Genomic DNA, 72,089 nt, shown 5'->3' with positions numbered 1-72,089 from the left:
AGCTTCTCTTAGAACATTACATAAGAACTACCAATATCAAAGTTAGAATTAAGCTGCTCTTAGGACATTTACATAGGAACAAGCAATCCCCTTGTGAGAATATATTAAGGGAACTGTTATACTACTAATGCTAAGTAAAACATAATGAGGATAGAATTATGAAAATATAAAATTTTCATCACCAGAAAGAGAGATCTGTGTAATCCTATCAAAATGAATCAGTATCTATGAGAAAAATTAAAAAAAATTAGAGGAAGCAAAATTACTTCGAGCTCTATCATATTTAACAGATTACCTCATTTCTGTAATATAGCATCACAACTAGCCTCCTGGTTAGTTCAGCGGTAACGTGTTTGCTTACGATTCGCACGACGGCAGGTCGATTCCCTCCCAGGACCGTGAGTTCAAACTGTTTACTGGGGAGGCCACTGTTGTGGTCGGTTGCCACAGGGGTTGTTGGGCTTGCTTAGCTGATGTTCTGGTGAGCATCTAGTCTGATGAAACTGGATTTTAAACCCTTTGCCCTTAAACAGAGTTGATGACCATCAATTGTAGAAATAAGTGTCCTGCAGTAAATAGTCTGTCAGGAAAATTTAAAGTTCTCCTAATTAGGAATTTCATGCAATAAACATCTTTTATATTTCTCTCATGATGGATCAAAACCTATTTTAATACTACAGTATTAAGATAATACATATTTCAGTAGTAAAGATTGAGTGCACACCACTGTACTCCACATCCAGAAAATACTACCAATCAATACTTGTGTCATCATTTTTGGATGTCCCTTTCTCTCAGTACATATCTTAGGTACCATGGTGGGTTCCTTAGTAAGACCACATGTCTGACAGGTTTAACTTCATTTTGGATGTTGTGTAATTTTTTTTCTTCTTCTTACTTTGGTCTCCAGATGGCAAGTCTGTATTGATATGCCTCCCAAAGGAAGTTGGCTGACTGACACTGTGCCAAAAAAATGTTATATGTGTATATTTCAGCAAAATATAGTGTTTTATGTACATTAGGATAGTTGTACTTATATTTCTTAAGTATTTCCATGCATTTTAAGTAATAAATGTTTTCCGGGTAGAGATAGTCAATGAACAAGATTTAGATCAGCATTTATTTCAAAAGATAGTTTGTCCTAATAAAAATCCAATCATCCAATAATATTTTTATAAAGCAATTGTATTTTGTGATAACTTTTATATTAAGCCCATTGCTGTATTGTAGTGCATTACTGTTCAATAATGATTTTCCATAACTACCCTTGAAGCCTAAGCGTAAGAAAATTAAGTATCCAGCTCATCTGTTTCTTTTGGAATTAATTCGGGTACTTGTCTTGAGTGAGTTTAGTTATTTTTATCGTTAGTGTTTGGGGACACACATGGTGCTCCATTTTTTTTTCTCAATTATTGCCTTATAAAAGGCTAATGTTAACCCTTTTACCCCCAGGCTATTTGGAAATTTCCAACCCTTACCCCCAGGGGGTTATTTTTTTCCTAGCACATTTTGCCGTATATTTTTATTTAAATTGCTCTAATAGCCTTAATTTTTGTCATAGAGAGGTCAGGTTGGTCTCATTCTCTTGGAAAATGCCTGAATTTTCTCAAAAAATAATAAAAAATATGAAACAAAATTTTATAGCATTTTTTTGCAAGGACGTACCGGTACGTCCATGGGGGTAAAGGGATGGCTTTTGTGAAACCTACCAATACGTCTTTTGGGGGTAAAAGGGCTAAAGAGGTAGGTTTATAACAGAGTACTGTACTGTATACAGTACCATAATGTTTCACAGGAGGCCCATGCTGTAGATACCTCAGTTTTTAGTGAACACACCCAAATGATAAAAAGACCCACATGAGATGAATATCGGAACTTTAAAATTCAATTAAATCTTTTTGTTTGGAAAGTTTATCTCAAGACAGTGTTTCCCACTTTTGCTAATACTGTACAACAGTAATGTGCTGCTCATGATACTTTGATTTCTTCAGTTTCAGAATGCAGCCCTTGTCTATTATGGGCACGTAAACAATGAATGTGATAGCTGTGTTTGTGGCTCCTAACTTGGTTATACAAATCTTTTGGACACAAAAAGATTTAAAATTTTTTATGAGCGTATTTTGAAATACTTTTCATAAAGGAGATTTAGGTCGAGTTTACCTTGGATTTTATGGATTACAATTGTTATAGATTTAAGTTTCTATTTCATTTCAAGCTACGACAGTATTGCTAGTCAGGGGCTTTTAAACAATTGCTCTTGTATTTTGCTTTAAATGTGAGTTCTAGCATCCTTTCATTCAGAATTAAGCTTTTATTTTCTTATTACCTTACTTGATATTTGATCCATTAAGTGTTTAATACCTTTGTATATAATATTACAATAATCATAAAAATTACTGTGTTGTAAGATTTTGCTTGATAATATTACAGGAACTATTTTGAAAGATGAAAACTTGAAAATATGTACTTTATATCTCATAATAGAGACATTTGGTCTTCTTAATTCTACATACTGTATTACTTCAAGTTCATAGACCTCTAAAACTATTTTTCCGAGGTCACAGGTTACTTAGAAGGTCAACATCCAGCTTCTTTCAGTTTTGATGAAATTTGATAGGTGGATATGAGAAAGGTGCGGTGCTTATTTTCCTTAAATTTTAACTTTTCCAGGGTCACAGGTCTATATAAATGTCCTTATATTTTTTTTTCCATTAAACTGTAGATTGGTGATCATTTTTACAAAATATATGTACACTGGTACCTTTGAAGTTGGTGAATATATTTTCAAAATATTGTTATTCAAACAGGTACCTAGATAGTGGTGATATTTTATATATGCCTGACTGTAACTAATTTTTCCTAAAGTCAAATATCAACTGGTAGGAAGTTAGGTTGTTGCTTACCATAAGGTTGGCTTATATAAACCTTTTACACTTGGTCACTGGTTCTTTGACAGGCCTTTACATTTTTTTATGAACTTGAGAAAACTTGGTATTGGGGATCATTTTACACCAGTGATTTTGGTCTTGACAATTACAATATTTATGTTCTTGCTACATGTTGGGTAACTCCTGCAGAGAGGTACCTTCTCCATTAAAATCTACTTTCGGTCCTTATCTACATGATTTAAGAACATGGTATTTTATTTTTACGTTTTAGATAAGCAAGATTACTTTTTGAGATTAATGACTTTTCTGCCGGGAAACTTTTTTTCAAATATAAAAGTTTGAATGTATATCATGTAATGACCCCCTCCACAGCCCTTTTTTTTTGACAATATCTGATAGTAAATTATGTGATTTAACCGAATTTTACCTCCATTTCAACCGCAAACAGAACAACCAGTTCGACTACTTCGTTCCCCACCACACACTCAAACCACTTACCAAGTCTGCACTGCTTTTAGAACTTTTCAAAATATTTATCAGTATCCACAGTACATTTCATTTGTCAGCTATACCTTCAGTTGTTCTCTCTAATCTTTCTGGCTGTAAAGCTATACATAATGAGAAAATTTGATTTTCAGAGTAAATAGATCGTGCTTAATTGTAATTTCCTTTTTTATAACTGCTGCAGAAATTTTTTTTCTCTATTTTTTTCTGTTGTTCTGTTTACTGTATGAATATGACAAACTGTAAGGGAAGAAATAAGTAGGTCTGAAAAGTTGAGAAATCTTACACAAGATAGGTTGACTTATTGAGCAATACGTGATATTTTTCCGATATTGAATGCTGTAAAGGTTTGCTTGGCTTTTAAGGCTATTCAACTCTATTTCCATTTACAAACTGCCCAAATTTTTGCTTTAAATATAATACCATTTAGAATATAAGTGATAGAATGAATGAATTTCTTATTCCATTTTAAATGTAAATGAAGTTTATTTATTTTTTTTTTTTTTTAGAAATGTGTAATTTTACTAAAAAAATGTACGTAGTATTTTTTCAGAAGCATCTTATACATAAATGTTTTGGAAGAACATGTTGGGATAACCATTATACAGTATACAGTAATTCATAATGTTCACTTTGCAGTGTTTGACTTTTGATCTTAGTAATAACCAAAGACAAAAAGCATTAATTGCTTCTCATCTCAATAATGGCATTGTTCCTGGAATTGCTTTACCAAATACTAAACTAATTATTGCAAATACTGTACCTTGCGTACATATTAATGACGGTAGTGTAGATGGTTGTATATTAGTCCTTTTTATTGTTTCATAGTTTCATAAATATGCTTTATAAACTGTGAAGTGAGGTTTGTAATGCATTTTTCTTCAATCTTGCTACAAGTTGGCTTCAAATGTCAAGTTTGGTGGTTTCACAGAATATGAGAACTGTCTCTAGTTTAACTTAAATCCAAAATATTTCTATTATGTTATGTTAATCATTAAGAATTTGTTGTAATCTTTCCCGCACACAGTAAATGTAAAGTTTAAGAGCAAACTGAAGAGTATTAGAACAGTTTTGTTTACTATAATCATCAATCATTGATTGCATTTTTCTGTTCAATATATCCATGTACCAGCACTTCCCCAGACCCTTATATATTGCTAATGATCATCCTGCATACTGTTGTGATTTTGCAGTGTCAACAATATCTACTTTGCTTGATCAACTTTGTATTACATAGGCATACAAATGTGGGCTAGTGAGTGCCTCTGTGCTCTTTTTTATCATATTTACTTTACCTGTTCTCCAGCCAAACCTTTATGCATTTGGGGTTTTCCTGGCTGGCTTGCAGCCATCTTCTGTGTCCATTTTGCTAAGGTCCAAAATGTTCACCATAGAAGACAGGAAATTTTTCAGGCCTGAACTATAATTATTTGCCTCATTTTGTTCAGAAAAATTTTATAAACATGGGGCCCAGGCTCCAGCCCATTTTTCTTTGTATTATTTGTTTGTAGCCGTGACTATGCCATTCCTTCTTCCTACTTACCCTTTTTGTGAAACATAGGTAGGACTTTGTCTCAATCATATGGAGTTTTACAAAGACTTTTTACAGGCTTCTCTACAAGACATTGCTAACAGATTTGACCCTGAAGACAGTGTTTTTAATGACATTTCTCCTTGAAGTACTATTAGCAAGCTCCATGCCATGGCATATGAGGTCACTTTTGTAAATAATTGCTCATTAATTGGGTTGTCTTTTGCCTTGGTTTTCTTGGCCCAAACACAATCCTTGGTGGACTATGATTACACAGTCTTGCCCTTCACTAAGTGGGCTTTACCAGCCTCTTCTGAAGATGGTACTGACCAATACTTGAGACTTAACTTCAACAGATGGCATTTGCATCTTTCATCCTTCAAGTTCTTTCCTAATAACCATTCAATCGGTTAGAAAACGATGCTCTTTTTGTCTATGTTGTAACTAAGACTAATTTTGTATCAATTGAGGATGAAGACCCTCAAGGGGGGCTCTCCACTTCTGCAACCTTCAAACATTAGCTTTGTGTTAGCTGCCATTATCAGGTAGCAACCTGGAGGTCTTTTTCACCTGTCACCCACTTTAAACATTTTCATGTTTTAGTATTTGAAATAATTATCTTGTAGGGCCCTGGTTACAAAGATGCAAGGCTGGAGAGAATTCTCATTTCTCTTGAACAACCTTCACTAACTTAACCTTGCATTCATGCCCCAAATATGTGAGTACTGTTCCACTAGATCTTTTCCTTTGAGTGCAATGTTTTTATTTTAGCATCCTAACTCCAAATATTGCTTTAAAGAGCATTAGACCTGCAGTATCAGGCAGAGGGAGCTCTTAGTAAATGAAAATTGACATCTGAATATATTTATCTTCTCATCTTATCTCATGTGTCCTTTGAATTAACTCTACTTTCATCCTCCAGCTAAACTTGTAATTACTGTAAGGCATTTTGTAATTAATAGGGTTGTATTAAAAGAGTAGTGCTTTATAGCATTAACATGTTTTTCAATACAAATAAATTTATCATACTGATATTGCCATTCTCCCTTCCTCACGTTGATGTTATTCATTTCTCATGGTACAATGAAACGAAAGACAACAAGTACCATTATGCAAGGGTTTTGTCATGGGCATCTTTATTAATGATATAATGATATAATACAACAGGAATAGCTTGATATAACAGGAACATCCTTTATGGAAATAACGCAACATATGATTTATGGGGGTTGTATTGAAAAACTTGTTTTATTCTGTAAAAACACTATCCAACAGAATTGCTTAAATCAACAGTGTAAGTATTAACTGTATGCCAGTTAGGGGAGGATGAAATTAGAAGAATTTTTATTTTTTATTTTTAAAAATTGATTTTATAATGTTGCTTTTTCTATATAACACTGCCACACTAAAATGCCTCATTTTAGATTTAGGTTTTATTAATTTAAGATTCCTTTTTTTGTCATATTGATGCTAATTATAGATCTCATTTTCCTGTTATCACTGCCACCAAGCTTTCAATGGGATATAATGTCCCAACACAATGTGTTTTAACATGGAATTTGGCTAAACTCCTTTTGGAAAGTATTTTTTGTATGTTTTCTGGATCCCAAATTCTCTTGAAAAAAACATACCTTAGATGTAGGCTTCAACAGCAGCTTGAGCTGGCAACTAGGAGCCTCAACGTGTGAACCCTTTGTGTAAGTTTAGGTGAATTGACACAAAAAGTTTGCACACTGTTTGCAATAAATACTGACCATCACATCTTAGCTTCGTTCATAGGTTAGGAGCTTGGAGCTTCTTGTACTCATTAAAAGAAAGAACAAAAAAAAATACAATTCCAATTTAAGCATACCCAGGAAATTCACACACAACCCACATGGTAGAAAAACTAGCCATCCCTTCATGGAAATAGAAAAGTGGGTCTCCAAAGCGGATCTCTGGCTTCAACTTGGAGTATACCTGCCTAATTAGCAGCGTTTGATGAGAATATGTTGTGTTAAGATAGAAAGAAGACCCAATTTTTTAGTCAGAACTTCAGATCTTGGATAGAGTAACCCTCTGTTCCTAACAGAGAAATCTCGGATTCCTCAGAAATACTTGAACCTTGTGAACCCAGCCTTCTGTCACCTAAGAGACCATGGATAAAGCCTTTCTCAGAGAATACCCCATAAAAAGTAGGTTTGTTCTCGGGAGTGTTAAGCTTGGCAAAATTCCTGTATATTACCAATGATAAGACCAGTCCAAACTCCTGGCTACCTTAAAGATTTGTTACTGCAAATATTATCCATCAGGGAAACTTAAACATTTCCTCAAACATCTGCAGTAAAGATTACATTTGAATATCTGTTGGTACTTAATATTATTTTATATTGTACTAGTATACAAAAAGCACAATGAAAAGAAATACCTCCAAGGAACTGCTCCCAAACCTTTTGAAAGTCCATGCTGAGAGCTCTCAAGATGCAGAAAAAAAAATGTGAGTGTTGATTTTGAAATTAATCAGTAGAATAGCAATGCCTTTAAAAGTATAAATGAAATATAATTGGTGGTAAGGTCAAGACCAAGACAAAAACTTAAAAGCATTGAGGTTTATCTTCCACATGATACCAGCCAAATGAAGCTGGTTTGGGAAAGCATATTTTGTATATAGTATGCAATTTGTTGTCTATAATCCCTGAGGTCCCATAGTGGGTATTTGTAGGGAACAACCAGGATAATAAAAGTTAGATAATGTTTAGGATTGATAGTATATTTTATTGCGTTAGAATTTAAGATTTGACTGTACAAAGGATAAAATTGAATTTTAATTTTTGTACATTTCAAAATTTGAATGTGTAATATTAAAAAACCATGTTTACCAGTTCCCATACGTAGGCATGATACAAAAATCATTGTTGGCCGAATCCTATCTCGCCTCAAGTTCTGATTTGAACAAATTACCATACTTTCCGCACACAACTTATTTAGTAGAATAAATATCTTTTGTAATTTGCACTTGCTTAAGTATTGCTGCTCTTCATAATTTTAATTCTTTCTAACATCTTATTCAGTGAAAAACTGTTTATCACATATTTGTTGGATGGAAAACCTCTCCTTTTTTATGGCTAATTACAGTTTTGTTATGAAAATTTCATCATTGTTATAGAGTCTTTATATAATTTCATGTTTTTGGCACACTGTACTACTGAATAGTTGAATCTTTTTCTGCCATTCCACTAGGATTCTTTAGATGAGTTTCTTATCATTACTTTTGATGAATTCCTTTGCTGTTGACCAGCTAACAATGGTTTGCATTGTACTAAATGTAATATATAATTTATTTTCAAGGTCCCTTATATATTTTCCTTTACCATATCCAATTATTTTCTCCTCTCAGCATTAAACAAGGAAACATGCAATAATTGAATGTATATCCCTTCTTCGTGAACCTAGAAACTAGTTGGATTAATTTACTTTCTGCATACTCGTCTACATTACTGCTGTACACTTTAGTTTAAGTGGAGAACAATATGTATACTGTATAGTACTTTGAAATGATGGGAGGTTTCAGACTGTGGAGTTTTTACTGGATGAAATACTATTTCTTAAAGATAAGTTTATGCTGACTTTGAATTTAGTCTTGTTATACCTATTCCATGTGCATATCATGCACACTTAATTAAATTTTATTTTTGCTATTGATTTATTACATATCCAGTTAAACTGATACAATAAAGTTGAAAAGAATTATTATACTATAAGGTACAAGAATAAAACAGTCACTTATTTGTTCCACATTTAAGACAAAATCCTGGTAAAAACTATAACATACCGAACTGATTTACAAAGTCAAATAGTGTACCATGATACAAACAACTAGAAATGATGGCGTACAAACAAATGATAGAAAATAGAATGATTAATTCACTCTAGAATTTGGAGGTGTCTATGTCCACATGACACAAGTAAATCTGATTCCCCCAGGTTTAATATTGTCTTAAAAGGAAATAAAGATTTAATAGCTATTACATAGACTAGTGAATAATGCCTGAAAAGAATCTTATACTGTCCCAGTATTTACCTATGTATTATAATTATCCAGCAACATGAGTCATAATTAGAATAATGTTTTAAAGGAGAGAGGTACCTCTGTTGCGGGAGGTATCCTATTACATAAAAAGATACATCCATAAACTGAATTCTCACAGCTGATTAATATTCTATATAATCAGTATGTAATAGCATGATATGAAAAGGAATCAAGTGTATGGTAACTTTCTCAGAAGAGCATGGTCTAGTAATAACATAGCTAGTCTGTTGACAAGTAACTGTTCAATATTTTCCAATCTTCAATATTACAACCAATAATGTAACTTAGACGCTGGGGAAGATTCTATAACGGCAATATTCTTAGCCTTTTGAGTGCCAGTTTCTCACCACAAAACTTGGCACTTAAGCCCCAGACTGGTTATTGGGGACACCTATCATCTTAGTACAGAACTATTTTCTGTTGAATAGCTAAATAGAGTTGTGTTCGATTGATATGTAATTTTGAATATTTTGTAAAGTTTTCATATGCATAAAAGATAAAATGAACAGGAATTAAACTGGTAATAACTGGTCATGGAATATATCCAATGTCACCAAAAGGAGTAGAAATATCTGGATGTAAAATATGTTCAAATTCTCTGAAAGGGAAGAACATAGAGGACCAGGGAAACATCTTTTTGTGGTTATTCAATACGATATTGAGCAACCTTTCCCATAGAAAAAATCACTTGTTGGGAGAGAAGAATATCTATTACCCATGAATTCAACCAACTAAAGTTTTGTTCTTGAAAACTAATTGGTAATTTCATCCAAGAAGTCTATTTAAAATAGTTTTTTTTTTTTTTTTTTGCCCAGAACTTGGTGACCCAAGTATCAAAGATGAGATGGACAAAGGATGAGGAACAGTTGTTTTGAAAAGCAGTAGGTATGGATGTAAAAGACCGAAAGTCCTTAAGAGGGCCCAGGGATGGTTGAAGACTTGAACCTAATTGGAGCTCAAGCAGAAAGGGTGTAATTTAAAAAGAAAGAGAAAAAAAAAGTAGAGAAGTCTCTTAATGTACATCCTTTGAAGGGGAAGGCCTACCTAAAAACTCTTATGATGATGATCTAAATATTCTGGATCACACCTCATGGAAGAACTAGGGGAACAAATATGGTAATGAAGCACCTAAAGTTATACCAATATGGTCGCATTAAACAAGTTCATATAATTTGTGATCTTGTAAACATATAAACTGTTGTAATTGATTAATGGAATTTTTATATAATTAATCATTTGAAACAAAAATGTGAGACTATCAAGTACCTTGTATTTCTAATCATGACATTTCTATGGCAAAAGATCATTCATTTTTAAAAGTTTCAAAACTGCATCAATAAGATAAATCCTATTGTGTAAACTTTAGCAAACATAATGATGTACGAAACTTTAAAAGTTCCTTAAAATATTTTAATTTCTCAGAATCCAACAATCTTCTTGGTTTGTATTTGATTTTCAAGTTACAATATGGAAATATATTTTCTATGCTTAAGAGTTTACAAGAGTAATGAATGTTTACTTTAATGCTAACTCGATGGTCGAGTTAACTTCATCATTCTTGTAGTTTTCAGTGTAGAAAGTGATCCTTTCTCTCTTAGAGGGACTTTTTTTTTACAGTATGCACAGCTGTAAGCAGCAAATAAAAGATAAGTCGATTTAATTGTCAACATTATGCAATAATATGAAGCACTTATGCCTGAAGATTATATGGTATCGTGGCACCACCAACTTGAGAACCATAGATTATAGGTCTCAGGAGCAACATCAACATGTTAATTTTAAATGTTGCTTTATTTTCTTTATTTTTCCTGAGGAAATTAAATGAATATTTGAAATAACAAGATTCGCAACAAAGCATCTTAAAAAATTGTCAGTGCCATTTATATATAAGATAATCTGAAAAGTACATTATTTGGTAATTACCCGTGTTAATAAATAAGATTTTAAGGGGTGCCTTATTTAATAGACAAAAAATATTGTACATAACATTTTTTTTATATGTAGTATATATAAAACTATTTATTTTATCATAATTTTAACTCAAAATGCCTAAATATATTACCATACCAGTTATATTAAAGACTAGACTAACTTGATTAACATAAACATGCCTTTTTCTAAGCAGCTAAATTTGGAATGATATTTATGATTTGTATGTCCACACGGAGGTGTGACTTGGAATTGCTACAGTTATGGTCATTTAGATGCTAAGGGCATTATTCACCTTATTTGAGCAAACAAAAATATCAAAATCTAATAGAATGTAATTAATCCAGCAACCTGTAAAGTTTGCAATCCTATTTTTCCCTTGAACCATACAGCAATCCACGTGTGATCATATACCTAAATATTCATATTGTTGTGATGATTTATTGTGTTCAGATGTTCAAACTTTAATTAATAAATTGTGTAAATAGATCATTAATGTTCTTTTTATCACCTATCAAATAAAACTCATCACAGAGGACAAGTTAATGTTGGAACAACCATTGAAAATTTGAAAGAAAATTAAACCTGCTGTTTGTATAAATATCTTCCGAATAATATTATGACTGAAAAAATGTGTATTCTCAGTAAAGATTTCCGTATGTCTTCATCATTAAAAGTCAATAGGTAGGCCTACCCTTCAAAATTCCATTCGTTGCAGTCCAGACTTTGCCAAACTGCATTATCTCATTCTTCCCAAAGCTCCCTGAACAGACGGTGTGACTAGAGCAATGCTTCTAGCTAAGATATTTTGATCTTGCCAGTTATTAATGATCTCATGATTCCCTGACGTGAATGTGAACGGAGATGTAATAAGACATATCACTGACTATAATACAGTAATTCATGAATTTAACCTTTATGAATAAAAATGAATTTTGCAGTCTTTCCAAGGCTTAACTTCTTCGTAATTCCTCTTCATTTATTAATCATTGAACAAAACCATTTTAATATTAACAGGAAAGGGATCCATTCTAATGCTTGCACGAGGACAGATAAAGTATGCATGATATGAGACAGCATTAATGAATGAGTATCACAGTAAGTATATATTAATGAAATCTGTTGAGACTTAATTCTTTATCTCAAAAGTTGAAATTAAGGAAGCTTGGTCTTTTTTTATATTTTTTGATTATCATCATTTTATGTTATATTCATATCAGTTATAAAAAGATATATATTTTACTGAATTTTTATATTGTATCATATAAATAAAAATTTCTATTATCGAGGAAGTTGGCTATTTACAAAAGTAGTGTATGCCTACGTGTCAATATTTTCAAGTGAGTCTTCTATAATTGATAATTCAAATAGCTTGTTAATATATATAACATCTATAACTAAACTAGAACCTCTGAAAGTTAAGGAACTTCCTAGTGATGCTTCATGTATAGTTTATTCCTAGATTTCTATTGTCTCTTGATGTTGATATATTTCCTATTCTTTTGTAAATATTGTCTGAGTCATATAATACAACTATATATTGCTTTCAGCCTTAATTCATAAAATTTGCTTAAATATCTTTGTAATGAAAATTAACTTTTAAATCATTATAGAGTGGCTTTTAAAAGTAAAGTAGTTATCCATTAAATAATGTTTTCTTTTATAAATGTACGTACCGTTTTCTTTTTCTAAATATCGAGAACAAATTTCTAGCTAGCATTTTTCATGCCGCAACTTAAAACAGCTTTCTCATACATTTTATTTGTATTTTAAATACTATATGGTGATTTTAAAAATTTATTTAACATTTTAGAGTTCAACTACCCTATAGAATTTTTTTTTTTAGATTGTACTTTAACCAAAACAGAACCATCGAACCCGAGTATGGTGGAGGTCTCTGATTGGCTGTATCACATCATTGCCTTGTTGCCCAGGCCAGATCTAGGGAATTTGCCCCAAATCGGAGAAAAACCTATTGGTTTTGGGGGACAAGCTTGGGGACTCTGCATTTTTGGGGAACTGTGGATAGTTTTAACATCTACAGTAACTGTTAATTATTGGGAAGATTTGATATTAGTTAGATTATGCCTAAATAATTTGCTGTATAAGCAAATATAAAAAAAAACATAAAATGGAATGGCCGCCAATTGATGATGCCTATGGATAATGAGTTGAATATTTTGGATTTTTTCATTGTTATGTTAAAAATGTAAAATTTAAGTCTTCAATCATATTCAATTACTGTGAGTGGTTTATGTGTTTACATGTTATCCTTGTGTATGACACAATCATATATATTTTTAATATATATTTCAGAAATAGGGAGAAATTGTTTGGATTTAGGGAAATTTTACGGCTTGTCTAGGGAAGTCTTTTTGCAGCTAAAAAACAGGGGTGCCATTCGTACGATAATTATCGTACAAGTACGATTATTTTAGGTCCAGTACGATGTACGATACATACCTTAGGTATATAAATGTGTGTGTTTAATTAAACAATTATACTAAAATATTTTAAAATAAGTCAATCATGTAACTCCTTAATAATTGTATTGAAACTGTGTACGATAGTTTTGGTTAAAATACGACAATTTTAAGGCTCATGTACGATAATCCAGTCAAAATAATCTAGCAACCCTGCTAAAAAATCTTCATTGCAGCCTTAGACATGGAGAACGAAGGACGTGTCTTTTCCCTAGTGCGTCTGTTACCAAAATTGAAGGCAATTGGTAAGAACACAATTTTCAGGTTGATTTTCTAACGTTCTCGCGGATTTTTAATTCATTTATACGCTAGAGTTTCGAATAGCCAGCAATTTTCTTATAGATAGGCCTATCGAACTTGGATAGGAATTTGTCATACGTTGTGAAAATCTTTTCAAGCACGTGAAGGTTGTCTTACAATGGCCTCTTCTATTGTTATTTAACAAATGATTTTAGTTTTTTTTTCTTTTTTTTGAACTAGGAACACGTTAGAGGCTTTTAATCGTAATTGATATTGGGAAGATATTGTAGCAGTGCTTGCGGTCTTCGGCAAAAAAATTGGCATTACTCAAAAGCCGACATTTCTTTTTGTTTTTATTTAGGACACAGTGATTTTCAGGGCACTACTGAACCTAATAAACCCACCTAACCTAGCCTAGGGGCCCTGTATCCCTACCTAGGCCTACCAGGGGGGAGGAGAGTCCCCCCTGCGACCCCCCCTGAAGGCCACAGTGAATTTTGGGACACAACCGAACCTACTACAACCACCTAACCTAGGGCCCTGTACCCCTACCTAGGCCTAGCCCCTGCGAGCCCCCCCCCCCCCCCCCCCCCCTTACAGCCACTACCTAACACATCCATCAAACCAAATCCAAAGTGATGGTACTGCTGTATACATTGTTATACTATCACCATTATAATATACTCTATAAATTAATGAAGCTTACGACCTTAACCTGTTGGTTCATCAAGATGTGCTGCTGCTTTGAGGAAAACGTGAAGCCGTTGCGAAGGTTCCTTGACATGCAAGACAATTTTTATTTTGTAAAATTAAATTGTCTCTGGCACAAATCCACTAGGTTTTCATTATTCCCCGAATAATTTACAAATAATTCATTGTAAGTTAGGAAACAGTCAGGACAAGAAGATGGAATTTCAACTTCTTGTGCAACATGAGATGACGTGCTTGCTATGGCCTCCATTTCTAAGAACGAAATGAAATGCATAGGAAAGATGATGTATTGTCGCGCTGTGATTGGCCAAACATGTATGACGTCATAGTGGATAGGCGCTGTGATTGGCCAAACGTGTAAGACTTTATAGTGGACTAGTTTGTTAGCGGATTATAGTGGTTGCAGGGCTTATTTAAGCAAATACAAGACACAGTCAACAATAACAACACTTAGAAAAAATCTGGGAGGAAGACATGAGTAGCGTGAGTTTGATCGTCGATATATAAAGAACTAGGCATTTGCGACAGATAATATTTTACAGAAATACTACAAAAGACTTGCTTTACTCGGGAAATATATTATTATAATAGATTTTCCATAATGGATGAAACTGTAATAATACCCAAAGGGTCAGTTTATGGTAATATTGTATTACAGGGTGAGATTTCGAACAGAAAATATATGTTTTCCTCAATGAAACCCAGTTGGTATAATCGCTTTTCGATTTTCACCTTGCGAAAATTTAAGCCGTAGCCATGAAAATTTTAGGTGTTGGTAGACTATTGGAAATTTATTCCTTAGTTTTAAATAAATGAGGCCAGTGGAGAACAACACACGCACGCGTAATAAGTACAATCATATTTTCTTTTGATACACAATTGGTTGCAATACCTTTCCATGCGCAACGTATGAATAGGCAATCCCTTACAAATATGCATAGATATTAACTTGAAATAACTTTGGTGGTGTCCTATCAGTAATATTAGAAATTTGTTTGAATAGATTACTTTATTTCATTCCTCGGTAGCATTGTTCCTCCCTGGTGTTCAAAGCCTAGTTTAACAGCTAGCGTTAGCCACTTCCACCCCCCCCCTCTCTCTCTCTCTCTCTCTCTCTCTCTCTCTCTGCTCTGCTCTGCTCTGGAAAACGCATGAGATCAACTTCGGTCCAGAGAGAGAGAGAATTGGCTGTGATCATCAATAGCCAGGGAACTTGGTGTTGCATGTATCGTAAATCATTAGAGTAGACTTTTATTTAATTTATCAGTTACTAAACACAAATTCAACATAGCCCTCAGCTATAAAATCTTGGTAAATTTTTTAGTAAGAGTTCCAAAAAGGCTCAAACTATAATTTATCAGATTGATAGTACAGTAATTAAGGCTTTTTTATTGCCAATATGTCATCTTTTACAATTCGAACTCAAAATTTGATTTTTTTTCGTTGGAAAATATTGAAAATTTTTAAATGGCCAATTGGAAACTAGCAATTGGCCAGTTTTTTTTTTTCCATCCGTCTTAGCGTGAGTGGTTTAGGTCTAATCAAAGTTCGAACTTTTCGTGAAACTTCACATTCAACATTGCCTACATACGTTACATTCAGTTTGGGATAAATTTCATTAAATGATTTCAAATAGAAATTAGTCTTATTACATTTTAGGGGAACCAGGAACCGAAGACAAACACGAAACTTAAGGACAGGAAATCATCTACTTTATTAGCCGCTAGGTGGCGTACACAAAGTTATCAGTTAGGATTTCACACGTGTATTCTACAACATTCCCCTTCCTTGGAAAGGAACAAAAGTATTAAAACTTGGTCAATACCATAAAATGCAAAATCTCTGGGAGAGTATCATGTAAAGCACATAATAACCAAATGCAAAATTCTCTGGAGATTTGTGTGGATAATACAAATTATTGAATGTGGTTTACAGGGATTTCAGTTCAAGATATCAGTAAGTATTTGTGTACCTTAGTTAATACTTTTTATATTCATTTGACAGACATAAATAATCATGATTTATGGGTAAGACATTGTCAAAAGTTCAATCAGTACACAATTCTTATATAGTAAAAAAAAAAAAAATAGTATTTACTGGCTGGATGGGGTAGACTGTCCATGCCAGCTGACTATCAATGGTGGTTTATTCTGCCATCAGTATAAATAGCTCAGTGCCTACACATTTATATTTGTGTGATCAGTTGTTGGGTAGGTTTCATCAGTCTGTTAGTGGCGGGTTGGTTGCTGATGTTCGGCCTCGAGTTCGAGCTGGCGAAACCTTAGACGGTGTGGTGACATTTCCAGCGGGGATGGTCTGAGCTGCTGTTGTCTCGGGAAGAGTTTGCGGTTCCGTTGGCCATGCGTCATCCTCAGTGGTGTTTCCGAGCCAAGCTGGGCTACTCGGGGAATCAGAGAATGTGACATGACGCGGACACAAGAGCACACGATTTCGACGTAGAGCTCGGCCGGTGTTGTCGCAAGTGATGGTGTAAGATCTTGGCTCTGGGCCATATCCAATGACGGTACTGGGAGTCCACCTTTTGTGAGCGGCGTCCTGGTAGAATATAGGTTGGTTCGGTAGGAGTTCAGGCAACTCCATGCTGTGTTCATTGTATCGTTCTTGGCTTGCTTCCTGCCGACTTGCTTGATATTTGTTAAACTTGTTATCGCTAGGTGTGCGGTTGCATGCGGGCAGGGTTGTTTGTAGCTTCCGTCGGAAGAGAATTTCCGCGGGTGACGGGAGCTGAGGACCGAGGGGTGTCGTACGGTAGGCTAACATTGCCCTATCTGTTTCCTCTGCAGATTTATGGATAAGTGCCTTCACGCTACGGATAGCACCCTCGATAAATCCATGGGATTTCGGATGTAACAGGGAGCTGCTTATATGCGTAATGTTGTACGATTTTAGCAAATCTTGGAAGGGTTGTCCGATAAACTGCGGGCCATTATCGGTGATGATCTTACTGGGTATACCGAATAACGAGAATGTGCTGCTAGTCAGCTGAGCAACTGTTCTGCTTGTTGAGTCAACACTTAGTTGGTGAATGACGGGAAACTTGGAGTAGTAGTTGGCGATAATCACATAGTTCCGGTCATTTACGGTAAACAAGTCCATGCCGAGGGTGTGCCACGGTTGGTTCGGGAGGTTTGGAGTGATGGCTTCCATGGGCTCCTTGGGTTGTGAGGCTTGGAATGTCTGGCATTGTTGGCACTGATTGACGAGTTCGATATCGCGGTTAATACCTGGCCAGAATAAACACATCCACGCACGGGCCTGACATCGCGTGATGCCTTGGTGACCTTCATGAATAGTTTCGAGGTACTGTGTACGCAGACTTTCCGGGACCATGAGCTGTTCACCCTTGATTGTAAGACCGTTTTCGATACTGAGTTCGTCGCGATATGGCCAATATTTATGGATCTCGGCAGGCAAGTCTCTCTGTTTCTTGGGAAATCCGCTGATATACTTCTGCAGTAGTACGAGTTCATCGTCACTAGCTGTTGCGCCTCTGAGTTCCGCTAGCTTGTTGTTGCTGAACTGTACATAGCATACTTTGATATTCAAGTCTATCGACTTGTCGGCGCCGTGTTTTGGGAGTCGCGATGAGCTGTCGGGCAAAGTCATCTCCCTCCCGGGTTTGTACTTTATATCGTAATTGTAGCGCTGAAGACGCACGATCATCCATTGCAGCCGTGCTGGGGCGGCAGTTAAGTTCTTCTTACTGATCATTTCGAGTGGTTTGTGATCAGACTTGATGACAAGTGGTTTGCCGTAAATGTATGTATGGAAACGTTCGGCACCGAAGACGCATGCCAAAAGTTCACGTTCAGTGTTGGCGTAGCGCATTTTGGTGTCAGTAAGACTTTTCGATGCAAAAGCAATAGGTCAGCCATCTTGAAGTAGTGCCGCACCAAGGGCTTCTTGACTCGCGTCTACTTGGATTGCAGACGGCTTTGACGGGTCAAAGCAAGTGAGAGATCCTGCTTGGCAGATAAGCTGTTTTACGGACATGAAGGCTTCGTCGTGTTCAGGATGCCAATGGAAATCAATGTCCTTTTGAATTAACTTGCGCAGCGGGGCGGTGTGGTCACTTAAGTTGGGTACGAACGGTGCCAGATGGTTCGCCATTCCGAGAAACGATTGTAGTTCACTGATGAAAGTCGGTGCTTTGAGCTGAGTGATGGCTTGGACCTTGACTGGGTCAGGTCGGACTCCACTTTTGGAATAGATATTGCCAAAGAATTGTACCTCTGACACGGATATCACGCATTTCTTGGGGTTGAACACGAGTCCTCTCTCTCTAGCTCCATTGAAAAGTGTGGATAGTCTCTCGGAATGCTCTGCTGGTGTGGATGAGTATACAATAATATTGTCCGCAATTGACACAACGCCGGGTAGCCCTTGCAAGATCTCTACCATCGCTCTCTGAAACAGATCCTGACTTACGTTGAGTCCAAAAGGGAGCCTTCGGAAGCAGTACCTCCCGAATGGGCTGTTGAATGTGGTCAGCAGCTGGCTGTCATGGTCAAGTGGGATGCACCAGTAGCCATGCTTTGCATCCAGCTTGCTGAAAACTGTTGCACCAGCAAAAACATGTGTTAGTTCTTCCACAGTCAGCGTGTGGTGTTGACCTCTCTTTAGAGCACTGTTGAGGTCTTTTGGATCCAAGCATATTCTGAGAGATCCATCGGGTTTTGTCACATAAGTAATACTGGACACCCAATCGGTTACTTCAAGACCCACCATACGATTGAGTTCACTTTTGATCTGTTCGCGTAGTTGAATGGACGCTCGTCTCGGCGGGTGTCTTACTGGGTTTGCGTCATTCGTCAGAGTTAGTTTCTGCTCTGAACTGAACTTACCGATACCCTCGAACCGGTCAGTGAAGTGACTTTTCATGTCTTCTAATTAGGTACAACGCACACTGCTGTCGGATTGAGTAACGGCACAGTTAAGCGTGACTAGACAGAGTTTCGTGCACATGGGTAGACCAAAAATAACAGGACCATCGGTCTCGGCCACATAGAACTCACAGTTCACCCATTTATTTTCGGCAAATTTGCACGGCAGTACGAGGGTACCGTGCTGGCGGATGACAGTTCCGTTGTAGGCGGTGAGCGTCGTCTTGGACGGAGTTGTAGATGTCGGGATGCCATCCGAGTTGACATAGCGAGGGAATATGTTACGGAATGTCCTGAGTGGAAGGATGTTACTCAGCGCACCGGTGTCGACCTTCCCGCGCAAGTTTGTCGTGCGATCAGGGTACGGCTCTATTTTTAGCGATGCGTAAGCTTCCGATCTGTTGGCATCGTTGTTCACTGCGTTGAAAGACATGCTTTCAAATTCACGGCGCTAATGTGGCGGTCGAATCGCTGTTGCGGCTTTGGCTGTGATTGGTTCGCATTTGCGCTTGACTGCAATCGGCTGGTCTGAGGTTTGGAGCTTACACTAGACTTAGAACTGGCTCGCTTAGTGTTTTGACGAGCCTTTGCCCAGTGACCCGTTTTCGAACACAGTTTACACATAACGTCTACGGCGGGACAGTCCTTGCGGTCATGCGGTTTTCCGCCACAGAAAAAAGGTTTTTTGCTTTCGGACGGCTCTTGTGTCTCAACTTCGCCTTCTGAAGGGAGTCGATGGATTTGTTGACGTGCCCCAATTGTTGTAGCTGGGCCTGCGTTGCCTCAAAAGTTCTCGCAAGATCGATTGCTTTGTCAAGCGGGAGTTGTTTCTGATCTTGGTTCAAGAGGTTTTTTCTTACTGCGACATGTGCTGTACCTTTGATAACCCGGTCGATGAGGTTATCTTCAAGGTTGTTTCCTTCAAAATTGCATCGTTGAGCCTGCACCTTGAGACGGTTGATATAGCTGTCAATCAGCTCCTGCCGTTGTATGAGTTCGCGCAGCTGGAAACGGGCGAACCTGAAGTTTGACTTGGGCTCGAAGTAGTTAACAAACGCTTCCAACACATCGGTCGGACTGGAACCTTGCTCATCCGCGAGGTGAGTCCAGTTGTCAAAAATCTCTACCGAATGAGGCCCCATCCAGAGGAGTATGTAGTTTACTATCTCTGGCCCCTGTTTGCAAGTGTAGGTGGGAGTGGCAAGGATCAGTTTGCAATATCTTCTGAAAGTTTTGAATGAATGTGGCAAGTTGGAACCTTGCCAATCAAAGCTGGGTGGCTTTATGCCCATCAAGTCCTTTGTGAATACATATGTTGGGTTGCCCCCTACCGCACCTGGGTCATCATCCCCCATCTTCCGGGACTAAGAATGTCACAGTTCACAGGTAAACACAAGTATAGAAAGGTCACTGAAGCCAAGTGTTCAGGTTTTTTAAGATGGCGGCATCCATAAAACTCGCGTGGTCCAGGATCTGGGGTGGTTGATGGTCTGCCACAGTGGCTAGGCATGATGGCAGGGCCTCTAAGTCGTTGAGAAAGATGGCTGGGATCTTATTCACACATTGATAGTTCGTTTGGCGTGTAAATCACTCGCTCGCTGCCACCATATTACATTTTAGGGGAGCCAGGAACTGAAGACAAACACGAAACTTAGAGGACAGGAAATCAACTACTTTATTAGCCGCTAGGTGGCGTACGCAAAGTTATCAGTTAAGGTTTCACACATGTATTCTTCAAGGCATTATACAACATAGGATATGTAGGATATTGTAATACAGTATATAAATCGCATACAGATTTGGAACAATGTTATCCACTTATTCTTTAATCATTTCTGGTTAACTCACTTTTATCAGCTGTATTGAACATTAACTGAAAGACCTTTAGATATTTTAATGATTTAGTAACTTAAAACTATAAATTTCAAACTTTGAAATTGAGACAGTAAAAGACTTGAATTTTCTCTGCAGATATACTAATTAGAGCTTTAGTTATATAGTTACTTGAGAAAATAAATTCAGTGAAATTCATGGAACTAAACACTTCTCTAAACTATATAAAACATTTCTTTAAAAGGGTATTTAATGTACATTTATTTTATTTATTTATTTTCAGACAAGGCATTGCTTCAAAGCCAAAAAGGTTGTTACCATTTAAGTCATTTCAATACATCCACGAAATACAACTTGAAGTCAACTCAAAGATTCAGTCAAGTTAATACCATAAAGAAAGAAGCTAAATATGTTTTAATTTTGACCATAAGCTCCTCCGCATGCTATAGCCCTTTTATTCTTTCAGATAGTATATTTAAACCAGTAAGCTTTTACCTTTAACTCCAGAGTACTTGAAAATTTTCCAATTATTACCTCCTGCAACGAAATTGGAAGGTGGTAATGTTTTCGTCCCTTTTTGTGTGTGTGTGAACAGTTTCCAGGTCACATTTATAATTGTAGAGTAATGAAACGTGCAGGGAGTAACTTATGTAAAAAGGTGGAAATGATTAACATTTGGAAGGTAAAGGACAGGGTCAAGCAAAATGTCCAATTCATGTAATCAGCCATAAGTTTGGACATCGTTGTCACAGACTTCAAACTTGGTTCATACTGTGTTTGAGTGTAAGAAAATTCACGGCAATTAATACATGTTAAGGTCAAGGTTGAAAAATAACCTGCCGCGGCGGAGGTCTGCGCTCTACCGAGTGCCCCTCTAGTTCTTGTCTGATTTCAAGTGATGGTTGAGAATTAATGGTTAAGCCTTCTCTCTCAGCTTCCTTCATCATGGCTAACCACAATGACCTAACTTCCATCACCATTTTTTTTATAAAGAAAAATCTTTTTTCGTACTTTTAAGAATTTCGCTAAGTCGATACAATTTTGACATTGAATTTAAATTTACGAGGTGAATAGAATGAATTGGTAGTGGATTGATATGCAGAAATTTATAAGGGTATTTATTAAATTAAAAGTAATAAAATTAACTTTTAACTGTTTGTAAAATATTTGAATTATTTAAATTTCATTAAAATATCAGTGTTTTGCGATTGGGGTTGGAGCTTGACTATTAATAATAATAATAATGATAATAATAGTTATTAATATCATTACTATCATCATTATTGTTATAAAATGCGTGGATGTATCGAAATGATTTAAATTTGTAAACGACGACTTCTTGCCGATCTGTCACTAGTCCCTCTTCAACATCCAAAGAAAAACATTCATGTCGAGGTAAATTTTTGAATTTTTAATTCATTCTTTGATTATTGGTGTTCAATAGCTTGTCCAACTTGATAATATATTCGTAATAAATGGTTATAGGTCTTATTTATAAAAAATATATATATACTGTATATATATATATATATATATATATATATTTATATATATATATATATATTTATATATATGTATATATATATATATATAAATATATATATATATATATATATATATATATATATATTATATATATATATATATATATATATTTATATATATATATAGAAGCTATTTAAGGCACCTTACATATGGAATAATCACACACTGTGAGGCAAAGTAAACAGTTAAGGAAACTATTTATATAGCAGTATAACTTTTGCAGAAGTGCTGCGATGGCCTCCCGTTTGGAGCAAGCTGCAAAACGAAGTATTCTAACGGTTCTAGAACCCCCGTAAATGGACTTCACGGCAGTACCCTGCCCCTCAACTGGAATTCTCACAACTGGACTCCTCCACAACAAGCAATAAGGTAAATCAGAAATTGGTGAATTTTAGGGATCTGATATTTTATGATCTTTTCTCAGTTTGCTGTAAAAAGTCATACTTATAGGCTCATTTATGGGGATATTTTTGTGTATTTTTTCATGGTAGAAGCATTTATTTGCAATATAAAATGGGACAATTTTTTCAGAAATTATTGGATTTTCACTAAACTTAAAAATCATATATTGTAACTGTAGCTGCTCAATGATGACCAAAATCATTGTAAAGAATTATAAATTTAGTTAGAATTCTCTTAACTAGTATATTTTAAATGGTTTAAATGATTACATATACTGTACTCAACGCAGCGAGAAATTACGGATAGGGGTTCACCTGGTATTAAAGGGATTCCCCCACTTCAACCCTGCTCCATTTCTTTAACATCTTTCTCTGTTTTTATATAAATTGGTGTATTTCCGAATTTGTATCCGAAATTATTCTAACTTGAGGTCAACACTACCAGAGGTAAAATTCAAGACTTGTTTTCTGTATAAAGGTTACCCCTCATCCTTAACATGATATATGAGCGACCCCTCCCCCATGCTTTTGCGCCAGATGTTACCGTTACACACATGATGAATCAAAAACGTATAAGGAACTATAGATAGAAGAGAACTCAGTTTTAATGGCTATGAGAATGAGATTTTATAGCAATAAGAAGTGTAAGGTCAGAGAACCAGTGTAAAGGAAATGTGTAATGAATTGAGGGAAGGGAAGGTTTGCCTTCCGAAAGTGAGCGTAGTATGTGATGGTTTGTAGGGGGGTAGTGGATGGGTTGCTGTGCTGTGGACATGGAGGCCCAAAGGTAGTGAGTAACAGCTCAAGTGAATGATGTCTAGGTGAAAGAGGCAAAAGTCTAGAGTGGCCTGAAGCGATAAAAAAGAACACAGTCTATAATTAATTGAAAAAAGTGAACCATGTGGCTGGATGGTTGGAATTGAGTGAACGAAGGGTAAGGTTAATGAGGGAGATGGTTAATGCAACCAGGCGACGTCATATATCGACAGAAGTTCAGGTTAGGTGATGTTAATAAAAATGTGGTTTAGAATAAGAAACTTCTGTATGTATAGTGAAAAATATTGAAGTAAAAGGGAGTAAGGAATAAGAAAGGCGAATGAGGATATGAATGAAAAGCATAATTGTAAATGATATTAAATTAGTATGAAATTAGTTCTAAAAACAATGTTAATTTATGAAATATATATAGAAATTAAACTGTTTATTCAAGTGCCGTGTGTGGACGAGATCTTGGCGAGGGGTAGATGGAGATGGATTGATCATCCTCTTTGCACTCCCCAAGCGAGTTTAGTTCAACCATTCAATTGGGCTTCACTAGGCACTAGGAGAGTTGAAAGAACCAGACCTACAAGGCTGAAGTGTAGGAATGGAAAAATGTAGATTTAAAAGCTCAGTATAGAGACGACTGGCAAAAACTAACCAAGGCCATTTGCGTCAATAGGCAAGGGATGAGATGATGATGAATGAGCTAGTGTTAGAAGGAATAAACACAAAATTGGTGATAAATCAAATAGGGAGAATGAGAGTGAGTAAGGGGTAGCTATAGGAGTGTGAGCTGGTGATCTGTGGAGACATGGCACAGTGGTGGAATCCATTTAAAACCAGGTGTCCTCCCCTATTGGCCATTTCTCGCTGTTTGGAGTTATAATGAGATAATATGTAGCATTGAAAAATATGTAGTTCATATACTGTGCTCATTTATTCAGGAAATTAAAAATTACAAATGAGACTACTTGTAAATATAATTTTGCTTCATCTCCACATTCATAGTAGATTTATATAAATTGCCTAATTTGCATTTATATGTTTATTGGATATTGGCTGCTATTTGGACCTAGGCAGATGACCCTATACAGGGATGTTCGGCAAAAATGAAAAATCAAACTTTTACATATTCTACATTTGGGTCACTTAATCAACATTTAAAGAGTATTTTGATTGTGGATGTTGTGAAAGACTTTGTTATAGGATAATTACAAAGCGTCAAAGGAAATAAAGCAAGGGTTGTAGGAGTTCATGACCAGAATATTTTGACATAAGGTGGCTGTTACAGCTTAGTATCCTTGCGGGCTATGTCATGGAGGGATCTTTTGTCATTGAAATACATTGGTATTTTTGGGCTTGAGCTATGTCGTCCTGATGGAATCTTCCTATAGACAGCCTTCTAAGGGATATTTGCCTACAGTGATACTCCCAGAGAATTGACCATAGGTCTCCAGAATTCTAACTCCTGGCGCGAGTATCCTTAAAATTTTCCTTAAGGATATCCCATAATATCAGGGGACGTATATCTTGATATTACACATGGCAATCTTCACCCCGAATAGAGTTTTCGCTCTAAGGGGGAAGAGTGGCGAAATCGATGGGTAGCCGTTATCAAGGTTATCCTTCCTCCCCTACTATTACAGGGCCCAAAATGGTGGCTCATTCCTATTTCAGTGTTCTAGATCGCTTTTTTTGAGGATTTAACATGCATTCTCCAGCATCTTCTGCCTCTGGAAAGTTGAGTATTTAATCTTTACTGTGTATAATTTTTAGCTCCCTTCTCACAGTAAAATTAGCATAAATTTAATGTTTATCGGAGCATAGCCTTTCACCGGAGGCGCCAATTTGGACGCTGTAGTTTGTCACGCATGCTTTATTTAGTCAGCAGAACAACATTCCAGGTATTTAGCTTTAATGAATTATAGCTATTTAGGCATAATTATGCTAGTGAAGATAAGATCATGCACGTAATTTTCCTCTTTCTTAAATGTGTCGATCGTATACGTTACGTCACGGTGATATAGGTACCTGAAATCTTGCCCTGCGCTAGGCTAACCTAGCTTACGCGCTTTAGTATACTTTCATACATTATCCCCGTTTACCCTCGCGTATCGTTTTATCAATTCAACAGGAGATAGTACATCTTCTAGAAATAATTATTTAATTCAATACTCGTCTCTTTCGGAGATTTAAGGGTGAACCCTTCCTTCCCTCTGAGTGCCGCCATTAGGCGACAACCCTATCTTGGTCTTGCCATAGAGTAGTACACTCCGGCTTGACTAGGCTAGTGTTTTTCTGTCTTCCCCCTTACCGGTGAGTATCCCAGCTTGGTTTACGACAGTAACTCAGAGTATCCAGTCTTTATGCTGAGTGAGAAGTCACTCCCCTGCTGGCTTACAGTTGTAAACATAGGAGGCCTAGCTTCCCTAGTCCGCATCCGAAGTGGTAGTACAATGCCGTCACCTTCTCCCTTGCGGTCTAGAAGTCAAGTCTTGTTTTGGCAAGGCCATGGGCTGAAGGATCGAGATTCTTCTGCGGCCCAGGACGGCACCGATATTGAAACAAGGTTTCTGATTGTGTCTGGAAGTGGCCGGCAATCCTGCCGCCTTCTCCCGACACAACATACAAGACCCTTTCCCTGCCTCCCTCTGTCCTTTAGTGATAGCCTAGTCATCGCATGATTTTTGGCCGGAGTCCTACAGTCTCCCCGCCTGCCGGGTAGAATATGGCGCCAGCCGGGCTCCTACGTAGGCGGCTTAATAGCCGCTCTGACCTTCTCCTACAGACGCAAGGCTCCGGGAAAGGTGGTGCCGGCCATGACGGCTGCCGGTGGGAGACCCTTTGTGAGTGTTCTTCAGTCCTCCCTTGGACTGCCATCCACATCCCTGAAACCAGCAGTAGCCGGCAGCAGATCTTGTGGCTGGATGGAAGCTAGAATAATTCATTCCCCTCTTCTATTTGAACCCTCGTTCCGGATGAAGACAGTAGGAATAATACCTACACCCTTATTTATTGTACTAAACTACATTGATAAGGTAGCCCTTCTCTCCATGCTTTCTCTCTCTGTCGGCTAGTGCCGTCAGTTACTAACCTAGCCAGCAGTATGCCGGCTAGACCGGTGCCACCAGTTACTAGCCTATCCGGTAACATGCCGGCTGAACTGCAGTATATGTTTATACAGAAGCCAGTTTTTCTGCAGTATAGTACATACTGCAGACAGAAAACTATAGTATATATTATACAGTAGTTTATGTTTTCCAACATACCTTGTGTATCCTTTCACAGTCTATTGTTGAGACCAATCTTATGTTGAAGTGAAGTATTCCTTCAATACACTGATGAAAGTCATCAGATTATATTTACCCCACAATATTAAATACTTTATTAAAGGGTCAGTGCTAGTATACACTAAATTTTAACTCTAGAAGTTAGAACCCTTCTCCTTTTATTTTCCTTTAATAAGGAAATTCTAATATTAATATTAGGGGAGGTCACAGCAATCTGCTGGACAGGAGACACAAGTATGTGTCTTTCCTATTTCCTTTCTAGCTTACTATCCGAAGCTATAATGGTTAAGATACCAAAAAAATCATTTAATGCATGACACTTTTTTTAGCAAGTGTGATAAATTACCGCATACTCATTTCAATTTCCTTTCTTTACAGGAGGAGCAGAAAGTGAAGTGAGGTGATGTACTGTAACCACAAGAGTAGGAACTTTTTTGGTCACACTATGTGCAGGTCTCATGCCGCCTGCGTTATTACTACCGAAACCTTGTGGTATTCGGACCCGAAGAACTGCAACGTCTGCTCGGCCTTGGTTGGCGAGGGTTTCGGCGACTCTAAGTCAGCGGAGTCGAGTGACGCAGCACGCGAGAAGCTTCGTAAATGGGTACGAGAGTTCCAAAAGAACTCAGGGACCATACCTTCCCAATGACAGGATGCATAGCTTGCTGTTCCCGAAAGCTACAACTGATGCGGTCGTGCCCTGGGCTTCCCTGCGTCCAAATTGCAGTTGAGGCTGAAGTCAGCGAAGCAATGCAAGGCATGGACATGCACCAGGAAGAAAGGATGTCTGAAGTGTCCATGGACACGGAGAAGAATCTCCTTCAGGACGATCCTGTGGAAGAGTCTACTCTTCCACCCAGAGGAGATGAAGACAACGATTCGTCAGAAGTGGAGGAGCCCCTTCTGCCTGTGCCGGCAGCAGAGCCAATACCGTCTACGTCTTTGGCTCCTACCCCTCCATTGGACGCAATGATCAAGCAGTTTTGGCCCACATTACCGCCCTAATAGAGAATCTACGCAAGGAAAGCGTAGAAAGGGAAGCGAAGATAACGAAAAAGCTTCGTGAAGCTACTCGGACCGCCGCCTCCCGAGGGTCTTACAAGCAACCCAGAGTACAAGACCTGCTGTCCTGCGCGAGACCATCTCGGAGAAGTTGGGAGCCATCCCCTTGGACGACATTCAGTTCTGGCCAAACTTCAGTGCCTACCCGGAGTGCTTCATCTGGCTGAAGCACGAACCAGCGTCAAAAGAGACGGAACCAAAGGAGGTCATGGTATTCAACCACGACAAAGCACAGGTTCTCTTGACGAGTAGCCTGAAGAAAATGGTTTATACCAACTCACGAGTTTCTGCACTGAGCAAGAAACGCCCTACTTTTCTTGGTCCTTCTTCGAGAGCCTTCCCCTTTACGTCGAAGGCTTTTCAGACCGTTGCCGAGGCGGTCAAGGCAGGCAAATCATGCTCCACAATAGAGGAGTGTAGCGCTCTCTTTGGCCCTGCCCAAGGATGAGAAGGAATGGAAGGAGGTCCATCTAACCTTCTCAGTAGGAAAACTGGATGCAGATATCGCCGGACAGCAGTTCAGCGAGAACCTCCCAAAGCTATCGGACTTTCTCTTGCGAAGGGAGCAAGAGACAAAAGAGAGGCTAGCCACTTCTCTTTCCCTCCAGAACTGCATAGAAATGTGTGCAGGCTACAATAGCACCCCAGATATGCTCACGGTCCTGGCCAAGATGCACGTGGCCACCCTCGTAAAGGACCTGTACGCCTTCATGAAGGCCAGAAGAGCCTGTAGGGAGTTTGTGTTTGCTGCTGCGACGGTGAAACACAAACCCAGGAACCTGATTTCTTCCAGTATCTGGGGGTAAGGACCTCTTCCCAAAAGAAGTGGTCCAAGAGGTAGTTGAAAAAGCAGCCATGGAGAATAGGAACTTTCTCCAAAAGTGGGGCATCTCCTCAAAGAGGAAATCTTCCCTGGATTCTGGTCCCCAAGCAGAAGACAAAGAAGCCAAGACTACCTTCTCGGCCTACTCAGCAACATCCCACGGTCACCATGACCGCGATGCCCCAAGTGGTCGGTCAGCCACAGACCACCTTCTAAGTGGTGCCTCAACAGCTGGTTGCCCAGTCACCAGCTTTCAACCCAGGGTTTGAGAGGCACACTACTACCTTTCACCTGAAAGGAAGAGGTTCTCGATGGGGCTCCTCAAGACATCCCTCACGAGGCAGGGGAGGACGCGGTCAGGGTGGTAAACCCTCCGGACCGCATAAGGAATGAGATGCTACAGGCAGGAGGGCGACTCCATCACTTTCGGGATCGTTGGACCTTCGATCCCTGGCCTCACAGCCTAATAAAAAATGGACTAGTATGGAAAGGAACAGATTTCCACCTTCATTTCCTCAATTCTTCCAACTCTCCACCCCCCTTACTGGAAGAATATAGCCTACCTTAGAACTCTTGAACAAAAATGTTATAAGGAAAGCAAAGTCCATCAAATTCCAGGGAAGGCTGTTTTGTGTTCCCAAGAAGGACTCATACAAACTCAGTCATTCTGGACTTGTCGCCACTCAACAAATTCAACGAGAACAAGAAGTTCAGGATGTTAACCCTTCAACACATCAGGACTCTGTTACCGAAAGGGGTGTACACACTCAATAAACCTGGCAGATGCTTACTGGCACCTTCTAGTCAGCCGCCCCCTCTCCTCCTACCTAGGATTCAAGCTACAGAAGACAAAGTATGTCTTCAGAGCCATGCCCTTCGTACTAAACATACCCCCAAGGATCTTCACGAAACTTGTGGACGCAGTCGTGCAACAACTACGCCTAGAAGGTGTTCAGGTAGCAGTGTACCTGGACGACTGGCTGGTGTGGGCAGCATCCAAGACTGCTTGTCTGCAGGCATCCAAGAAAGTGATCCAGTTCCTGGAACATCTGGGATTCAATATCAACTTCAAGAAGTCTCTCCTCTCTCCAGCTCAGGAGTTACAATGGCTGGGAATCCATTGGAACTTGAAGTCACACCGCCTATCCATTCCACCAAGGAAAAGGAGAGAGATCGCGGTTTCTGTCAGACTACTGAAATCCGACAGGATCTCAAGATGCCAACAGGAAAGAGTACTGGGCTCTCTCCAGTTTGCAGCAGTAACAGACCCAGTGCTAAGAGCACTGTTGAAAGATACGTCGGGAATCTGGGGAAGATACGCATCAAACACTCGAAGAGATCTACAAAGACCAGTAACAACCTTACTACGATCACTTCTCAAGCCATGGTCGAATCGTGAGCCTAACGAGGACTGTTCCCTTACAACCACCTCCCCCACTGGTGACCATCCACACGGATGCCTCGACGGAAGGATGGGGAGGTCACTCCCATCACAGGGAATCCCAAGGGACCTGGTCATCCCTGTTCAAGACCTTTCACATCAATATTCTGGAGGCCATGGCAGTCCTCTTGACGCTGAAGACACTATCCCCTTACAGATCAGCCCACATCAGGCTGGTCTTGGACAGCGAAGTGATAGCAAGATGTCTGAACCGACAAGGCTCGAGATCGCCCCACATCAACCATGTGATGGTAGCCATCTTTTATTTAGCGATAAAGAGGAGATGGCACTTATCGGGTGTTCACCTACAAGGGTTACGCAATGTGACGGCGGACGCTCTATCCAGGCTAAAGCCGATAGTCAGAATGGTCCTTAGACACACACTCATTCTCCATCTTGGAAAAAGTCCCAGAACTGCAGATTGACCTCTTCGTGACGAGCGATAACAAGAAACTACCTTGATATGTAGCCCCTTATGAGGACCCTCTAGCAGAGGCGACGGATGCCATTTCCCTCATTTGGAACAGATGGACCCGGATCTACCTGTTCCCTCCAACGAATCTCCTGCTGAAGGTCCTCAACAAGCTGAGATCCTTCAAGGGAACTGCAGCAGTAGTGGCCCCCATGGGGCCCAAGAGCAATTGGTTCCCTCTGGTGATGGAACTGAAACTGAGGCTGGTCCCTCTACCGAACCCAGATCTATCCCAATTGGTTCAGAAGTCGACTTGTCTTTGCTTCATCACAGAGAACCCAAAACCTTCATCATGATTTTCTCGCCTTGGCAGTGAAGAAAAGATTTGGGATCTTGAAAGGCAGTATAGACTTCCTAGAAGAATACAAGTCAAAGTCAACCAGAAGACAATACGAATCGTCTTGGAAAAAGTGGGTTGCTTTCATAAAAGCAAAAAGGTCGAAAGTTATCTCAATAGACTTCTGCCTGTCCTTCTTCATCCACCTTCACGAGCAAGGCTTGGCTGCCACCGTGAAAAGGTGTTGACACCTTCCAGTGCAATACCCTTTTATTGAGTGTCACCCTGGTGACACTAGGACTGTTCTTTTTAGGTGCAGAATTATACCAATGACACTAGTCCCATGTGTACACTTGTACACAGTGTTGATAGTTATCCAACATTTACAGTAAAATTATCTTAATTTTTCAACTGATTGTTAGTGGCCTCTAATCCTCTCTTCCCTTTCAGGTAGAAAACATTGTCTGTAATATGTTGAATGTATAATTCCTTTACAAATTACATTAATAAAATCGTAAACATGTAATTGCGTCTTATTTTGCCCCACATGTACAGTAGTTAAAATAAACTTAGCCAGAGTCCTTTTACTTATTTTTCTAAGTAAAATTCATACTTAAGGTATTTATTCATATGAACAAAAAGATCTGATTGTTACTTATATTTGTTCCTACACGAATACAAAACTTGCACTTCTATCGTCAAGAAAGACATTTCCCTGCAGGGGGCAGGAAGCCCTAACATTGTTCCATGATTAGTGGTAATGACGTATAACAGTATCGTCATATATTTCAGAGGTCTGGATGACCATATAGAAGCTGACCCAAGGTTGAGGCACTTATACAAACCCACAGATACAGTACTTTCAAGTAATTCTCTGGTAAGCTTTCATCAGGACGACATGGCTTGAGCCCAAAAAACCGATTTTGAAGCAAAGCGAAAAATCTGTTTTTGGGTGAGATGGCCATGTCGTCCTGATGGGCCCACCCTCCTTTTCTAAAGAAAAGGATTGTAATAATCCCCTCCCGAAACTACTATATCTGTAGCACCGTGCTCAATGCTACAAGGAATGAGCCACCATTTTGGGCCCTGTAATAGTAGAGGAGGAAGGGTAACCTTGATAACTGCTCCCCTTCGATTTCGCCACTCTTCCCCCCTCAGAGCAAAAACTCTTTGGGGTGAAGATTGCAGTGTGTTGTATCAAGATATACGTCCCCTGATATTATGCGATATCCTTAATGAAAATTTTAAGGAAACTCAAGCCAGGAGTTAGAATTCTTGAGACCAATGGTCAATTCTCTAGGAGTATCACTGTAGGCAAATATCCCTTAGAAAGCTGTCTATAGGAAGCTTCCATCAGGACGACGTGGCCATCTCACCCAAAAATAGATTTTTCGCTTTGCTTCAAAATGGGTTTATTCCTGGCATTCCATGCATCTTTTTTTTTTTTTTTCCTCTCTCTGGTATATTCAGCAATAACTATGCCTTAGAAATGGTGCTAAAGGAGCATTTCACTGGGCGACACAGGTCCCTTGCCCAGAAATAGATTTTTCCTTTGTCAAAATCTCTTTTTTACTGGTAAATGATATAATCTTGCTTTCCAATATTTCTTTACGTCTTGAGCTTTATAGTAAATCTAGAGGAGTATTGGGGATTTAAAATGAACATGGTGGAATTGGAGTAACTTTGGTGATAAGTGATCATTGCATTTGGCCTAGCTACCTATTCACATGTCATATTTTGTCATTTTTGTATAGGAGGTGCTGCATTCAACTTGATTACAATATTATGCATAATTAATTGGGCAATGTCTGTGGAAGAATGGACACACTTTTTGTGGTATTGTTTTATCATTATCATCAACCTTCAAATTTTCCAATCAATAATCTAGGTCTAATATCTGCTAAGAATAGAGATTTTCAAGTTAATCATGATTTTTTTTTTTTCACAGGTATGCTCGTTGTGAATTTATAAGGTAAATCCACCAAGACAATGTGAAGTAATAGTGATTGGATATTTTGCAAAACCCCCCAGAATGAATGGTAAGGAAATAAGTGCTGTAATCTTGATATAGTCAAAGAATAAGCAACATGTGTTCATAGTTTTTCTTATTAAATAATGTGTTGACAAATACATTAAAATTTAATTCACTGATTTAGTTCTTGGTAAAATGGAAAGTTCAAATTATATCTTGAATGACTTTGTACATCGAAGGATTTCATTGATTTAGGAGAAATTAATTTGATCTCCAATATTTTGGCCAGTTGTTGGTTTTCTCAAAAATATTACCAAACAAAAATTATTGACGGCCAACTGTCGTGTAGTGAAGCTAGAAAACTTTATTTTTACTGTACTTTTATGATTTTCGGTTCTTATTTGCAAATTTTGAATAGTAAAGGAAAAAACCATTTTTCTATTAAAGGTCTCTATCACAAAATTCATTGTAATTTTAGGTCATTTCATAGAGGGTTGTCAGCAAGGAACATTGCAAGCTATTTGCATGCAAATGAAATTAAATGATCCCTAGAGTAGTTAATTGTTACAACTATTTGATACATAATGCAAATTTAACAAAATGTGTTCAAAATGTCTTTTACTTTGATATTATGTAAAGTTGCGTTAGTGTTTGTTGAACTCTTGCAGACCTGAACCCTTAAAAGTAAGAGATGACATTCTGGGATATTTTTTCCAGAGTATAATTAGCTTATTTATCTATAGTGTATGTCTTTAGTAAAAATACCTTTTCTGGGTCGACCTGTGACGGCCGGCGAAAAAGTCCTTCTTTGTACTTTTTCTGATATAAATCTTCCAAATATACCAGAGAAAATTAAAAGCATGGAATGCAGAGGTTACAACCCTCGCGCGAGCACCTTGTTGGTGTCGTATATCTAACAAGGGCGTTTGTAAAACACTATTCACAGGCTGTCTTCTATTTAGATAATCCCTTCATCAAAGGGGGAGGCCCGTGACAGGCCCTAGAGAATACAGTTGGGTTACCCTACCGACACCCACCACTCGCGCTCACTAGGTCATCCTTCTGTTTTGGACTTGCCAGCAAAGTTGATAAGTGTTTTGCCCAGTGTTTTTCGAAGTGATTGTCGTTAATTCAACATGACTGACGTTGATACTTCACCCTTACCAATGTTAAGTACCATAGTTTGTTTTGGCAGCTTTTGACAGTACCGGGCATTTGTTCTGTTTCCAATATGGTGGTTTTTAGTTTTGGAAGCGATTGTCGTGCCGAGGTATCGGCAGCCATTTTGGGTTATGTTCGCTTCGGTAAATATTCTAGTTAATTTTGCCCATCTGGTACTCTGTCATCAAGGTTATATCACTTACGTTTTATGGCCTTTTAGTGTTATCATTAATTTTTACTATGGTATTTATTTGCTTGCAAGTCCAATTTGGACCTACGAAGAATAGCGAATTAAAGTTTAGCGATTTAGTCTGTTAGTTTGTACTCGCCTCAGAGGCTTCGATTTAGACTATATCCTTGTTTTTTTGTTACGTTGTCGTTATTCTTCGTTCTTGGTTATTACTAAGAAAAGCAATCAATTTTATTATGTTCTTGTTTTATTGTATGATGTTAGTTTTTTATTATGTAACCTTGAGAGCGAAAACAGAGACTGCTCGTTCCCTGTTCTACAGATATGAGTTATCCCTTCTCTCGTTTTCTTTGTTAGCTCGAGTAAGAGAGGTGAATTTCCCGTTCTCCGTTTTTATACGATCACGAGTTATTCAAGCCTCCTCTTAGTATCAGAGTTGATGATAGTACGTTTAATATTATAAACGTTTTTATTGATGTGGTTACTGTTAATATAGCTAACACTATTAATAGGTACGTTAGTGTATGAGTCATTAATTGGGGTCGTTTTATACCGACACCCTTAGCTCCGGAGTTATGCTTAGCTCCGCCTTGAGTTATGCTCCGCTATATGGATACTCATTGGGTGAGAACTAGTTAACGTTCAGGAGCAGATATTTGGAGTGCAACGGTGAAATCCGGCACTCGGACTCCGGCTGAAGCCTTTTACACACGAACCTTTGTCATGTTTGATCATAATTACACCGTTACGGCCGGCTTCACGGGAGATAACACAATCATTCATTGAGGTTAATGTTATCGTACCGGGAACGGTCACGATATCACGGTGACGGGCCTTTGCTACCGGATCTCCGGTACAAACAGAGATCAAGCAGACGGCCAGAACCGGAGTTAACAATGTGATACCGATGAAGACTACACAGTTTCATTATTACGGTCCCTTTTTCATCGAATCTCCGGCTTCACTGGAGATAACACAAACATTCAGTATTAGAGAATGTTATCGTACCGCTGAGGATCACGTTTTCACGATGACGGACCTTTGTCACTAGTTCTCCGTTACAAACAGAGATCAATCAGACGATCAGAATCAGGGTATGAACCCCTTTTTCATAAATAATCACAATATCGTTATTACGATCCTTTTCATCGAATCTCCGGCTTAACCGGATATCGTACAGGCGATCAGCATTGAGGTTAATATTAGTTTTCCTCTGGTGTTCACGTTGTCACTATGACGGACCTTTGTACCGGGGATTGTTACCGGAGCTCCGGTACAGACAGAGATCACTCAGACCACGGGTGGCCAATCTCTTGTTTTGCTGTAAAGGAAAGGATTTAACATGAATACAAAGTAAACTGTACTTACTTTAATGACACTTTGAATTTGCGTTGGTAATATTCATTAGTTATTCTTGAAAGTCCAAATAAAAATATATGAACATAACTATGCCTATATTTATGCATATATTTAATTCTAACTATGTATAAATATGGATAAATATCCATACAACATCGTGTTCAAATAGAAATAAATTGATTATGCCTATATTTATGCATTTTCAATTCTAACTATGCCTAAATATGAATAAATATCCATACAACATAGTGTTCAAATAGAAATAAATTGATTGTGCCTATATTTGTGCATATTCAATTCTAACTATACCTAAATATGAATAAATATTCATACAACATCGTGTTCAAATAGAAATAAATTGATTATGCCTATATTTATGCATATTCAATTCTAACTATGCCTAAATATGAATAAATATCCATACAATCTAGTGTTCAAATAGAAATAAGTTTCCACTCAGTACTGGGAACCAAACGTTGGCCCCTTCTAATGAAGGGCCGGGTCGAGACTAACCATGCCATGAGAGGCTATCTACTGTTCCTTGAAACTCTGGTCAGTGAACAGATGAATCAATAGAATACTAATAGCCAGTAAATAATGTTAGACCCGGTTCTGAACGTCTGAGTCAGGGGTGGCCAACCTGTGGCGGATGCGCCAACAGTGTCACATTTCATGAATACAAGTGTCGAACTATACCCCAAAAGATAGTACATTAAATGATTTTTCTTTAAAATTGATTTTTAGAGTTATACAGCTGATCCCAGCCTGTGAATAGGATCACTAACCAAAGTTCAAGGAACATCCAGACTTATGTCCCCTTTCTTTTACAGAAGGTTCGCCTACATGGTTCCCGTCAGGATGATGATGAATCTCTCTGGCCTGCAAGAGAGGCTCTCCGCCCTTGGTTATCAAGGTTGGGAAGAAATGCTCCATCTAGAGGTCCCTATCTCCTCAGAGTGTCCTCTCTAAGGTTGGACGACGACCCCATGGACGGGCAGGTAGGTGGGGATGAATTTTGAGCCTTCAGCTTTGCAATTACCTACGTCACCGACCTAGGACCCTTAATGGATCCTGATGTTCATGTTACCCTGCATAAACCGTGACTGCTAAAAGCAACACATTCTAGGGAAAACCAAGGGGCTATGACGGAGCTCAAAAGTATGGTAGTGAGTCGGATCCGTTCAGGAACTCAGAAGTTTCCCCCTACAGCCCCAGGCATATCGAAGTAACCTCCTTCGATAAAAACAACGCATAGAGATTTGCCTTACATGTTCCATATATAGATGGTACCATAAATCTGGATGGCATAGACGTCCTCCCTCTGGGGGACCTAGAATTTACTCCCAGGTACTAGAATTCCCGTTCAACGGATTCATTCGATTGAAAGAGATTGCCTTGGTTAGGTTAGACAAGGTACCGAAGGTAACAGTATTATTTCCTAAAGGGCAGGCCCGATCTGTCTGGACCAGGATGTTGTCAGTCTGGGGGGTACGATAATTCCAAGATCTGCCCTTCCAATTCGACCTACACGTTTGATGGTCTGATCGGGTTAGTTGTGGGAAATACGTTCTGTCTGAGGCCTCTATCAGACAGGAATCGATAGTCGGTTACCCACTCGTCATCACAGCCTCCCTCTGATTCGACGTCTATGCATCCAAATCCCCCTCATCAGGTGGTCTACCTCACTGATTCCCCAGGTACACAGCCCAACCCCGTTGGGATGTTTTACCTGCATACAGCCCTAGATCCGAACCCTCAGGCTCCTCTCGTGGACACCAGAGAGGAAGCTACAGGAGTAGAAGACAGTCTCGCCATCGAGACGGACCTAGAAAAAATGGGGCTCGGAGAAGGAAAGTACCTAGATTCACCCCCTCACAACGCGGTGGTCCTGGTAGGGGGTAGACTTTACCACTTTCGAGACCATTGGACCTTCGGTCTGTGGGCTCATAGCATAATCTCTAAAGGTTTGAGGTGAAAATGGCCACAAGGTCCTCCTCCTCCACCAGTGACCTTCTCCCAGAAATCCACTCCCATCCTGGAAGAGTACACCACAGGGTTACTCAAGAAGAAGCAATCAAACGGGATCGATCACTGAAGTTCCAAAGCCACCTGTTCACAATTCCGAAGAAAGGCTTGGCGGCATTGAGAGTGGACCTGGACTTGTCAAGCTAAACTCTTACATTCTCTGCGACAAGTTCCGGATGTTGACTATCTCTCAGGTACGGACCTTACTTCCCCGTAGGACCGTCACCACCTCTGTCGATCTTACCGACGACTATTATCTTGCGCCTTTAGCTCGAAACTTCTCTTCTTATCTGGGTTTCCGCCTAAGCAGGAAAGCCTTTGTGTTCAAGACATGCCCTTTGGCCTCAACATTGATCCCAGGATATTCACGAAACTAGGAGAGAGAGTGTTAGAACAACTCAGGAACCAAGAGATACAGATCATTGCTTATCTGGCCGGTTGGCTCATTTGGGCCCGGCCGGTCATAGAAGGCAACAGAGCTACGAAGGAATTATTCCAATTTCTCGACAACCTGTGATTTCGGGTCAATCTCCAAAAAATCTCGCCTGCAACCATCAGTCCGCTTAGAATGGTTAGCCATTCAGTGAGACCTTTCGAAGCACACGTTGTCTCTCCCTTCCAAAAGGTAAGAGGAATAGTTTCCAAGATCAAAAAATTTTCTCAAACACAAACAGGTGTCCGAAGAGCCTTAGAAAGTATCCTCGGACTTTTCCAATTCACTTCAGTAACAGATCTAATAAAAGCCAAACTCAAAGACATCAATCGAGTTTGGAGAAAGAGAGCTACAGTACCTATAAGAGACATGGTCTCGAAGATCCCCTCTGTCTTGAAAATGAGACTACGCCCATGGTGCGAACCGAAGGACCTCTCCAAATCGGTTCCTCTACAATTCCCACCTCCACAAGTGACATTCCATACAGCCGCGTCTCTAAGTGGATGGGGGGGATTACTCCGAACATCAGATCTTTCAGGTTCTTGGTCACTCCATGAAACTGTCCCATATCATTGTTCTCAAAGCCATGGCAGTGTTCTTGACCCTGAAGAGAGACTCTCCTCCGAGGTCGACCCACATCAGAGTAGTGTCAGACAGCACAGACGCAGTACACTACGTCAACAGGGGAGGATCCAAGTCACCCAACCTGAATCAGATCCTGGTCACTATCTTCGCCTGGGCAACAGAAGAGAACTGGTTCCTGTCAGCACCTCACCTAGCGGGAGGCCAGAATGTGAGAGCGGACTCACTATCCAGGACGGATCCACTGGAGTCAGAATGGTCTCTAGACATAATTTCATTCCGGTGGATACTCAGGCTCGTTCCAGGCCTCCAGGTAGATCTATTCGCAACTCAGATGAATCACTAACTTCCTTGTTATGTGACCCCAACCCTGGACCCTCGGGCTTATGCCATGGACGCATTACCCCGGGATTGGAACCATTAGAAGAAGATTTCCCTATCTCCCCCAGGGAATCTTCTAAAAACTTTTACACAAACTACGCTCCTTCCTGGGCGCAGTGGCTTTAGTACCACCTCACTGGCCAAGAACAGTTGGTTTCCTCTCCTCCTCGAGTTGAAACTCAGTCCCATCCGGATCCCGTTCCTCAAACTGACCCGAGTATCCAAACTCACTGTGTCAGATTACTCAAGGATAGCCAAAACTCTAACTTTGTGGACTACAGGAAGTTGGCAGCTCGTAGAGATGCGAACATTGAACTGGAAACGATCTCTTCATCGAATGGGACAAAAAGGGACTCGACAATTCGCCAATATGATTCGGCCGTTAACAACTAGTAGGTCCCCTAAGAGTGCAGACCATACTCGTATGTCCCCGCATTTAGCCATCTCTTTCTTGAGGTTCCTATTTGACAAAGGCCTAACAGTTAGCACTTTAACCACCATCAAGTCAGCTTTGAAGAAGATCTACCTTGTTGGGTTCAACATTAACCTAGCTGATTCCTATTTCTCATCAACCCCAAAAACATGTGCTAGGCTTCGACCTTCGGTTCGGCCACAAAAGGACTCTTGGTCTCTGAACGGTGTTCTCAAACTTGCGATGGACACGGACAATGAATCCTGCTCTTATATCACTCTTCTTAGGAAGACTTTATTTCTAACGGCTATGGCCTCAGGTGATGGAACATCAGAACTAGCAGCTCTCACGAAACCCGGAAAACATAGATTTCCTCCCTTCAGCCGAAGTACTCCTTTCCAGACAAAGCTTCCCTAGCTAAAAAATGAGGATCCGCAAAATAGGTGCTCCTCTCGGAAGATTATTCTTCATCCCCAGGATTTTTCTCCGTGTACAGTCACACTCTCAAGCCCCTTTTTAGCTAGAACTGCCACCCGCTCGTCTGGCCCCTTGGTTATCAGGGAACAAGGAGGTACTATTTCCATTCACGGTATCAGGCAACAAATCCTCTACTTCATTAAACATACTAATCCGGAATCATTTCCCCAGGCTCATGATATACGGACAGTAGATGCCTCCAACAATGACTTCCAGAACAGGGACTTTGATGATTTTAAAAAATATACGGGTTGGAAATCCCCTATGGTTGTCAAACGCCAATATCTAAAGATCTTACAGGCCCTTAAATACCCAACGATGGCAGAGGGGAGCCTTATCTCTCCCCATTAATCTCCTCTTCTTCCTTTCTTCCATCTCTTCTCTTCTCCCTCCTACCCGCCACTCACACCACGTCGCCGCTCTCCTTGGTAGTTCGTTAGCCCTATGATATTTGCCATGTTTAATCCCTATGGTTTAACTGTTATTGTAGTTACCGTTCCTTTAATGTTTAGATATACTTAGACATGTAAGGTTTGATGCCTTTTGCGATTCGACACTCAGTTGGTTCCTTGTCGTCATTATTATTTAACCTTACATTCCCTATGTCATTTGGCTGGTTGGTAATTGGACGATTACTTTATTATATCATAGTATTGTCGTACATGGTGATTGTATTCTCCTCATTATGTTATTAATTTATTGGGCTTGGAAGGCATTCTCTGGTACTTTTTCGCCGGCCGTCACAGGTCGACCCAGAAAAGGGATTTTGACGAAGGAAAAATCTATTTCTGGGGAGAGACCTGTGACGCCCGGCGAAACCCTTCCCGATTATTTTTGTACGGACCCACCCTTTCCTTGCCAAGCCATATGTTCTTGCAGAAGGATGACCTAGTGAGCGCGAGTGGTGGGTGTCGGTAGGGTAACCCAACTGTATTCTCTAGGGCCTGTCACGGCCCTCCCCCTTTGATGAAGGGATTATCTAAATGGAAGACAGCCTGTGAATAGTGTTTTACAAACGCCCTTGTTAGATATACGACACCAACAAGGTGCTCGCGCGAGGGTTGTAACCTCTGCATTCCATGCTTTTAATTTTCTCTGGTATATTTGGAAGATTTATATCAGAAAAAGTACAAAGAAGGACTTTTTCGCCGGGCGTCACAGGTCTCTCCCCAGAAATAGATTTTTCCTTCGTCAAAATCCCTTAATTCCCCAAAAATAGTCTTGGGAAATGTGGCCGTTTCATCATGAATGTTTATTTTTCATAATTTACTGTGCAAGGTTAGGAAGATTGTACCATGTATATTGTGTGAAACTTTAGGCAGTAACCTCCAATATCCATTTAAATTTTGTTTATATGGATGTAATTTTTCTTACAGATTCATTAGTACAGCTACTGAAGAAAATATCTGCTATCCAAGAAAAAATAAGGTGCAAAAGAGAAAGTACAGTACGGTCAATAACTGAGAAACAAAACCTCTGCTATACAAAAAATCGCATTTATGTTATTGGAACACTAATGGGATAAACTACTTATTACTCACAGAAAAGCTAGGATCTTCAAAACTGACAGAAATCTGGACTTGAGAAAAACAATTGTACAGAGGAACTACCTTGGCCAGGATAGGGGAAAATACCCCAATTCATTGAACAAGAAATAAGACCCTTTAAGTCCAAATTATAAAGGAATAAGCATGTAACAGATCTTGTAGACCACTGAAAACCATATTGTTTTCTGAGCATAAAATCAATAAGGCTATTTGGAGCTTTATATAAAGTAAGGCTTAGCAAAATATGTTTGAAAAGTGCATATGTGCATAAAAGTATAGAAGAACATGGATTAATGGAACCAAAAGGTAAAAGTGGTATTTGAATAAGGGAGTTTTTTAGTCCTGGCTCAGGCTATGTAAATTCTTACATTTTAAGAAATGTCGTCATTGAAGATATCACCGTGTGAATTAAAAGGGCAATCTAAATCACTGTCAAAATATACCTGCTTGGTTAGTCGCATGATAGCCAATTGTAAGGACGTGTGATCCAGTTGCATGGCCAATAAGGAGAGATTGTAGAGGCAGAAGGCCAATTGTAAGGACAGGTGTGATCCAATTGCATGGCCAATAAGGACAGATTGTTGACCCAGAAGGTGGCCAATTGTAGGGACAGGTGTGATCCAATTGCATGGCCAATAAGGACAGATTGTAGAGCCACAAGGAGCCAATTGTAAGGACAGGTGTGATGCAGTTGCATGGCCACTAAGGAAAGATTATAGGGCCAGGAGAAGGCCAGTTGTAAAGTCAAATGAACAGTTGCAAGGTCAGATAACTGTTGATAGTCATTACAAAGCTAATATCTGGCACAGATGAGATGTGAATGCAATTCCAGAGGAGAATGGTAGTTGAGTCAGATATGGGCTTATTATAGGGTTACATGACGTCTGGTTGAAAGGCTAGATAAGGCCGATATCGAGGTCAAATGGTAGCCAAAATGAATTCAACTGCAGATCTGGAACATAGAATAAGGGAAAAATTCAAATTAACCTCCACTCCTAGAACTATAAGTAGCCAAATGGAATTTGAAAGCAGGAGTACCTTTATCACAAGTGTCCCGGGAAAATTGTTAAATTGTTCTAGAAAATGACTACAAAAGTAGTAGAGAATATGAAGGAGTCAGTAAGCAGATATCAGTGTGGAAGAGATGTCAGTCATGGATCACTTGATGAAAATCATCACAGTTGAACTTTGTCATATTTACCTTTCAAATGACGTGTGGTTTTGGAATGAAATGAAGTGGGATTCAAGGATTGTAGAAATATATGCGAAGTAATAGGATTCATGAAAGTCAAGATTACCTTCAAACTTAATAACAAAAGGAAGTACTGTATGCGATACGCAAATATGTGGATATAAGAAACATTGTATTCCAATAATTGGAATACATTGTTTCTTATCCAATAATTGGAATACAATATTTTTCATTCAATTGACAACAAATGTAAAGCTGATAAAACTAAGTAACTGCAGAAACAAACACACTAGAAATTCATATCCGAGTACATGTAAAGATGAAGCAGCAACAAAAGAAAATGAACAAAATGAAAATCAAGTAATAAAAGTACTTGGAAGAATGATGCTCTTCAAGGGAAGGTCATTTGGTAGAGAAAGTATCAAGAAAAATTTTCACCTATCTAAATACACATCATACTGGAGTAACAAAACTGGCTGGTGGGGAATAAAACAATTTTAAATGACTTGTACAATATGACATTCCAAGGTCAGTTGATATGAAAGTGATCAAGAGAAATCAAGAAAACCCAATAAAGCTCAATTTCAGACGGGGCCCACATAGAAGAAATGACCAAAATCTGCTAGCAAAAAAAAAAAAAAAAAAAAAAAGAGCTGGCCTTAGGACAAGCCATGAAACTAAAAGGAGTTTACAAGATCACAACAGGTTGCCAAAACTGGCAACACTGTATTGTAGTAACTGTTGTTGTGCCTTGTAAAGTGATAAAAGTAAAATATAAGATGCATATTGGTATATGTCGCCTGCACTTTAATCATAGGTCAATAAGCTTTGCATCTCAATTGCCCTTGAACTTGTTCTCTAGAGTGGTCAGTGAGGACCGAGGGATAAATGGAAAATAGTTTAGAAATTTTAATGCATCCGCTATTTGAAAATAAAAATAACCGAAAACAACAATAAAAGAATACATCAGAAGAGTAATTAAAGACTCATAAAATCATGAGTAAAGGCCCTTCCATACAAGGGATAAATGCACGGCGCGCAGCCACTGCTGCCAATTTTGTTTGGGTGACACGGAAGTGTAGATGATGTCGTACTCAAGGAAACCACGGAATACCATCGAAGTGGCCGGGTTCGTTGTTGAGATACTGGATGGACGTCTGACTATTGTCTGACACAGCTCTGACTGCATTCTGGCCTCTGCCCGGTGCCTTTCCCAAGTCATACGTTCTCCTGCCTGTGCCAACTGTCTAATCTGGTAACACAGTTTCAAATCAAAAGAAATACGTGCAAATCAGAGTGCCCTCCCTGCTTTTGCTCCTCTTGTGTAAGGGGCTCTTAACTATTTTGTTGTATGGGTGACGATCATGAGTAGATGATGTCATAGACGAGAAAACAATGGGAAACCATCGAAGTACTTGTGCCTGTTGTTGAGGCACTGGGTGGGCGCCTGACTATTGTCCAACACAACTGACTCCACTTTGTCCGTTGTCTGGCCAGTCATACATCGCCTCTCTGTGCCTACTGTCTGCATTGGACTGTGTGATCTGGCAACACTTTAAAAGAGAAAGGCTTAAGGGCAAATGAGAGTGCCCGCCCTGCATTTGCCCCTTGTGTGGAAGGGCCTTAAGGCATTTTTTTGCAAATAGAAGACAAAATCTAGCCATGCTGAAAATGGGTCAGTGGAACATCTCTTTAGATAGATACAATAAGCTGAAGGAAGTACTACCAAGTTAGCTGTTGTAGGAGGGGAAAAATCAGTCAAAGGAAATTTTAAAGATCATTTAAAGATTCATAAAAGGAAGATTACATCCAAACTGAACAAAAGGAATTATGTGATAAGTGAATGTGGAAAGATAGGAGATTTTGTACAGTATTCCAAGTATTAGAATGAAATGTTTCTTATCCAATTGACAGAAAAAGGATTTTGACAAAGGAAAAATCTATTTCTGGGTTCGACCTGTGTCGCTCCGTGAAATGCTCCTTATAGCACCAAATTGAATTTGAAATTATTGGTACTCTGACATTCCAAGGCCAGGTATATGTGCAAGTGATCCAGAGGAATCCAGAAAACCAAATGAAGATAGATTTCAGACGATGGCTCATAGAGGAAATTACTAAAATCTACAGGCAAAGAAGAAACCAAGCAGAGAGCTGGCTGTAAGACAAGCCATGAAACTGAGAATAAGTATACAAGATCACAACAGGTTAAAGCTGGCAACACTGTACTGTAGTAGCTATGTTGTACCTTAGAAAATCGTATAAGTAAAGTATAGGATGCTTATTAGTATGTCATTTGCACTTACACATTCATGCTATTAAGCTTTGCATTGCATTGTGGTTATAGTGCCCTCTAACTTTTTCTGTGGAGTGGTCAGTGACGAGCCCGGGACAAATGAAAACTATTTGAAACTTTAAGGTATCGTACTCAAGAAATACAGTAACCCAAAACAACAGTGGAAGAATACACCAGAAAAAAATAATTAGGGTAAAGCAAGGTTATTTGCAGAAAGACAAAGTTGTACTGAAAATGGGTCAGTGAAAAATCTCTCTAGATAAGACACTGAAGAAAGTACTACCAATTTAGCTGTAGCTGGAGGGAAGAGTAAAAAGCAATATAACCTCAAAGAAAAAGCAGATCAGTTGGAATGAGATAGCGGAACACTCTACATCTTTGCAATCAAGTGCTTTACGCCTTAGCCCTATAAAAATTGGATATGGAGGAAGTCACTACAAACTAGTCTTCAATGGCATTCATATCTACACAGAGCACAAAAAGACAGTTGTAGAGCACTTGGAAGAAGGCTTATAGTCCATCGAAATGGGCTTCTTCATTGGTAAGTGTTAAAATATTTTGTTATAGAATTTAGTTTTTTAGGAGATTGTTTTAAATGGTGTACCATCCTGAATTTCAATTCCTTTAATATGCTTGCAAAAGTTAAACACTAGCAAAACTATGGTAAATCCAAGTAATGGAAAAACTGTCTAATTCAAGTATTACTAAATTAATCACGATTTGAAATGTGACATGTATGGTACATTGCCAATTTGAGTATTTGATGGTTTGAAAGTTTTTAGAATGCATTATCTAATGGAAGTTGAGAAACTGAAGTATATAAACACAAGATTATAGCCTACAGGAAATCTTTTTCCAGATAGAGACATTCTAAAGAGTAAAAAAAGCCTAGTTATTGAAATACTCTAGATTAACCTTGTTATTGTTGTCAAATTAGGTTAATTTTATGTATTACTCAAGTCTCGAGAATATAGATGTGAAGGCTCATTATAAGTATACATAGTTGACATAGGGTGGATAGCCTTTGCAAATAAGAATTAAGAACTTGTGTAAAAACTGTAGATTTAATCTGTAAGCCATTCATAGTTTTAGGTGATTGTAGTCTAAAATTTTTGCCATACTCATTTCCTGATAGCACCACCTTATAGTAAATGAAGTTTCTGAATTTTACTGAGACTACAGTATTTAAGATTTTAATTCTCTCCCATGATGATGCTGTGTTGGAAGATAGTCTAACTAATATTGTAGTTTGTTTTCGTAATTTGATGTTTCTGAAAGATTTAAACTCTCAAAAGTGTTTTACTTTTCGTAATTTGATGTTTCTGAAAGATTTAAACTCACAAAGTGTTTTACAAAAATTTAATGGTATTTTTGGTATCTATGGCTCATCAGGATCTAATGAAACTATTTTATTTCAGGTGGATCAGCTTTTGCCATTGATAGTTGTACAAGATGCTAAAATAAATGACTGAGGCCTGTTCATCATGTGGCCTATTTGTCGTCAGGGTCTACAACTTGCAGAGGTGAGACTTAGAATAAAGATTAAGGTGTTGTACATACAGTACTAACTGGAGTAAACATGAGCCTGTTTTTGATTAATAGTAAAATAGTCAGATGCAGCAATGAATTCTTAGGTTTTCTGCAAACACTGCTAGGTGGGTAGGGCCGAAAGGGATCAGAATTGAACGGTTATTTTTCTGCTTTATTAATTTATACAGATACAGTACATTAACTTCCTTACAATGATAATTTCACGTTACCACAACTGTTAATAATCTAAACGGACAGTGCTGCCAGAAGTACCATGCCTCGCAAGGTCAGTTAAATAACCATAAAGATATCTGGGACTTGATAGTGTTGCACGAGTGATTAGTTTATATTAAAGAGATTGGGGTTGTGTTTTTGGCAACCAATTTGAGACCCCCCAGAATCTCTGGACAAGCATTTCATGAAGAGAATCATATTGGTCTTGTACTAGTCGATGCAAAGTATAGTTCAGTATTTTTTTTGTGAAAATGTTTAGTTCTGACACTCATACAAACCGTACACTATTTATTAGGGATTATCCTTTCAGCGAAGCTAAAACTAACCATAAGACTTTTAACTAAGTGGAACTACCTAGAGGTGGGGGTTAGGAGGGGTAGCTGGAGTAACCAGCCACCCCTCTCAACCAGCTTTGGCTTTGTTTTGCAGGCAACACTTATGTCGGCCTTTAATTTGAGATAGAGCTCGTTGAAGGGAAGCAGAAATGCTGCCCTTAGTTTTGCCTCCCAAGTGTTGGAACTTTCCCATCTGAGGGCGAGTTCCTCTACCACCACTGTTCGGCAATCTTCCTGCTTGCGGGGAGAATTGCCAACAGTGGCAGCAGATGTTGGTCACCTTTCCTGTTTGCGGGAGAGGTTCACTTGTTTTGGTCTCCCCTTTGGGGGATTCCTCCAACAGAAATTGGATTCATTCCTGTCCTTCACGTTGACGTCTTTCTTCGGGTAACTCCTTCTGGGGGAACCCAGAGAACAAGCTACAGCTTCATTCTCGGGCAACGCTCGTTGTCGATCTTTAATTCGAGATAAACTCTTTGAAGGGAAGTAAAGAGTGCTGCCCTGAGGTTCACCTCCAGGTGTTGGCACTTTCCCTTCAAAGGGAGAGTCCCTCCTCCAGCCACTTTGACAATCTTCTGCTTGTGGGGAGAATTGCCGACAGTGGCAGCAGGTGTTGGTCGCCTTTCTCGTCCTCGGGAGAGACTTTCTTCACCTGTTTTTGGTGTCCTCTTTTGGGGGATCCCTTCAGCAGGAATAGGATTCGTCCATTTCCCGCTCTTCCTCTTCGGTGCAGTCCTTGCACAGCCCTCGTCTCGTCTAGACTCATCTCTCCCTGCAGACTCGTCTTGATCATCAGTTCACGATTGCCCATGATCATACTTTAGTTAGTGACCGCCGATGTTCACCATTTGCCAGCTTGCCCACGATCATCCTTCAGCACGCGCCACCGCCAACGTTCGCCGTACCCCCACGATCATCGTTCAGCACGCGATCGCTGATGTTCGTCAATCGCAGATTGCCGATCTCCAGCTTGTCGACTGCCAATCGCCAACTCTTTGATCGCCAATCTCCAGTTCACTGATTTCTAGCTCTTCAATCGTCAATCCAGATCGCTGTCCACCATCTTGTAGCTCACCAATTTCCAGTTCACTGTTCGCCAGCTCTCCAATCGTTGACCCATTTTTATGTTCGCCAGCTTGGCGATCGTCGATCCAGATCGCAGTTTCCGGGCTTACCAATCGCTGGCTTGCCAGATTGCTGACTTGCCAGCTTGCCAATCGACAATTCAACGGCTAGACGATCGCCAGCTACTTACTGATCGCATCGTTTGCTGTTTGCCGGCTTATGATCATCACCAAGTTGCTCAGGATCACACTAGTCAGCTCTCTTTTAGGTTGCTGTTAGAACCGGCAACCACTTCCAGCTTTTAACAGTTTAGCCTTGGATACTTTGCTGTCCGGGGTAATGACACTTCCTGAACGATCCGTTCTAACTGAGATCCTCGCTTCATTGCAGGATAGCCTTCCTGGGAGTCTCTCTTTGGAGAGTGCTCTCATCTAGATATCATAGATCATCTTCTCACATCTCTTGGACTTGCACTACTTCGGTACCCATCCCGTTTAGAGTTGAAGGAGTTTAACACATATTTCCTTCTTGGAACCTAACTCAGTACACTTCTTCGATGATAGGGGTAATGCACTAGGGCTAGCTTTGGCACTTAATACTCCTCTCGTCTTTTGGGTTTTGTTGGGTTTTTTTAGTTCACGAAGTTTTTATCTCCTCCAAACATGGAAGAAACTGCATTCATGTTAACAGCTGTCATCATCAAATCTGGCACGTTCGCGGACGTTCATCCCTTATGACCATACGTTCTTCACATACACTTCATTCCTACTACAGAATGGCTTACGTACCATGCGTCTCAAGGACTAGGTGGGGGCTTCTGCTGCTACCGCCTCTCTTGCTTCACATCATCGTATAGGACTACCTTGCAAGCTAATTTGGCATTCATAGGAACTGTGCTTGTTGCGCAGTATCCGGTAGAAAATCATATCTCGAGTGCAGTTGTAGAGGCAGATTCCTAGAATATGTTTTTCCTTCTGCATTAGGAGACACAATCTCATGGGATTACTGCCTCTCTCATTCTGTCTTAGAGAATTTAATTGAGTGCTGTCTAATGGGACAGCTATGGCTACTTAATTGCTAAAATTCCAGTTAAAACTGGGATGGGTGACCTACTAGAACACCAGAAATTGTCGGCAGCTTGTATGGTCCCGGTCCTTCTCCGGCCTATACGCCCTCGGACCTTTGTGTGAGCACCTTCAGCCTCCATCCGCGAAATCCTTTCCCGAAGAAACATATTTGCCCAACCCTTTTCTAGACAGTCTTGTTCGTCAACTCGGACAATGCCTCTTCCGTAACCGGAGCTCTCCTTTCAGCCAGATTTGTTAGAAAGGGATACTGTCTCTTCCTTTCTCATCCTCAAGTGAGGTTTTTCCAGTAATGAAAAAACCCTCCTACGAGCTCAAAGTACTTCGCTGGTTTTTTTTGCCAAGGTCAGAGTCCTCATCCAAGCTACAAGAGCATACTCTCTTCTCTTTTATCCTCCTTTGGTAGGTGAGAAGTGGTTTTCTTTATCCCTGCGATCAGAACTTCCAGTCTCACGGGAAGACACAGTTTGTCAAGATACCGCCGAGCTTCTTCGGTCTTTTCTTATTGAAGTCTCCAATTTTAGCCTCTCTTGGGAAGCAAGTTGATTAAACTGTCATATGAAGAGAAGGTTTGCAATCATACAAACAGTTAGCCCATGGCTTCTTTTACAAGTTCCACCACTGGGACATAATCCTATTCCTTTTTCCTGGACATCAGTCTTCAGCCTGTAGTGTCAAGGAATGATATGTCAGTTTATATAGCACCGGAGGTTTTTATAGGTTTTTCGCCCTAGGGTCAACCTTCCCCTTCAGAATCGGCCTCGTCTCTGAAGACTTCAGGACAACTGGCTGATCATAACAGTATCGAGCTCCTCTGAGACATCTCAAGTTTACCACGATCTGAGGATTGGAGTAATCTCAGGAGAAACCCAACTGTCATATCAAATACGGGTATCTATAGACATGGTCATCAGTCTGCAGATGAGTTATAGATTAGAAAAAATTGCACAAGAAATCTTGTAAAGTTAATTTTAAAAGATGAGCAGTAACTTTGTGAGTAGAAAAAAGGAGTAATATATTTAAAAGATTGCAAAGTATTTTATGTTCATGTGCTATCAAATTTAAATGCCTGTGTTTTTAATGAGTTAATACTAATTTTGATGACTGGATTTTATATAATAACCATGGCACAACTTCAAGAAAAAGCTTAGTTTTTTTTTTGTTGAATGATGGGGTTAATCAAGGATACTTTAATAATAAATTTGAGAGGTGTAGGTAAATGTTTGTACTGATAAATTTTTACGTGGAAAAATCTTGCAGATCTTAGATTCTAGATGGTCTTGGGAGAGTATAGCCAACGACGACAACAAAATACAACTAATGCTATTACGCCTACACTGTCTGTTATTACGTACAGGTCAAAGGTCCTTGTCCATTCTGTGTCCCTCCTGGCAAAAGGACCCTAGAACTCCTATGCTTAAGACCTGGTTAGTTCATCATTCTGTCTATATTAATACTTTATAAGCTAATAGATCTTCGTGTGCATGACATAATTAACTTAGTTTCTTTATATTCCTCAGGTAATCATCTTGGAAGAAATGGCTGTTGTGGTTCAGAAAACTTCAAATGTATATCTCAACATCTTCAAAGGAAATCTGGAAGATTCTGCAACACATGAAGACTCCTGCATCATTTGTTAGACATAATAGAAAAGAGGCAGTTTTGTTTGCAAGCAAAAACATGCCCTTTAGCATAAACGGTTTTGGAATACTATAGAGATTATAACCAATTTAGATCATGTAGGGGTAATAATTTTTTAACTGATAAGAATAATATAGGGTTATGTTTTTCAATTAGTTTGTATTAGTTGGTTTCATAATAGTAACCAATGACACATTGAAGTGCCCAAGGGCTTGACGTCATTGCAAAGGAAAACTTCGGATATTAATATCTGGTAGTTAAATATCATTGGTTTTGTATCAGGTATCAGACAGTCATTCAAGATACATTATCTCCCAAAAAATTTGTGGGAAATCCTGTAGGTAGTAGTTCAGTGTATACAGTACTTACAATCCCCCCATGAATTTACCATCACAATTTGATAGTTATCTATAGATAAAATTATTTTTAACTTATATGTTAATCAGATCTAAGGTAATTAATATAATTTACAGTAGTTTTTACAAAAGTTCAATTACTTAATTGCATTTACGAAGAATTAGATTTAGTTTCTTTGTGGTTAGGATAATGTTGTGATTAGATTCAGCCAGTCAAAACCTAAATTGGTTTGGCAATTTAAAGCAAAACAAGAAATCATTACAAATAGTTTACACGGTTACATAGATTATAGTTGAACTATCTTCCATTATGGTAGGGATTAGTAGGTAGGGTATTAATAATTATCAATCGATTATGGCAAATAGAATGATTTTCTCAACAGCCTCTTTACTTGTATTACTGTAATATTATCATTAGTAGGTTGTTAAAATTTAGTTGAATACAGGTGATATATGAGATGGAACTCTTCGATGGCCACAATCTTTGGTAGGAAATTTTAAATTATATTAATTCACAAGTTGGGAATTTGCCATAATTTTTAATCATTCGATAGGTTGCGTAGGTTTATATTAAGTTTGTCATGCCATGAAAATAATGTATCTTGATAACCTTTAAAGACATTTATTATCAGCAAATACTTTTGATACTGTTTAGTATCTTCTCAAGAAATATTATCATCATGGCATCTCTGTTTCAAGACACTGCTGGCATGTGGATGTTGCAAACTGAAAATATTAGTTTTAAGGGAGTTTGGTATTGATAAGGGTAATTTAGTTGAAAAGGGTATGAATCAGTAAGCAACCTTCATTGAAATAGCTTGATTGTTGGGTATACAGATTATAAATTAGCTAGTACACTGACTCGCATATTTGGTCATAATAATTTTGAACGTATTGGAAACTCGAACTGAATGTTATAATAACAAATGTAATTTGTTTGTGAATTACTAAAATTAAAATTAAAATTGCTGTTTCAGGGGGTAGTTTTATAGTTTACATAAAAATATTAAATTAGAGAATATTGTAGACGTGAATTAATGCATAAAATCGATCAAGTCTAGTTAGCCATTGTTGTCAATAGTTTTAGGTATTAAGATAAACTAAAATTTGTGAAAATTTAAGGGTGTAGGATAATTAATAAAGGATACGTTATCTATAAAGATTGAATAACATGAAAAGGGATATATTTTGACCCATTGGACATAGATAGGTACATTTTCTTGAAGATGAAATTAAAATCCTAAAATTTTTCACCAAAGCTCGATATATTTTATCGACTTGAAAAGGGAAGACTGGACCTATAGCAATGCTAAGCTATTTATTCAGTTACCAGTATAATGGTGTAAAGTACCTATTTATGTAGCCGCAAGAAGTGTGGGTAATTTTAGAACACTCGGGCACACCATTTTATCTTATTTCTCTTTCTCTTGTTTTGTTAGTTTTTATAGATTATATAGGGAATATTTATTTTAATGTTACTGTTCTCAAAATATTTTATTTTTCCTTGTTTCCTTTCCTCACTGAGCTATTTTCCTGTTGCAGCCCCTGGGCTTATAGTATCCTGCTTTTCCAGCTAGTGTTGTAGCTTGGCTAGTAATAATAATGATAATACAGTATATCAGGTAGTTACAAGGATTAAAATCTTGAGTTTCATTTAGATTTTATTTAGTTACCAATACAGTATAATAGGATATAGTAGCTGTTTGCATAGCTATTTAAGTAGGTAATTTCAGGACAATATATCAAGTAGTTATAAGAAGTAAAATCTAATATGATGAGTTTTTTGTCCAGGGAATAAAGTGATTTCGGTCAGTGTTTGGTGTTAGATTTTATCTATGGATTATTTTACTTCTTTGCAAATTAGAAACTTTAATGCCTTAAGAAATTTACTAGTTTTACTTATAAGACTTGTAAAATTTAGTTTCCAGTGCCACAGTGTCTTGAAATTCTATTAGGTTAAGGTATGAATAATTCATATGCATGTTGATGTGCTTCACACAATTCCCATCAAACATAAGCTTTTCATCAAGTTCAAAATTTAAATTTGGAAATTAAAATGATGGGAAAATTTTGTAATACCAATTTTTATATCAATTTTATTGTACAAGGACTTCTGAATTTCAACTTATGCCATTTTTTCATTGTCAACTTAAAAGGACATTGTGTGTTTGTCTTGCTCAATTATCAACAAGTATTTAGGCCTAGTGGGATTGATTATATAAAGTGTCTCCATAGGTAGTCTAGATTATACAGTGGGGCTCTACAACCTAAGTTCAAGATATTTGAATTAGCTATAGTACTGTATCGTGTTGTTAGCCAATTAAACATACTTTTTTTTTTTTTTTTTAAGAGACAATAGTATATTTGTGTTTTGTTAGCCGATTGAACAAATAGACTGTTTTAGGTGACAATTGTTAGAGCGAATAGTATTTTTGTGTTGTTAGCCAATTAAACAGTATGATACTATTTTAGGTGACATGTTAAAGACTAGTATTTTTGTGTGTTAACCAATTAAACATATAAAGATTATTTTAGACGATCATTAAAGAGAGAGAATATTATTTTTGTGTTGGTAGCCAATTAAACAATTAGGAGACTTTTAGACAACAATTGTTAGAGAGACGAATTAGTATTTTTGTGTTAGTCAATTAAACAAGTAGGAAACTATTTTAGACAAGAATACTCATTTTAACTGTAAAATGTTAGCTATAAATACATGTGTAGGCCTATTCAACAAATGTTTCAAGTTGACTTTCAAGTTTAATTTTGAATAGATTTTGATTAGGTGATATTTTGTGTTAGGGTTTAGTTTAGATCTTTTCTTGTCCTAACTTGCAAGTAGAAAGACTTCTTGCTTGGAGACTTGAAATCAAACGGAGAATTTGAGCAATTTCTTTAAACATTACTTTGTAGATAGCATTAAGAATTATTGTCCTTCAGTTCTTGGATAAGTTGAAGTTCAGAAGTTCACTGATATGAAATGTGTAGATAGAAAAACTTGGAAAGATTGTAGTTTAAGAGAAATTTGTGAAGACTTAAAAATAAAGAACTCCTTGGAGTCAGCATTGCAATGGCCCAAGGGAGGTTCTCGGCAGGGAGTAACCAGCCAGTTATCAGCTTCGAAGCAGATTCAGAGACCCTTTTTCTAAGCTGTCAGCTGATTGGCTGAGATGGGAAAAGTTTTTTGCTTCTCTTGTGATCTTCCATATGCATATCTATTTTCTCTGTCCCTGTTGAATAATGCTCAGTCCCTTTCGGGTGTAAGAGAAAACTGCTATGCACAGGAGTTCAAGGGTGTTGGTAAGGTTATCCTTAGAGTCATCTCTTACTTTCTCTCTAACCAATGTCTGAGATATAGTATGTAGGCAAATAATTGTCTGTCTTGTAATGTATTTTTGGAACATGATGTAGAAATTGTAGAGTTTTCCCAATCAAATTTCTTTGTAGCAGTGTCGAAGAGTAAGTGCCATGAGAGTTTCCATTTGTGATTTATATATGAATAACTCATGAGGAACGCTACTGGGTTTAAGCTCGCCCTTCAACATTCTGCTTTCAGCTTTCCTTGAAATTTTTCACTGGATGTTTTGTTAGGAAAATGTGTTACTTGCAAAACCTCATAGAAAGCAAAACCAAGAAATAATTAGATTTATTTTTTAGAATTTTTGTCATATCGGTAAATATTTTAGATTTTGTAATTGTTACAGTTTAACCTGAATATTTTAGTGATTGTTTCCTGGCCAATCTCGTGTTAAATTTTGTGATATATGGAAAAAATTACCGTGAGAACTTTGTTACTGTTGAAAACGTACTTTGCCTAATGTAAATTTGATTATCACATGCTGATTTTTTATGATAGGTTACATGACTTTGTTTTACATATAAGTATCAGTATATTTCTATATCTTTCCAGATGTCTTATTAGGTTGAAATTCGATTTAAGGAAAAAATTTGGTAAGTGAAAAGTTATTCCTCTGGTCGTGGATATAGCAATACTTTTACCAACATGGACACACATTGCCCCAAGCAGGTGCTTAAATATCTTTTCGTCTTAAGCTTTATATCCATTGAATGTACATAACATGGAGGGATAAATATCATGATGGCCAATTTTAGAAGTCTGTGGAAGAACTTTGAAATTCATAACAAAGTCAGTAATTAGACAAAAGTTGGGTTGTACAGTTGATACTAATCTTGCGAGTTATCTAGATTGAAGTCTTTGCCCTAGTTAGGTCAGAAACAAAATATCCGTCAAGTGTTTTTGGAGAGAATTGTATATTAGGCTTTCATAGACTTGAGGTCATGACATCACCAAATACCTTGTAAAAAAAATTCTGGAACTTTCGTTGTTTTGGAAGCTATCCAGTCCTCATATTGCCTACATGAAACTTGGTGCAATTTTGATGAAATATAAACTAAGGAAAAGATAGTTGCCATTTCTTCTGAGATTTATCGAAGTCTTGAATGTTAGCTTTGGTGATGCTTTGTCTATTTTACAATGCAAAAATCATTCTAGTTGTTACCTGGAATCCTTAGAGGGTATGCTTGCATAAAAGGTGTCAAAGTTCTCGTAAGACCTTCGTGTCGGCCTTGGGACACTGTTTGTGCTTAAGTAATATCATATAGCAATGTCTTTATAGCCTTGAAGAAATCCATGGCTTGAAATGTCATGAAAATTGCCTGTTGTTATTTTAGATAATGGTTATTAATAGAAATGGTATTGCTTTCTCAGTTACAAAATTGGATGTTAGTCATTGTGGCATTCAGTACTAACTGTTTGTTTGATTTGTAAAGAGGTTTTATAGGCTTTGATCTTGCACTTTTAGATAGATTAAAGTTTAATACTATTATGGTTAAGGCATTTAAGAAGATTGTGATTCAGGACATCATTTTAATAGTGGTGTTTTATCGGATTAAATCCTAATTTTAATGCATTAAAAGCATTATTTTTAGACACCAGTTGATAGTGTTTATTCGTCTGTAATAGCAGTCTATCATGATTGATGATGATTGAAATTCATCCGTAATGACATAGTATGATGAGTTCAGACGTTGTTCTATTGCTCCTGAAGTTTGTTTGCATTGTGGCCATTTCTAGACTTGCGCCTTGCCACATGTCTGACATGGGTTAGGTTTTTGGCCACAGGATCCCCTTTTCAGGCATGCAAGTGTTGCCTTTTTAAGGCAAAATGTACAACTGGTCCATGGCAGTAACCCAGTTGTTGAGTGTCACTACCCATGTTATATGGTCGCTAACAAAGGTTTCGTGGGTAGTTGATGGAATTTTGCGTATCTTAAAGGTTGATCCAGCTTGTAATCTCCTGTTGAGGTCATCAGTTGCCCTTTTTTATTTACCCATATAAAATTTGTTTTTGGAATTATCCTTTGAGCATACGGTTACATGACCTAGCCAATATAGCTAGCATTTGGTCAAGAAAGGCTTCTATGCCTTTGCTTCCAGTTTATTCAAGATTCTCATTCAAGGAAGTTAACCTTTTCAGGTAAAGCCCATAATTGTCTTGACAGTAAAAATGAAAATGTTAGTTTCTTGAGATGGATCTGATACAGGGTCCAGGCGTCTGCAACTTTAAGGAGACTAGGAATGCATTTTGCTTCCTGTACTTGCATTTCAGGGGCCATTTTTAATTATTCTAGAATACCCTGGTCCTTGGCCTGCCAAAAGCACATGATGCCTTGTTTACTTTCTCATCACAGATTCATCAATCTCAGTTGTTGATGAAACCATGCTACCAAGGTATTTAAAAAATAGTACCCCTGCAGCTGTGTATCATTAATAGTGAAGATGGACACATTCTGATTTAGTTAGATGTACTATGGCCTTATTTTTCTGGTAATTGTCTGTAAGCAAGCAAAATGCCTGGTATATTGAAGATAAGATTTATTAAGGTGTTTTGCATGTAGTAAAGTTGGCATGCCAAAATGGTAACATCATCAGCATATTGCAGGTCAACCAATGGGCATGTTTATATTTTCCTTATGGATATGTAACCATCTGTTTTGAACAGACTACCATCTATTTGGTATTTCATTTACTTTTCTTTCCCTCAAAGGTCATTATTGAGTAGAGGAACCAATTGAAGGACGGACCTCAAACGTCACGATGTCTTACTCCCATTTCAACAAGGAAGGATGAGCATCCTAAGCATTCAATAAAAGATCTGAAGTATTAAGAAAAATTTACAAATATTGCAAGTGTTGACTCTGCCATAGGAGCTCCCATGGCATTGTGTCAGTCCTTGGTTAGGTAGATACGGACTGCAGTATGTACAAGTCTCTCTTGCTCACAATATTTCTGATGTATTTACTCCATAGTACTGTACCATTAATCCATCTGATGGTCCCTTTTTCCTTCCCAAACCCTCACTGGGGGTCTGGTATCAGATTCTGATGTATTTAGTGCAGCACAAGAGCATACCTCTAGAAGAAAAATACTTGATGTTGCAGTAGCTTCTCCCTCCTTTATTCTGATCTGTAATGGATCTTTGCTGCTAATTTTTGAGAATGTAACCCTCATGCTTGAAATATTTTTCACCTGGAATGCTGTCGGGACAGCTTTTGCCTTTTTAATGTATTTTATTGCACTTGAAACATAGTACAATTTTGAAAGTTTTTCGAGATCCAGGTTGATTAGTAAGATATCAGAACAACAACAAACTAATTAATAGCATTAATAATGATTCAGTGTATCATTCAAATGCTCCTCCAAGTGTTTTATAGAATCATTAAGTGTGCTGATATGTTTTTCTTGAGCCCAAAAATGGATATATGCCATTTATAAAAGCCATTCCTGTTGTTTTGATCAACAAAGGCTCAGATTTTCTTAACCCTTTCTATCCAAAGCAGTGCTGTAGTATAGCTATTTCATTTGAGCCAGTGCAAATGACTGGGTTTGCGAGAACTGCATCATTGGCTTTGTTTAAACCAGTTTAAATTAAAGCATATAGTGAAGAAAATTGCTGCCTCTGTAGCATCTTGAATCAGTTTGCAGAATTTAGCCCTATTTGCATCTTATTCAAGAATGTCATTTAAAGAAAGGCCCTCGGCCATTTGAGCTCAAAAAGGACCTCTGCTTCTTGTGTTTCAAGTGTAGCACAATTCAGTATCTATGATGCATCCTACTACTGAATTAGAGGTCGAATTTTATAATTAAAGATAGGTCTCAATAGTTTGATTTATCCGAGGCATTAGTTGGGCTCTGCCTGGTTATGACTTAGTTTAGCATGTGCCAGTGCTTGGATTTGAAATGCTTTGTTTTTTTTAGCTTGTCCTTGAGCCGAGATATTTTGTTTGTAATGATTGTTGTTCTTGGAACATAGGGAGAGTTGTCCAAAGCCATCAACATTCATATTGATGGTGCCTAGTCATTCACCAGCATGAGCATTGAAGTCTCCTTTACAAAACACCTGTGTCAGCTCTGTGGAAGGTTTGGGATAGCTTTTATTCAGATGTTTGATGGCGTACACAGTAGTACACGGCAGTCTATTCCATTATTATTATTATTATTATTATTATTATTATTACTATCCAAGCTACAACCCTAGTTGGAAAAGCAAGATGCTATAAGGCCAGGGGCTCCAACAGGGAAAAATAGCCCAGTGAGGAAAGGAAATAAATAAATGAGAACAAATTAAAACAATAAATCATTCTAAAATCAACAACATCAAAAACAAATATGTCATAAATAAACTATAAAAAGACTATGTCCGCCTGGTCAACAAAAAAGCATTTGCTCCAACTTTGAACTTTTGAAGTTCTACTGATTCAACCACCCGATTACAATTTCTAACTGGAATTTAGCATCTATTTTGTGGTCTTATGTTATATAAAGACTTGCTGTACTTGTTTGTCAAATCTAATTTTGCTCGTCTTTTTGCATTTGCACATAACCAAATCAAAATTCGTCATATCTAGTATTACTTGCATTCATAATACTGTATTAGGTTGGCAACTTGGTATTTGGAAGAAGTTAAGGATTTGAAAGACATAGCTGATGATTTTAGATTTCCAGTAGGCCTTTATTATGGGACAGTCAAACCTATCTTCGTCTGATTCATAAAGTATTTGTTCTGTTTAGTTTTTGGCTTCAGTAAGTCAAGCTAGACTTTGGCAGTTTTGGATTAACAAACTATTGTAGTTTGTGATATCTTTTAGTTTAGGATCTGCAAACCTATTCTAGTTTGTGATTGCTTTCACATTTTGGGATATCTTTTGAGTCTCAATATTTTAAAAGTTGCATGATTTTTTTTATGCCTATCAGTTCTAGATTTTGTCACTAGTATTCAAAAAGTTTTCTTGCCACACTTGTGCATTCAGGAAGTGTAATTTTCAATACAACTTTTGTATATCAATAATTTTTTTTTACTTGAAGGCTGTCTGTCTTGTCTAATATTCGTTTGGGTGAAAAAGGACGTGTCCAAAAGTTTTTATTTGACTTAAAGCTTAGAATGCATGTTTTCTTTTCTCAATTGTTATACTGAAACTCAGTTTGTGACTTGGATGTCTGTAATTCTCCTAAAGAGTTTATACCTATAGTAGGAGCATCAAAGTCTGGTGGTATTTTTTTTCTATCCCCAAGATCCCCTTTTATGTTGTTGGAAGTTCATCGCCAGATTTAGAAAGTTTGTGATGGTATTTAAAATGTTTTTAGAGATATTTCAACATGGTAAGAATTCTGTTCCCTTAGAATTAATGTAGCTAAGATCTGTTAGAGCTTTTCCAAAAGTGTGATTGATAATTTATTTATTTATTTTTTTTTTTTTTTTTTTTTTTTTTGCTTCGAATTTTGTATACTGTACCTTTTCTTCCATTATTTTACTTGAGAGAATGAGATTTACATCTCTCAAAATGTTGAGTTGCAAGATTTTTCTGCTTGCAGGTTTGTTACACCTAGATTTCTTATAGCATAAAGTCTTTAGTAGTAGGAGTTTGGTGTTCCCCCAGTGTTTGTTAGTTTTTGGAAAGGCTTTTTGCTGGAAAACCAAAATGTTTTTCTGCCCAGGAAATTAACTATTAGCTTAGAAAGATTTTTTAACAGATTTCAATTATAAAAAGGAGAGGATTTTACTTTAAACAATTAAGTTCTTGCCTGAATGTTAAGATATTGCTGTGAGGTAGGTGGGTTAGATGATTTTGGTCTTGTGAGAAGTTATTCTTTGCTAGGAAATAACTATCTTTAGTTAGAAACTGCAGTAGGTTATCTTAAGATAGTGGAGAAATCTGTCTGTAAAGGCATTTTCCCAAAATAACATGATTTCTTATCAGTGAGAGGACAGGTATCTTCATTAAGATTGATATTTTCTACTTAGAAAGTGGAGTGATTAATTTTTTAACGCATAAGGTACAGTAAAAATTTATCTTGACAGGAGTCTTTTGTCCACTAAATGGCTAATGCTTTTCCTAAAAAATAATGTACATGTTCTCTAAGAAGTTCATTATTTTGGAAGTTTAAGCTTATTAGTTTTGTTTCCTAGAATGTTAATTTTTGTGAGCTGCAATGGTGTCTCTTTGTGTGCTTTTTGCTTAGGAAACTTTTGGGAGATTTGATGTTTGTTTCCCCAAAAAATTTTCGTTGGAGGTCTTTTTCTCACAAGAAAAGTCAGTGAGGTTTTCTTTCCCTAAGAAAGAGTTGGAGGTTTTTTCTGTGCCCAAAAAGTCTGATGTTTTCTCTTTCCCTAAGAAAGAGTATGAGGTTTTTTCTTTGCCCAAAAAGTCTGTTTGAGGTTTTTTCTTTGCCCAAAAAGTCTGTTTGAGGTTTTTTCTTTGCCCAAAAAGTCTGTTTGATGTTTTTTTCTTTCCCGTTAAAGTCAATCTGAGGTTTTCTTTCCAAAACAATATGTAAATTTGAGGATTTTTCTTTCCAAAAACAATGTTTGTTTGAGGGATTTTCGTCCCCCTAAAAACTCATTTTGAGTTTTTTCTTTCCAAAAAAATTCATTTTGAGATGTTTTCTTTAAAAAATAATCTTAGAGTTCCCCAACCCCCCAAAAAATGGTTTGAGGTCCCCCCCCCCAAAAAAAAAAAAAAAAAAAAAAACTTCAGGTGTTTTGGCAGTTTGAGATTTTTCCTCAAAACATGCTTTTAGATAGAGAGCTTTACTAAAAAAAAAAAATGTAATTTTTCTCTAAAAGAAAAAAACTTCAAGAATTTCCTCCAAAAAGTTTTTTCTTTTTTCTCAACAAAAATGTCAGTATAGTTTTACCCCCCAAAAAAATTCTTCCCTAAATTTTTTTTTTTTTTTTTTTTGGTCAGCTTGAGGTTTGTTTTCCTTCCAAATACTTTGGAGATTTTTATCTCCAATAAAATTCTGTTTTATATTTTTATCAAACTGTCAGGTTGAGTTTTTTCCTCAAATTTCCCCTTAAAAACTGTCAGATTAGGATTTTTTCCCCTCCGAAGAAAGAGCGAGATTTTCCAAAAGAAATTTCTCCTAAAAGTCAGTTTGAGCTATTTTATGCCAAAAAACATTTTTTCTTTAAAAAGAAAAAAATAAAATTCAAATTGTTTCTCCAAAATATTAGATTTTTGTGGGGGGGGATTTCTTTCTCAAAAAAGTCAGTGAGTTTCTCAAAAACTTAGTTTTGAGTTTTATATAAAAAAAAACCTTGGTTTTTTATTCAAAAAAAAAGTTAGGCTGAGATTTTTTTCTTTTACAAAAAACTGTCCGTTTGAGATTTTCTCAATAAAATCATATTGAGGATTTTTTTTTTACTCCAAAAAGGGATTTTTCCTTTCTGAAAATTTTTTTTCTTTTCCAAAAATCTGAAATTTTTTCTTTCCAAAAATCTGTTATGAGGTTTTTTTCTTTCCAAAAATTTTTTTTGATGTTTTTTCTTTCCAAAAATCTGTTTTGAGGTTATTTTTCTTACCAAAAATCTGTTTTGAAGTTTTTTTTTCTTACCAAGGTGTTTTTTTTTTCTTACCAAAAATCTGTTTCGAGGTTTTTTCTTTCCAAAAATATTTTGAGGTTTTTTCTTTCCAAAAATATTTTGAGGGTTTTTTCTTTCCAAAAATCTGTTTTGAGGTTTTTTTTTTTTTACAAAAATCTGTTTTGAGGTTTTTTTTTTTTTTACAAAAATCTGTTTTGAGGTTTTTTTTCTTTACAAAAATCGGTTTGAGATTTTTTCTTTAGAAAAATCCGTTGAGGTTTTTTTCATTCCAAAACTTTTTTTTTTTTTTTTTTTTCAGAACAATGTCAGGTTTATATTTTTCTAAATGAAAAAAAGATGATTTCTTAAAATTGGCATTTGGAAATTTTTCTAAGAAATAAAAACTTAGTTTGAGATTTTTTTTTTCTCAAAAAATGCTGTAGAGTTGAGAGCTTTTCTGCAAAAAACAAATTAAAAAGTTTGATTTCTTTTCTAAAAAAAAAAGAAATAATAAATAAAAGCTCAGCTTAAGATTTTTCTCCAGAAATTTCTTTTACCAAGGTTTTTTTTTTTTGGGCAGATTTTTCTTTCAATTTTTTTTTCAAAGAAAATTTAGTTTGAGATTTTTCTCAAACAGGTTTTGAGTTTCTCAAAAAAAAAAATCGTAAAAAAAAAACATTGAAAAAAAAAATAATTTTTTTTCTCCAATTTCAGTTTTATATATATATATATATATATATATATATATATATATATATATATATATATATATATATATATAAAACATTGAGATTTTTTCTCTAAAACACTTGAGATTTGGAAAAAAATCGTTCGAGCGCTTTTTTTTTTTTCCAAACAACCTCAGTTATAGAGTTTTCCTCCTAAAAACTTTTTAGATGTTTTTTTATTCTGATTAATGACAATGTAATTTTGTTATTTTTTTTGGAAATCCCCTTGGTACCAAACGCAGCTGCTAATGTGATGATTACAAGACTATATATTTGGTCAATTGTTTAATACTAAAGTCCGACTTAAGGGCTGGTTAATCTTTTTTTTTTTTTTTTTTTTTTAATAAATATAGACGTATTCTGGTGATTGTAGTATATGGTTGTAGACCAATTGTTGTGTTCTCTGTAATATTTGTACGCCTATTCTAACAAACATTTGTAGGCATATCCAGGCGATCACAATATATCTTATATTATCTAGGCCAGTTCGTGAATAATCTAAATCATCATTTTCTTTGTCTTATAAAATGTTACGTGAAAATAGAAATGATAAATCCCAACTTCAAAAGAATGCCACAGTTAAATGAAGGCTAATTCTTGCCAATTATCTGGCAATGGAATGAATTTCGTGAGGCCTATCCCACAGACCTTAAAATGGCCAGGTGATGCATGTGTACATTTATCCGACTGGATCACTTACATGGAATGGTGTTGAGGCATAAGACGAATGAGATATTTAAGTCACCTCTGCTTTTGAGATGGAAATGTGTGTTCTTGTAACCAAATGTATTGTTATAACAAACTAAAGGATGACTTGTAATTTCAAATAAAATTAGTTATAGAATTTTTTGGTTTACTTATGATATTTCCTTAATTATATTGCTTTAAAAGACATCTGAAAATATTAGAATATATTCCATGCTTAGCAAGGTTTGTAGACAAAGTTATGTAAACTATTCTTTATGAAGAAGCACCAGTTAAGAATGGGATTGATAAATGTTTGAAGTAAACTTATTAGTCTAAGACTAAAAATTCAAATAAAATAAAAGTTATTTCCCCCACCAAATAAATAAGCCTAAATGTATAATTTTTGAATGCAATTAATTAAATCACGTAATTCCCCCCTTTGAAAATGTTAACTAAGCATTTGATACCTAAATTAACGTAATGTGTCCATCCTGAAAGCCTTCGATGTAGAAGGTAATTAACGTAATTTCCCCATCCCCTAAAATAGCTAACCCTTTGATACGTAACTTGAGTAACGTAATTTATCCCCCCTTTTTTTAAATGAATCATTTGATACATTAAATATAATTAATCCTCTTAAATTGTTGGCGAAGTACATGATACGTAAATTAACTAATGTACAGTAAGTCATCCCCTTAAAATTGCCTACTAAGCCTTTGATATGTAAATTGCATGATGAAATTACCGCCCCAAAAGACCAAAATTGGCCGGTTTAGATCAAATATAGATTAACGTAAAATTAATTTGATTAATATTTTAGGCACAAAATTGCCTGAAACTGTTCTAATTGTAAAGAAGAAGAATAATAATAAGGTGCTATATATTAAAAATCAGTGTGTATAACAGGTTTACAAGGGTAATTGAATAGTCTTGAAAAAAAAAATCGAGAGCTAATTAAGATATCGTATGTTGTACATCAAATTAAAGTTGGATTACAATTGATACTAGTAATAACGTAACCATCTAAGCTCTGTTTTATTGCAAAATTAAAATTGTCACAATAGAAATAAAATTTAAATAATATATTGAAGATGTGCAAAAGTTATAAAAAAGCTAAAGTAAGGTAATATCCAAATAGAAATGCACATAGAAACTTGCGATAGCAAAATTGAAACTTAAAAGACTAAAAAATTTAAAGTACAGTAAAATAATTATAAGTTGATGACTGCATATATCTCATAAGTTCTAACAAATCGAATTCGGTAGATAATTTTGTCTTGTCGGTAAATAGCTCTCGAATCGTATAACAATTCAAGTCTATTTAAAACCATTCAATCATCCCATCTATACAGTAAAGGTCTGGAAACTTTTGCATTTAAGATACTTTGACACTTAGTTGTAAAGTAAACTTTTGTAACTTTAGTCTCCGAAATTCGGTCACTTGAATGGAGTACTTTATATCGTGGAGGTCCTTTGTCACCCAGACAAATTTTCTGACATAATTAGGCCTTTTACGGACAGATTTAATATCAAACGGTCAATTATACTGACAAAATTAAAGTTATTTCGTGGTTATAACACGTGATCATGAAACGGTTTCAATTTTTTCACATTTATTGACATCTTGGTGTCAAATTTGACGTGAGAATGCTGGGAAATGTCTGGAAATGGGCTGCGTGAAGTCTCGTTAACTTGTTAATAATGCCAGTTAATCGTTCATATCGTGAAATTGAAGTTATTCCTCCAAGGTTTCCTACCTTCCAAGTACGTACACGAATGATATATTCTTACTAAAACAATTGATAGAGAACCAACATCGCCAACTCCACCGAAACACCGAGTTTACTAGACGCCATCAACCGATGTCACCAAAACCCAAAACCATCGCCATCATTACTTCAACTTTCCATATCGTTCATCGTATGAACATGAACATACACTTAATTAATTTTAAATTCAAAACATAAATAGAAATCGTAGTTGACATTTAAGCAAATAACAAGAATTAAAAACAAATTCTTCATTTTATAATTTTCGAATCTATGGAAAAAAATTAATTTAAATTAAATTTAGCTCTGATAAATAACTACAATATCTCCACCGATTATAATTTGCTATTAAATTATCATTAATGAGTTAAGGTAATAAAAAAAATGTCGGTCACTTCCGTCAATATCACTCGGTAATATTCAGGTTTTAGGGCGTTGTTTCTTGGTTTTCTATGAGGTTTAAGACTAACCCATTTTCTAAAACAAGACAAGTTCCTGTGTAAAATCTTGAGGAAAACTTTAAGTAGGATGACGAAGGTTGTGTTTTACACCCCGTAGATTTTCTCATGAAATGTTCATAGGTAAATTACACTTGGAAATGTTTTGGCCCTTGTACTTCGGCATTGGTAGGAAATTCTGATTGAAAAACTCTATAGATTTTTACGCCATGTTTCATGGAACGTTACTTGTCAGACTAGCGTTTGCCTAAGCACCAAATCACAGTCATGAGAGGGGGGTTAAGATATGGCTCTTCGAGGGGTACCCCTACCATCCCCCCTTGGACTTGTGTGTATAGGAGTTTACTCTTACATTAGAAAGGTACTGATATTCTTCAACAGTGACAAAGAAAACGGGTATGCACCTGGAATATCTCACGAGAAGCAAGGGGCTTTTCCCATCTTGGCCAATCAGGTGTCAGCTTAGAAAACGGGTCACTGGATCTGCTTCGAAGGTGAAAACTGGCTGGTTACTCCCTGTCGATAACCTCCTTTGGGCCATTGCAATGCTGGCTTCAGGGGTAACAAAAAAATATTTTTTTTTTTATTTCCCATTTTCTTTGATAGTTTTAGGGGTAACCAGCTTATTTGTAATATATGTAGCTTGAGGATTTAATTAAAAGAGCGTCCGGAAAAATTTAAATTTTTTATTAACCTTATTTACTTCAGAATTACAAAAATACAATATTACATATTCACCAGTACATTGAACTGAACTTGAAGATATTACGTAATCAATCTTAATAAAGCAGATTTCCAACGTCATTAGTAGAACAGCTATGACCATTTGATGACGTAACAAATGCATTTAAGTACAAACTTTGACATAGGAAAAGTGTCAAACTTTTATTAGTCGGGGAAAATAACTGAGATAAACATTCAAGAGAATAATTTGAGAGTATCTAAAGAAAGAGAGAGAGAGAGAGAGCGAGACGAGCGAGGTGAGTTTGAAGAGTCCAGGGGGAGAGAGAGAGCGAGGTGAGTTTGAAGAGTCCAGGGGGAGAGAGCGAGGTGAGTTTGAAGAGTCCAGGGGGAGAGAGAGCGAGGTGAGTTTGAAGAGTCCAGGGGGAGAGAGAGCGAGGTGAGTTTGAAGAGTCCAGGGGGAGAGAGAGCGAGGTGAGTTTGAAGAGTCCAGGGGGAGAGAGAGCGAGGTGAGTTTGAAGAGTCCAGGGGGAGAGAGAGCGAGGTGAGTTTGAAGAGTCCAGGGGGAGAGAGAGAGAGTAAGTTTGAAGAGTCCAGGGGGAGAGGGTGAGTGAAGAGTCCAGGGGGAGAGGGTGAGTGAAGAGTCCAGGGGGAGAGGGTGAGTGAAGAGTCCAGGGAGAGAGGGTGAGTGAAGAGTCCAGGGGGAGAGGGTGAATTTGAAGAGTACAGGGTGAGTTTGGAGAGTTCAAAGAGAGAGTGAGTGAGTTTGGAGAGTCCAGGGAGAGAGTGAGTTTGAGGAGTCCAGGGAGAGAGAGACTGAGTTTGAAGAGTCCAAGGAGAGAGAGTGAGTGAGTGAATTTGAGGAGTACAGGGAGATAGAGAGTGAGTTTGAGGAGTCCAGGGAGAGAGTGAGTGAGTTTGGAAGAGTCCAGGGAGAGATAGTTTGAGGAGTACGGGGAGAGAGAGAGAGAGTGAGTTTGAGGAGTCCAAGGAGATAGAGAGTGAGTTTGAGGAGTCCAAGGAGATAGAGAGTGAGTTTGAGGAGTCCAGGGAGATGGAGTGAGTTTGAGTAGTCCAGGGAGAGATAGTGAGTGAGTTTGAAGAGTCCAGGGAGAGAGAAAGTTTGAAGAGTCGAAGGAGATAGTGAGTTTGAGAAGTCCAGGGAGATAGCGAGTGAGTTTAAGGAGTCCAGAGAGATAGAGATGAGTTTGAGTAGTCCAGGGAGAGAGTGAGTGAGTTTGAAGAGTCCAGGGAGAGATAGATTGAGGCGTCCAGGGAGAGAGAAAGTGAGTTTGAGGCGTCCAGGGAGATAGAGAGTGAGTTTGAAGAGTCCATGGAGATAGAGAGTGAGTTTGAGGCGTCCAGGGAGATAGAGAGTGAGTTTGAGGAGTCCAGGGAGAGAGAGAGAGAGAGAGTGAGTTTGAGGAGTCCAGGGAGAGAGAGAGAGAGAGAGAGAGTGAGTTTGAGGAGTCCAGGGAGAGAGAGAGAGAGTGAGTTTGAGGAGTCCAGGGAGAGAGTGAGTGAGTTTGAGGAGTCCAGGGAGAGAGAGTGTGAGTTTGGAAGAGTCCAGGGAGAGAGAGAGAGAGTGAGTTTGGAAGAGTCCAGGGAGAGATAGTTTGAGGCGTCCAGGGAGAGAGAGAGAGTGTGAGTTTGAGGAGTCCAAGGAGATAGAGAGTGAGTTTGAAGAGTCCAGGGAGAGAGAGTAAGTTTGAAGAGTCAAGGGAGATAGAGAGTGAGTTTGAAGAGTCAAGGGAGATATAGAGTGAGTTTGAGGAGTCCATGGAGATAGAGTGAGAGTTTGAGGAGTCCAGGGAGAGAGAGTAAGTTTGAGAAGTCCAGGGAGATAGCGAGTGAGTTTGAGGAGTCCAGAGAGATAGAGATGAGTTTGAGTAGTCCAGGGAGAGAGTGAGTGAGTTTGAAGAGTCCAGGGAGATATAGATTGAGGCGTCCAGGGAGAGAGAAAGTGAGTTTGAGGCGTCCAGGGAGATAGAGTGAGTTTGAAGAGTCCAGGGAGAGAGTGAGTGAGTTTGAGGAGTCCAGGGAGAGAGTGAGTGAGTTTGAGGAGTCCAGGGAGAGAGTGAGTGAGTTTGAGGAGTCCAGGGAGAGAGCGAGTGAGTTTGAGGAGTCCAGGGAGAGATAGTGAGTTTGAAGAGTCCATGGAGATTGAGAGTGAGTTTGAGGAGTCCAGGGAGAGATAGTGAGTTTGAAGAGTCCAAGGAGAGAGAGTGAGTTTGAAGAGTCCAAGGAGAGAGAGAGAGAGTGAGTTTGAGGAGTCCAGGGAGATAGAGAGTGAGTTTGAGTAGTCCAGGGAGATTGAGAGTGAATTTGAGGGGGAGAAATAGTGAGTTTGAAGTCCAAGGAGAGAGAGTGAGTTTGAAGAGTCCAAGGAGAGAGTGAATGAGTTTGAGGAGTCCAGGGAAAGAGCGAGTGAGTTTGAGGAGTTCAGGGAGATTGAGAGTGAGTTTGAGGAGTCCAGGGAGAGATAGTGAGTTTGAAGAGTCCAAGGAGAGAGAGAGTGAGTTTGAAGAGTCCAAAGAGAGAGAGAGTGAGTTTGAGGAGTTCAGGGAGATAGAGAGTGAGTTTGAGGAGTCCAGGGAAAGATAGTGAGTTTGAAGAGTCCAAGGAGAGAGAGTGAGTTTGAAGAGTCCAAGGAGAGTGAGTGTGATTTTGAGGAGTCCAGGGAGAGAGAGAGTGAGTTTGAGGAGTCCAGGGAGAGAGGGAGTGAGTTTGAGGAGTTCAGGGAGTGTGTGTGTGAGTTTGAGGAGTCCAGGGAGGGAGAGAGTTTGAGGAGTCCAGGGATAGATAGTGAGTTTGAAGAGTCCATGGAGATAGAGAGTGAGTTTGAGGAGTCCAGGGAGAGAGAGTGAGTTTGAGGCATCCAGGGAGAGATAGTTTGAGGCATCCAGGGAGAGAGAGAGTGAGTTTGAGGGGTCCAGGGAGAGAGTGTGAGTTTGATGAGTCCAGGGAGAGAAAGTGAGTGAGTTTGAAGAGTCCAAGGAGAGAGAGTGAGTTTGAAGAGTCCAAGGAGAGAGAGTGAGTGAGTTTGAGGAGTCCAGGGAGAGAGCGAGTGAGTTTGAGGAATCCAGGGAGAGCGCGAGTGAGTTTGAGGTGTCCAGGGAGAGAGTGAGTGAGTTTGAGGTGTCCAGGGAGAGAGTGAGTGAGTTTGAAGAGTCCAGGGAGAGATAGTTTGAGGCATCCAGGGAGAGAGAGAGAGAGTGAATTTGAGGAGTCCAGGGAGAGAGTGAGTGAGTTTGATAAGTCCAGGGAGAGAGAGAGAGAGAGTGAGTTTGATAAGTCCAGGGAGAGAGAGAGAGAGTGAGTTTGAAGAGTACAGGGAGAGAGAGAGAGTGAATTTGAAGAGTCCAGGGAGAGAGAGTGAGTGAGTTTGAGGCGTCCAGAGAGAGAGAGAGAGAGAGAGAGAGAGAGAGAGAGAGAGAGCGATTTTAATGAGTCCATGCAGAGAGAGAGAGAGAGAGAGAGAGAGATTTTAACGAGTCCAAAGAGAGTGAGTTTAGGAGGCCAGAGAGAGAGAGAGAGAGAGAGAGAGAGAGAGAGAGATTTTAACAAGTCCAAAGGGAGTGAGTGAGTTTAGGAGGCCAGAGAGAGAGAGAGAGAGAGAGAGAGAGAGAGAGATTTTAACAAGTCCAAAGAGAGAGTGAGTGAGTTTAGGAGGCCAGAGAGAGAGAGAGAGAGAGAGAGAGAGAGAGAGAGAGAGATATTTTAACGAGTCCAAAGAGAGTGAATGAGTTTAAGGCGAGAGAGAGAGAGAGAGAGAGAGAGAGAGAGAGAGAGAGAATGAGTTTAAGGAAGCCAGAGAGAGAGAGAGAATGAGTTTAAGGAAGCCAGAGAGAGAGAGAGAGAGAGAGAGATATTTCAACGAGTCCAAAGAGAGAGCGAGTTTAAGGATGCCAGAGAGAGAGAGAGAGAGAGAGAGAGAGAGAGAGAGAGAGAATTTTAATGAGCCCAAAGAGAGTGAGTGAGTTTAAGGAGGCCAGAGAGAGAGAGAGAGAGAGAGAGAGAGAGAGAGAGAGAGAGAATTTTAATGAGCCCAAAGAGAGTGAGTGAGTTTAAGGAGGCCAGAGAGAGAGAGAGAGAGAGAGAGAGAGAGAGAGAGAATTTTAATGAGCCCAAAGAGAGTGAGTGAGTTTAAGGAGGCCAGAGAGAGAGAGAGAGAGAGAGAGAGAGAGAGAGAGAGAGAGCAAAATTTTCCAGTTGGAAAAATAATGGCAAATTACATAAGCAGGTGAAAAACCAATTTTTTTCACACATTATAACCTGTTATTTTGAACACTTTTATTGTTAATTCTGATATGAGAACCCATGATCTGACTCAACAAAATAAGGCAAATGAACATTTATGTAAATTCTCATTAAAATTCAAAACATTCTAACCGTTTTGAGGGGCTCAAATACTCACTCGATGGCCCCTGAGGTGTCTAGTGTTATGAGCGGACACAAAAAAAATACACAACAAGAACATGGGAAACTATGATATAAATATCTAATAGTCCATAACAGAGGGAAAGGAAAAATACAATGTGTCAACGTGATATTAACTGTATAATGGAGAATATTATTTCTTATGAAAAGAGCTATACCTAGAAGGAAAAAATACCAAAATAGATCATTTTAACTAGGATACAAAATGAAACTGATTTTGCAAACATGAATAATAGATGTGATAAACAAAACAACTAATGACTAATAACCTGTTCTGACTTCCAGAGATAGCCGAGAAAACTAGCTAATGTGACCAAAGATAGAGGTAAGTGATTTTATGATCAGAAACACCTTCACAGAAAACTCTTTAATAAAAGAGTTAAGACGTTCAGTTAAATACATTGCATCTTGACGAGAAAGACAGGGAATTAATGTCGATGGAACTGGGTGAGGTGACATCAGACTATCTTGTGAAAGGGGAAAATAAAGTGTTTACAAGAAAATCATGCCCTTCGCCTACAAGCTACACGAAGATGAACCAACAATAACTAAGCCTAAATATCAGTGACTGATGAGAATCATTTTTTTAATAAGAATCACTTATACAGCAGGTATAATGGATAGTGAGCAGGATAATAAAAGGAATGTTAATATGTAAAGGAGGAACACAGTGCCTAACCAAGGGCATAAGAAATTTGTTAAAAGACACTAAACATATGAAGGTGTTCAAACAAAGGAGAGTACAGGATATTAGGAAGCAAAACCAGCAGTGACCAAAGCCAATTCATCATAAACAATGAGTATATAAAATAGAGTACACAAACTTGGTAATGAGTTGAAGAAACAAAGGCAGCCATTATCTATATAATGCAAAGTTTCATAAGTAAAACAGAACTGAGGCAGAAAAATTCACATTCTAATGGAACAGCAATGAGACAATCTAAAAAGGTAATAGGCATAGCAATCAAAGATTAAATGACTGATGATATGAAAGCAGCATAGAAAATA

At 37.9% G+C, this 72,089-nt stretch overlaps 1 protein-coding gene and 2 long non-coding RNA genes across 3 annotated transcripts in view; all 3 read left to right on the top strand.

The window, feature by feature from the left end:
• The window catches only part of LOC137632421 (uncharacterized), a 506,938-nt gene extending 503,050 nt beyond the window's left edge, over positions 1-3,888 (top strand). The window contains 1 exon segment of the mRNA XM_068364353.1: positions 1-3,888. This exon segment is cut by the window's left edge and continues 1,283 nt beyond it. The gene's annotated coding sequence lies outside the window, so the exon portion shown is untranslated.
• Positions 3,889-13,583: 9,695 nt separating this feature from the next.
• LOC137632629 (uncharacterized) lies at positions 13,584-43,532 on the top strand. The gene is made up of 5 exons (XR_011042066.1): positions 13,584-13,649; positions 21,376-22,487; positions 22,861-23,006; positions 33,114-33,204; positions 41,534-43,532. It is a non-coding gene; the product is annotated as an uncharacterized lncRNA (long non-coding RNA).
• A 32-nt stretch (positions 43,533-43,564) lies between these two features.
• On the top strand, positions 43,565-58,926 carry LOC137632628 (uncharacterized). Its single transcript, XR_011042065.1, has 3 exons — positions 43,565-45,730; positions 46,608-46,712; positions 50,959-58,926. It is a non-coding gene; the product is annotated as an uncharacterized lncRNA (long non-coding RNA).
• The last annotated feature ends 13,163 nt before the right edge of the window (positions 58,927-72,089 follow it).

Source organism: Palaemon carinicauda, chromosome 41 (assembly GCF_036898095.1).
Source record: "Palaemon carinicauda isolate YSFRI2023 chromosome 41, ASM3689809v2, whole genome shotgun sequence".
NCBI lineage: Eukaryota > Metazoa > Arthropoda > Malacostraca > Decapoda > Palaemonidae > Palaemon > Palaemon carinicauda.
The sequence above is the reverse complement of the archived record's forward strand: the minus strand, read 5'-3'. Positions and strand labels throughout refer to the sequence as shown.